This window comes from Quercus suber, unplaced genomic scaffold (assembly GCF_002906115.3).
Source record: "Quercus suber isolate HL8 unplaced genomic scaffold, Cork oak 2.0 scaffold_166, whole genome shotgun sequence".
NCBI lineage: Eukaryota > Viridiplantae > Streptophyta > Magnoliopsida > Fagales > Fagaceae > Quercus > Quercus suber.
In genome coordinates, this window is record NW_027069627.1 from 1031599 (window position 1) to 1103687 (window position 72089).

Genomic DNA, 72089 nt, shown 5'->3' on the forward strand with positions numbered 1-72089 from the left:
TTGCAATTAATTTGGTCCCTACCGTTAGCTCACTAACGAAAAATGCTTATTTGGCAAACAGCTTATCCAGTTAGCATGTTTAATATAAAATATAAAATGAAATGTTTATATGTTTAGATTTTAGTTGCCACATCAGCACGTAGATGGCAAAAAAAGCCATATCATCTTTAAAAAATATTTGTTTTTGTACCAATTTTTTTCCTTACAAAAATCACAGTTCTCCAAATCTTATATATGCAAGTCTCAATAACATATAGGCGTAAATACACTTTTAGTCCTTATATTTTGGGCCGTTTCTCGATTTGGTCCCTAAATTGATTTTGCTCCTAAGTTAGTCCTTGATTTTTTAAAATCATTTTTAAAATGGTCCCTGCCGTCAACCCAGTTACGGAAAATGCTGATGTGGCAAATGGATTTTACTGTTTGCTGACGTAGCTAATAAAATAATAATAATAAAATATTTTTAAAATTTTTTAAATGCTATGTCAGTATTTAAATTAATAAAAAAAGCCAGCTAAGAAAGTTATTATAAAAAAAAAAAAAAAAAAAAAACCTAAAATCTAATGTAAACTAAAATCATTTCTTAAAAAATAAAAATTCATAATCGTTTTAATTCTTCTTGCTTTTGTTTTTGGTTAACCTCATAAGCTTAAACCCATCAACTGAGATGAACATCAAACTCAGAAATTTACATGAAATCCAAAAAATGAAGTGAACATTGAACCCATAAATGAATATCAAACAACAAACCCAGAAAAATTACATCAAACCCGCAAATTTACAACCCAGAAATAAACATTTAGAGAGATCAAGCAACAAACCCATTGAGATGAACTACCTAGAAACCATAAGAAAAACCTAGAAATTTACATGAAATCCAAAAAATGAAGTGAACATCGAACCTATAAATCAATGTCAAACAATAGACCCAGAAAAATTACATCAAACTCGCAAATTTACAACCTAGAAATAAACATTTAGAGATATCAAGCAACAAACCCATTGAGATGAACTACCCAGAAACTATAAGAAAAACCCAGAAATTTACATGAAATCCAAAAAATGAAGTGAACATCGAACCTATAAATCAATATCAAACAACAAACCCAGAAAAATTACATCAAACATACAAATTTACAACCTAGAAATAAACATTTAGAGAGATCAAGCAACAAACCCACTAAGATGAACAACCCAAAAACCATAAGCAGCTCCTTATTTCAGTCATCCACTTCGTCAATGGCCAGATCTTAAACGTCACACCTAGTCACTGAATTGCAAGGCCAACAATGATGGCTTTCGTGACTCGATTTGAACGAGCTCGGTCTGGGCTCACCCATTTCATGGCTTTCATCTCTTCAGAAGCGCCACTTAAGATCTACAACCAGCAGCGTGATCAGTTGTGATCACCGTTTCCTTCTCCACGGCCACAGCCCACCCTCACTGAAACCCAGAAAAACCTAGCCTCTCCAACCAAACCCAACCATCTCCATCTCTAACCAAATCCATAATCCAAGACCCATGGACTACCGATCTCCACCCTGACCACCCCAACCACACCGATCTCCACCCCGACCACCGATCTCCACCTCCATTACCGACCACCCCATGGAAAACTAGAAAAACCCAGAGATTAGAGAGTCGAGTTTAGAGATTAGAGAGTTGGGTTTAGAGAGAGAGAAAATGTTAGAGATTAAGAGAGAGAGAGGGATTGAAAGCTTGAACAAAGAAAGATACAAACACAAATACGCACCAAGAGATAGAGAAAGAAAGGATCTGAGAAAAAAAAAAAAGGAAACGAAAAGAAGAAAGATACAGACACAAACACGGAGAAAGAGAGGATCTGAAAAAAGTTTTTTCTTTTTTTGTTTTTGATTTTGAATTTTTTCAGTTTAATTTTTTTTAATTTTTTTATTAATTAAAATGCTGACTTGTCATTAAAATGCTATGTGGACGTTGATGTGGTATTTTTTATTATTATTTTATTAGCCACGTTAGCAAACAGTGAAATTCGTTTGCCACATCAACATTTTCCGTAAATGGGTTGACGGCAAGAACCATTTTAAAAACGATTTTAAAAATCAAGGATTAACTTAGAAGCAAAATCAATTTAGAGACCAAATCGAGAAACGGCCCAAAATGTAGGGGTCAAAAATGTATTTACGCCTAACATTATATTTTGATTGGACTTAAATCTGATTTGTTTTTCTTTATTTGATGGGAATCTAAATAGGTTCTTTGAAATCCGGGATTCCACTAAAAAGAGACAACATTTTTTGGTCTTTTACTTGGGTAGAACCGAGAGGCACTCATTTTCATAGAAACCCAGAGCAACATTCTCAAGGTTCTTGCTATTTAAGAAGCTAGATTACCTCCAATTAATGGATTTGTGTTGTGGCTTCTTTTTTCTTTTTTTTTTGGCTGGGGCTTTTCCAGATTTTTTGCCTGTTCTATGGTGGAAAAGTCTAAATTCAGTTATTGAAATTTCAAGATTTTTGAAAAAGATAGGTGGAAATACCCAATGTCTCCAAACTCAGATTCACCACGACCAACCATCCAATACCACAGAACCACCACGGAGCCCGATTCGTGGCCACAGATCAGCCCCACTAACAACTGTGCCACCATTGTGAAATGCCTTAAGAATCAAAGACACCATCGCTGATCTAGTATTGAAATACATGTAAAATCACTAATCTCCTTGCTTTATGATGGATTTGTGGTGCTAGAAGGTTGTGTTGCAGTAAATCTGAGTTTGGGGCTTAGTTTGAATTTGGGGATTTTGGCTGAAACTTATGGAGTTAATTTGATCTTTCTTGATTGATGGCATAAAATTCGCTGTAATTGATAGCCAAATTGAAGGTTAGAAAGAATATGGTCTGTGATTGTTGGACTAGATTAGTGTTTGGTTACAAAGGAATTGCAAGAAATGAATTAAAATGAAATATTATGATGGATTTGTGGTGCTAGAAGGTTGTGTTGCAGTAAATCTGAGTTTGGGGCTTAGTTTGAATTTGGGGATTTTGGCTGAAACTTATGGAGTTAATTTGATCTTTCTTGATTGATGGCATAAAATTCGCTGTAATTGATAGCCAAATTGAAGGTTAGAAAGAATATGGTCTGTGATTGTTGGACTAGATTAGTGTTTGGTTACAAAGGAATTGCAAGAAATGAATTAAAATGAAATTGTTTAAAAAATTGTAAGAATATTCAAAGAAGAAATATATAAAAGGAAAAAAAAAATTGTTAAAAAGAATTAAAGATAACGTGACTTCCTTTTTTTTTTTTTTTTATGTAATTGCTGATGTGGCCACTAAAATTAGATATATCAGCATCTAATTTAATATTTTGATATTAGACATGTCAACTAGACAAACTATTTGCCACGTAGGTATTTTCTGTTAATGAGTTAACGGTAGGGACCAAATTGATTATAAATTAAAAATAGTAGAGACCAAATTAACTGCTATTAAAATTTAAGACCAAATTAATTGCGTCCTGTTCTAAATTTCAAAAAATTTAGGAGTTAATTTGGTATGAATGATGCCTTCCCTGAATATGAATGTCCTCGGAGCTCACTGCTATATGCATAGAGTGAAATATTAGTCTGAGGGGGGTTTTTTGTGTACAGCTAAGAAGTGACACTTTGTGATTTGATTATTCGAATGTGTTTAATTTGTTTATTTTTATCATTTGGGTTGGTGGTTGAGTACTGGTTGCTTCCATTTGAGAGAGAGAACATGCACGCAGATGATAAGAAATTGTATATTCTCGAGAGACCATGCACGCAGAGATGATAAGAAATTGTATATATTAGTAGTCAAATGTTTCTTCAGAGAAACATCCAAAGGTGAGTACACGCTCTGTAAGAACAATATATAAGAAGCTTACGAAGTCATCTCTTCCAAAATATCATAAACAGAAGTGTGATGTTCTTGGCTTTAGCATTTATACAGTTCTATCTGTAAATAGTTGAAGCTTTAAAAAGTTAAATTAAGAAATAAACCAAATAAATTATGAAAATAATATATAGTTATTCATCTTTTCTTGAAAATATATAAAAATAAGAAAGAGCTTTTGTCTAGATCCATATGCCCCAGTAGTTAATTGTATGTATATTTGGCAAGTTCACACAAGCTAAAATAGCATAAAACCAAAGGACAAGGTTTCTTAGAGGAAAGTTTTAATTTTTTTTATTAAATGTGAATTTTGAAAATCTCATCGTTGGATTGCATGTTCTTTATATTCTTAATATACATGTCAAATTCCGTTCAAATTGGATGTAATTTACTATTTGATCAATAAATTTATTTTTTATGCATAATTTTATACTATAAAAACTTGAAATTTAAATATTTGATTGATGATATAGCTCTTGATCTTTGATTTTCTTGAAATTTTGCAAATACTTAGAATATAATAAGATGCAATCTAATGGTTAGATTTTCAAAATTCACATTCAATAAAAAAAGATAGGAGGATCTTAAAGGGTTTCTCTCCAAATTGTTTGAAAGAAACCTTTTCCAAACCAAAAATATTGCCAATAAACTCAATAATCACCAAAATCAAATTATGAACCGGTTATGTAAAATGGGATTTTGCATACAAGTTGATCACTATAGCTTTTTATGCAAAACATTTTTTTTTTCCCGTTTTCCAAGGGTAAAGGAAGAGTGGATGATGATTGTTGTGTGTGAATAGAAAAATGGTTAAAAATTAATTTCAAGAAAATTGATATTTTAATGAAAAAGGGTATAGAATGGATAATTTGATATAAGTGTTTTAAAAATAGTTAGCTATTTTTTTTTTTAAGTTCTTATTTTAAACATCTTATGAACCGGTTATGTAAAATGAGATTTTGCTATAGTGTTTGTGCAAATATACAAGTCAATCACTATAGCTTTATATGCAAAACAATTTTTTTATTTTTTCCCGTTTCCCAAAGTGAAGGAAGAATGTATGGTGATTGTTGTATGTGAATAGAGAAATGGTTAAAAATTTCAAGAAAATTAATATTTTAATGAAATAGGGTTTAGAATGGATAATTAGAAATAAGTACTTTAAAAATACTTAGCTAAAATAAAAAAAATAAGTTCTTATTTTAAAATTGATAATGATTTTTGCATAAGCTGATGTGATTGTTTTAGTTTTTCATCACCTTATTATTTTTTTTTGAGAGTTTTAATCTATAACGTCTACTTCTAATGATAACTCTTTATCTATAGACTAAAACACTAACCAATTTTTTAGTGTAAACGGGAATTGATTCCCAGATGTCTTATTCAACTATCAAGGATTTTACTAATTAAGTTAACTAGAACTCATACATTATTTTGTGTTTAAAGGTGAGATAGAAAACAACTTTAAACCAAAAAAAAAAAAAACTTAATTGTGTTAGTCTTTTAAAAATTTTATTAATATTTTAGGATGATAAAATAAGTAATCCAATAAAATAATATAATAGTATGATGTTCATGAATAATACTATGTTCACAATTCTAAATTATTACGGATAGAAAGTTTCACAGGAAACTCTGGACCAATTGGGGCAGATGGCCATTTAAGAAACCAACAGGGCAACTAGCTGGCAACACCATAGTCACCAAAGCCGAATTATGGGTTGTACGTTTTGACCACGAAATGGCTTGGCAAATGGGTCATAGATATGTTTTATTGGAAGTAGACTTAACAACAGAGCTCAATTCAACCCTTTTAATTCCTAAGACCCCGTGATATCTATGTGATTTTGAATTTGAAACCTATTGTCAGCATCTTTAGACCATCCCCAAGAAACTTCTCCCTCAGTTGAGTTAAACCCACAATTTTGATCAAACATTGACCTACTATGTTTTGTATATGCTATAAATATATTCATCCATATAAAATGAATAAGATCCATGGTTAACTGCGGTTTTGGGTCTTGTGGAAGCCGAAGTGATTAATGGATATTTGACTGATTCAATGTAGGCACCCTAAAAACAGGAGAGACTGAGAAGATGAGTGATGAGGGAAATGAGAGGAAGAAGAGAGAAAAGGTTTGACTAGTTCTTACTAAGAACTCCTAGCCATAATTAACTCTATAGTCTCAACCCATAAACTCTTAATTGCATACACAAACAATTAGAAGTACAATTGGCAATGCACTCAGTTCGTTTTCATTACACATGTATGTGCTAGTATCATTCTACTAAAAATGACTTTTAATAACATACAGCACAATGCTTTACAAGTCCAACGAATTCTTGGCTTTGTTTTATTTGTACCGTACTCATATTACTTGTCCAGCACTTACATATCTGCCTATATAAACTACAAAGACAATTCATTTTATAGTTTTACACAATTCAATATATAGACTTCCAGTCTTTACGATTACAGTGACAAGCTTTCAAATACTCTTAATACCTCTTGGCACAGTAAATGTAGGCCAAAAGATTAAGGATGTTAAGAATGGAAAGGAGGGTGTAAAATAGATCCAAACGGGTTTGATTCAAATTTTCTCCCCCAAGCCATGGTTGACCATATTTTCCACTCACTGAATTGGTTATGCCCACAAGTACTGAGCTAAGGAAGTACCCCATTGATGTAGAGCACCATGACAATGCAGTAGACATGCTTCTCATGCTATCAGGTGCCTCTGAGTAGAAAAACTCAAGCATTCCCCCAAGAGTTAACATGTCAGAAACTCCTAGCAAAAGGTATTGCCACCCAAGCCAAAAGACAGACAATATGACATTATTCTCAGCAGCCTCACGTCTCTTAACTTCAACTATAGCTGCCACAGCCATGGACCCTGATGCCAGCGCTAGCCCCAATCCGATCCTCCGAATTGGTAGGAACATTTTAGCCTTTTGATTGCCAAAAATACGTACGAACTGCTCATATAAGGGAATCGAAGCAAGCATGATGATGAGGGGAAATACTGTTAATGATTGAGTAGGGATTTTGAAATTGTGTATTGTTCTATTCATGATGTTCCCTTGTTGTACTGTGAATGTCATTAGTTGAGCTAGGCAACAGTTCATCAGAATTGTGGTTGCAAATATGGGAAGCAGGCCAAGAAAGGTTTTTGTTTCCTCCACCTCAGTTGCAGTAACTGTGTTGTCAATCAATGCTTTGTCTAGAATCCTGCAAATAAATTTGTATTATTTGTCAACTTGGGAGACATAATTAATGATAAGTAAACATTTTGAAAACAGCATGATGCAAGATTTTGCACTGGTAAAAACCAAAATTTTCTCCCTCTTTTGCTTTTTTTTTTTTTCTTTTTTTTGCTTCTTTTTTCCCAATTGTTTTAGAGGTAGTTTAAAATCATTTTGGTCCTTCAAGTTTGAAGTTGCTCATTTTAGTCTGGTAAGTTTGTCCAAAAATCATTTTCATCTTTTAAGTTTGAAATTTGTTATTTTAGTTTTATAACAAATCATCTTAACTTTGCCCAAAAATCATTTTAGTCTTTTAAGAACTCACTTAATTAGTCTAGTAACTTTGCTAAAAAATCACTCAAAAAGACCAACTTAGAATATGTTTGAATATCGCTTATTTTACTGAAATTGAAAATTTATTAAAGTATATAAATAAAAGTAAAAGTTAGTTGAAATAGTACAGTAGAGCTCATAAATAGTACTCCCTCCGTCCAATTTTTTTTGTCCTGTTTAAAAGTTAAATTTTAGGAACATCATTTATTGTCTTGTTATCTTTTAAAATGTATAAGTTTCAATCTATCCTTAAAAAATTTATCAAATGAATTAGTAATTAAGATAGGACATTAAAATTATACTTTTATTTAGAACAGACTATTGGAATCTAAATGTAGAACAAAATACGAGGTAGTACTAAAAGTACAATGGGACCTAGAATAATAGCAAAAATAAGATGAATAGTAAAATAATTTTAATTTTTAATCTATTCCCAAATGCACATTTAAAGGACTAAAATGATTTTTGGATAAAATTACTGGATTAAAATGATTATTTTCAAACTTAAAGAATTAAAATGATTTTGAGGTAAAATTAGTTAACTAAAATGGCCAACTTCAAACTAAATGACAAAATGATTTTTAAGCAAAGTTAGCCGATGTAAATTGCATTTTTGCCAAATTTTAATTTTATAATTTAGCCAAAAGTATTCTCTAACATGTGAATGAAGTCTATTGAAAGTTGAAACCATAATAACAAANCTATGTGCTGGAGTGTGGGAAATGTAAAACTCTACTATGACTTTTTGCCTCCTACATAAATTAGCAAGGATTTGAAACTTGTATTTGTTGCTCTCCACCCAAATCTGCCGAAATCATCTTTTACACATGCTCTATATACTATATAGAACATATGCTTCATAAGATTTTGGGCTGCGTGAGATCCACATAGTTGTAAAAGGCCCATTCAATGAAGTGGGCTTAAAAGATATTTTCTTCTTATTCTTTTTATTTTATTTTATAGGATTCATCGTTCATGGCAATTAGGTTCACTTAACATCGTGTTTACGTGTGCACATGCACACAAATGTGCTTATGTGAGAGAGTAATAAATTCATTCATGTCAAGGTACATGTGCGAAGTTATTTTATAGGATTCATCGTTCATGGCAAATTAGTCACTTAACATCGTGTTTATGTGTGCACATGCACACAAATGTGCTTATGTGAAGTGAGTAATAAATTTCATTCATGTCAAGGTACTTGTGCGAAGTTAGTGATGAATTTCATTATTGTCAAGTACTTGCTAGGTACGCACAAATCACCTAATTTAAGAATAAGGAAAAATTAATTAATTACTTGAACCGGCTATGTGATTGTCCATTCACTCTCTCTGTAGGTGATAATTTCCAGTTTCGACTGTAGAAGCAAACACCTGGACACAACACAAGCATAAAGCCAGATAATAATAAGAAGAAGCAATTGAAAGAAAAATTCAAATTTTTATTGACTAAATTACAAATTTTACACTCTAACTTTGATTGTTTTTAATTCAGTACTTCAAGGTTTTTTATTTATTTTTTTATTTATTTTTTTTTTTAATTTAATTTCAATCTTTTAACTTATATATGTTCTCAATTTAATCATTTCATCTTGTTCCATCCAATCTCACTGTTAATTTTAATAATTTACAATGTAGATTGAATGAAAAGACTAAATTGCAAATGGATGAAAGTTGAAGGTCTGAAATTAAAATAAATAACTAAATAAAACTTAAATAATTGAATTATAAATAAATTATAAATAGAAATTTTAATGCAAAAATCCAATTTACACATGTTAACTTTGCCCAAAAATCATTTTGGTCCTTCAAGTTTGAAGTTGCTCATTTTAGTCTGGTAAGTTTGTCCAAAAATCATTTTCATCTTTTAAGTTTGAAATTTGTTATTTTAGTTTTATAACAAATCATCTTAACTTTGCCCAAAAATCATTTTAGTCTTTTAAGAACTCACTTAATTAGTCTAGTAACTTTGCTAAAAAATCACTCAAAAAGACCAACTTAGAATATGTTTGAATATCGCTTATTTTACTGAAATTGAAAATTTATTAAAAGTAATATAATAAAAGTAAAAGTTAGTTGAAATAGTACAGTAGAGCTCATAAATAGTACTCCCTCCGTCCAATTTTTTTTGTCCTGTTTGAAAAGTTAAATTTTTAAGGGAACATCATTTATTGTCTTGTCTATCTTTTAAAAATGTATAAGTTTCCAAATCTATCCTTAAAAAAATTTATCAAAAAATTGATTAGTAAATTAATAAGGGTATAATAGGAACATTAGTAAATTAATGACTTTTATTTTAGAAACAGGACAATATTTTGGGACATCTCAAATGGAATAGAGGACAAAAAAATGACGGAGGTAGTACTAAAAAGTACAATGGGACCTAAGAATAATAGCAAAAATAAGATGAATAGTAAAATAATTTTAATTTTAATCTATTCCCAAATGCACATTTAAAGGACTAAAATGATTTTTGGATAAAATTACTGGATTAAAATGATTATTTTCAAAACTTAAAGAATTAAAATGATTTTGAGGTAAAATTAGTTAACTAAAATGGCCAACTTCAACCTAAAATTGAAAGTTGAAACCATAATAACAAACTTCTGCTTTACCTTAAAGATCCTTGATAATGGACTTCCACCAGGAAGTTTGTATCTATAAAATGAGAAACCAATGGTGAAAATGAAAAGGGTCACACTCAAGACTATCACCGATATCTGAAAACTCCAATTCCAACCAAGGTTCTCTTCAATCCAAATCATCAAAGTTACAGATATGAGGCCACCAGTACATAGGGAAAAGAAAAACCAGTTGAAGAAGGCAGAGATGAGTCGCTGATTGCTGTGGTCAAGCTGATCAGCCCCATGAGCAGGCAAGGTGGCCTTAACACCACCAACACCAAGGGCCATAGCATAGAGCCCAGCGTAAAGAATGGCTGCTTGAGACCCAGAAGGCCTTCTACCCATGGTTGGATGTAAATGTGGTTCATGAGCTTGGACTGTCAGTAAGATTAGTCCCTACAAAAATGGTGTCATCTTAATAGTTTATATATGTCGAGCTATGAAAAACTTTTGACTTCTGATGCACAAAACATTGCATGGATGCAAAATTTGGTAGCCAACATTTGTGATGGAAATAAAAAGATTTAAAGATCCCATCTGGCTAGGTAGGCTAATTTACATTGTACATTGTATTACCAAACATTTTGGCTACATTTAGCACATTAGTGAATAAAAATGCTCTATTCCACTATAAATTGTTCATTTTATTTTCTGCTAATTACAGCTTGCCACATGTCTCTTTTTTGTTTCCATGTAAAGTGAATGAAGTCCAAAATAGGAGGAGGGGGAATCAGACACATAACATACTATAATTGGGGGTGAGTGAATTTTTATTCCACCTTAGCTAATTAAGGTGCCACTTGGTAACAACCCAACTAATATCATGCATATAAGATAGAACCTAAAAGAAAACTTTGGTAACAATAACTCATACACATAAGAAGAAAAAGAAAAGGTCTTGCACTATTTCAAATTTTCAATTCCTTAAGCCACCTGACCATGTGAACAGAAATTAAACAAGAAAAGACAGAGTTGAAGGATAACATACCAGCAACTCAATTGAACAAAAGAAGATGAAGGTTTTGAATCTTGTGATGAATGAATCACTAATGAATCCACCAAATATCGTGAGCAGAAAAGAGGTTCCCATAAAATTGGTCACCATGTTTGAAGCTTCAGCAGGTTTGTAATTCATAGACATCAGAAAGTATACAACAAAGTTTGAGGCATTTGATAAGAAAACCAAATTCTCCAATACCTCCACAACTGCACACACAAAAATGAGGTGCAATTACAGCATTGTTAAGTTAAATCAATAAGTCTCATTCTCACATCTACGTGATTTGCGTGAGTGAGAAGAATCAACACACGGATGATAGAACAAAGCTTATACTACTCCATTATCTAATTTAAAGGTACTTTCCAACTGATTTTATGATGGTTGTGACTCATTTACAGCGTACTGTATGTTGACAAGATCAAAGAGAAAGCAAGCCAAAAAATGCAAAATGAAAGAGAGATAAAATCATATAGAATAATAATGAGTTAATTTTATTTCCCTAATCAAACAGCCCATAATTTGTTTGCAACTCTAAAAATAGTGTTTACCACTACCACAATTACCTTTTTTTCAAGAGCAGAGTTAAGTTTGGAGGAATTGATCCCTACAAAAAGTTGCAAAACCTTAGGTTTATGTCAAATATGTAGGGGTTTGAAATTTTTTTCACAGTTTCACCCATTAAAAAAGAAAATTGAGTTAATGTGAGAGCTACTTCAAAAAGAAGAGCCTCTTGTACTTTTGAAAACTTACGGAATATCATATTAACAAGGAAAAAAAAAAAAAAAAAAAAAATTGTTTATAAAGATAGATGTAGTTCCCATCCTCTTTATGTGTCATTGTTAGAATAAAAGATGTTAGTGCTTATTTGTTAAAGTTGAAATTATCGTAAAAAGGAGAATAAAAACTTTTTCTGATTTATTTATTTTAAAATTTTTTTATTTGTTTGGTGTAGGGTCCATCAAAATAAGCTCAAAAAGTCCCCCAAACTTGTACAATTCACTCCGAAGTTTAAAAAAAAATATATAAATAAAAATTAAAGTAAAAAGGAAATGAGAAAGGAATTACACAATTAAACCTCTAGTAAATAAAAGGTCCGTTTGGGATTCGCTTATTTTGTTAAAACTGAAAATTTTTTACTAAAAGTACTGTAAATAAAAATAAAAATTAACTGAAATAGTACAGTGAGACTCATAAATAGTACCAAAAATATGTTGAATGATAAAATAAATTGGTAAAAATAATTTTTACCAAACAGACACAAGGTGAAAATTATAAAACCACAAAATTAACCAATCGGGTTCAATATAAGGTGTGATTACCCCTAAGTTGAAATATCTTACCACATACAAAGCTTGCGGCTCTAACTCCACCATGCTTTCTGGGATCTGCGTTTTTCCCTCTCCAATCCACATACTCTTCTCTCTCGGGACTCATCTCAAGAACCTATTTTGAGGAGATAGAAAAGAAAAATAAGTGATCAAAACATGTTACAATCAGAACAGCAAGAAGAAGCGAAAGTGTGAAAGAATATCCTTGTACAGGATAATATATATAACAAAGTAGTGACCAAATTTTATTCATTTCAACACTCTAAAAATGGACCACAGGCTTTGTATTCAAGTGATATTGTTCTCCCCTATAAAAGGGGAAAACTTTGGTCCCATTCTATATTCTATAACCCTATAGCTCTAATGGTAGCTATGTAGATGTATTATTTCAACCCCACCACCATCAGAAAGTAACTAGAGTCACATATATTAGGCATGATATAAAAGATGGTACTCAATCCATAAAACTCTCACGTTTGTAGAATCTAAGAAGATGATTGGTAGGTATTCTTACCAAATAATTAATACGATATATGACGATTAATATTTTAAGAGAGTTGTAATATGATAGAACATAAGAAAATAATATTCAAGAACTCATTGAGCAAGCTTACCATGAGTAGTTGACAATGAAGTGAGAGTTTCTCTGCAACGCAATCAAAAGTTAGTCCTTGAGAGAGAAGGTTGAGGAAAGGAAAGGAAGTGGAGTAAAACTTGGCATGCGGGGTTTCTCTTTATTAAGTATTATGGCTGGTGGCAATTAATAGAAGATTGGAAGATAAGTGAGATACTTTTTTTTTTTTTTTAGATAGTTGATAAGTGAGATACTTAAGACATTGAGGACAAACTTGCATATGGGGATGAGACTGTCCATACACTTGTACTCAGAACCATGCATGTCGAACACGCCCACGTAATGAAAAACTGTCTTCATTTACATTCAATGTATACTTTTGGAACACAAGATTCATGGTAATGCCGAATTTAATACCTCATATAGCATTTTATACCATATTTGGAATTTTGTGATTTCAACGTGTACCTTCCATCGAAGGAACTAGTTAATTTAGAATATTATTTTGATAGATGCTCATTTTGATCCCATTGTGTTTCTTGGTAGGTTTACCCAGCTCTGCCTCTGCCCATGCAGGTTCCCACTATTAAAAGTTTAAAACTGGGATGCACAGAGTGGAACCAGAAACTTTTGTTATTTCAGAGTTGGAGGACCAAACCATATGGTTTGATTCACAATTCCAGACAAACTTAAATAGATAATAGGTTGGCATACATGCATACAAGCGTTCACATGTGTGTAGGGGCATTTAAGTACACTCGAAATCAAGAGCCTCGTAGCATTATAGATTGTCACCTCTACTTATTTTCAACGAAAACATTTAAAGTTCAAATTTTCTCCTATCGATTATAGAATTAAAAAAAAAAAATCTAAAAAAGAGGCAAACTTCTAAGCAATTTCTTTTTAATTAAACTAGCTACCAAATTATCTTTAATAAACTCATCCCCCATTCTATTATGGAGTAATGTTTTTACAAATTTTAAAATGACAAACTGATCACATTTAAATTTCCTTTTCTTTTTCTTCAAGTCTCACCCATCCTTGGAAAGTAATTATTAGATACTCTCAAAGCATGGTGATGTAATGCTCATTCCTCTCACATTCATAATAATTCCCACCAATTAAATTTATATATACCACTATAAATATGAGAGGAGAGAACACCACATTACTGGTGAGTACCTATAAATTTTCTATTCTTGGGGCAGTCTTAAAGCCATAACATTAATTAAAACTAAATATAACGAAATGTCCTTACCATTGAATTATAATTTGAAGCCAAGTATTTTTTTTTTTTTTTCCAATACACTCCAATTTATGAGAAGTGTCTTTCCAAATATATGGTAGTTTCATGTCAATTATATTTACATGTAAATTTCTGCACTTCAAATTAAAAAATATAAAAATACTCAATTTAAATCCTCTCCCCTAACTATCAAATTATCTCATTAAAAAAAATATATACAAGCATTATTAACCATAATATAAATAAGAATTAAATATAACAAAGTCACTACAAGAGACCGATAATGTAAATAAAAATTAAATTTAACTAAATCAAACTAACATAAAATTCTAGATAAAATTAGTGAAGTAAATAAAATGAAAAACCTACACTTTTACCACTTTCTTATAGGGTTTTTTTTTTTTTTTTTTTTTTTTTTTTTTTTTTATTTTTTAGATAGTTGATAAGTGAGATACTTAAGACATTGAGGACAAACTTGCATATGGGGATGAGACTGTCCATACACTTGTACTCAGAACCATGCATGTCGAACACGCCCACGTAATGAAAAACTGTCTTCATTTACATTCAATGTATACTTTTGGAACACAAGATTCATGGTAATGCCGAATTTAATACCTCATATAGCATTTTATACCATATTTGGAATTTTGTGATTTCAACGTGTACCTTCCATCGAAGGAACTAGTTAATTTAGAATATTATTTTGATAGATGCCCATTTTGATCCCATTGTGTTTCTTGGTAGGCTTACCCAGCTCTGCCTCTGCCCATGCAGGTTCCCACTATTAAAAGTTTAAAACTGGGATGCAGAGAGTGGAACCAGAAACTTTTGTTATTTCAGAGTTGGAGGACCAAACCATATGGTTTGATTCACAATTCCAGACAAACTTAAATAGATAATAGGTTGGCATACATGCATACAAGCATTCACATGTGTGTAGGGGCATTTAAGTACACTTGAAATCAAGAGCCTCGTAGCTTTATAGGTTGTCACCTCTACTTATTTTCAACGAAAACATTTAAACTTCAAATTTTCCCCTATCGATTATAGAATTTTTATAAAAAAAATCTAAAAAAGAGGCAAACTTCTTAGCAATTTCTTTTTAATTAAACTAGCTACCAAATTATCTTTAATAAACTGATCCCCCATTCTATTATGGAGTAATGTTTTTACAAATTTTAAAATGACAAACTGATCACATTTAAATTTCATTCTTTTTTTTTTTTCTTCAAATCCCACCCATCATTGAAAAGTAATTATTAGGTATTCTTGGAGCATAGTGATGTAGTGTTCATTCTTCTCACGTTCATAATGATTCCCACCAATTAAATTTATAGATCCCACTATAAATGTGAGAGGAGAAAACACCACATTACTAGCGAGTACCTAAAAATTTTCTATTCTTGGGGCAGTCTTAAAGCCATAACATTAATTAAAACTAAATATAACAAAATGTCCTTACCATTGAATTATAATTTGAAGCCAAGTTTTTTTTTTTGATTTTCAATACACTCCAATTTATGATAAGTGTCTTTCCAGATATATGGTAGTTTTATGTCAATTATATTTACATGTAAATTTTTGCACTTAAAATTAGAAAATATAAAAATACTCAATTTAAATCCTCTCCCCTAACTATCGAATTATCTCATTAAAAAAAAAAAATGTGTACAAGCATTATTAACCATAATATAAATAGGAATTAAATATAACAAAGTCACTACAAGCTAGCGACCGATAATGTAAATAAAAATTAAATTTAACTAAATCAAACTAACATAAAATTCTAGATAAAATTAGTGAAGTAAATAAAATGAAAAACCTACACTTTTACCACTTTCTTTTTGGGGTTTTTTTTCCCCTTAGGGTAGTTCCGTCTCTTTCCAAACTTTCCTAATTGGTCACTAATAAAGATTAGTTATTATTGGTATGAAGTATGAAGCTGTAATCCAATCAAATAGTGAATGATAGAGCTTGACTTAACAAAAATAATAAAATGTTCAAACTCACTTACATTGTTCTAACTAAATGGGACTAAAATGGGCTAAATTTTTAAGGACCTATAATATATTGAAACCTTTTTCTTTTTTTAATTGTTTGTTTGTTGAGGTGGAAAAGAGAAAAGTGATCAACGAAAATAGAGTAATATTTTTTACTAATAGTGGAATAAGGAATTAAAGAAAATACAAAGTGGACTACTATTAATACACTTTGACTTGGGAATTGGGCACATACACTCCCTCCTAAATGCACAGAAAATTAGGAGCAAAATGGGGGTGGGAATGATTCGAAAAGTATCATTTTGCTTCCTCCTTTATTATGGCTTTTTTTCCCCCTTTTATGGCAAGTTTATCTTCAACATAAATGCAATCATGTTTATCCAGAACATAAATTGGTTGAGATAAAATTCTATTTTAGTTGAGATAAAATTCTATTTTAGCCTCCTTTGTGTGAAATTCTTTTTTAAATTAAACACCAACGTTTAACCTAAGTGACCATCACGTTAAGAGTACACGATATTTTTCTTTTCTTTTCTTTTATTCTTATTTGGGCTTCTTTTTTTTCTTTTTATGGTAAGTTTATCTTTAATATTAGTTAAATTTTTATGCAATTCTGTTTCTGATGGTTGAATAAGAGATTTGGAATTCATTTCTTACTTATATCAAAATTCCAATTTGTATTTTAATTTGATGATAAAGAGTATTATTAGAAGTGAACATCATAGATGGAAATTCTCTTAAAAATAAAAAATAATAGGAATGATCATAATAGACTTGAAGATATTTTCAAATAAATTGACATGTTTTGAATTAAAAATAGATCATTTATATTTTAATGATAACATTGTTTACCAAAATGTTATATTAGAATTTAGATCACCAAAATATCTTAGAAGGAATTAATGATTTTTTTTAGAAGACTTAACATGAATTGGTGAAATGCATCGATGTATATTATAAAATATAATAATAATAATTATATTTTAACCCAGGCTTATTTCCTCACAACCTACTCGATTATCAAAAAAATTCCTCGGGAAAAAGAAATGCATTTTTGTATATTCTTTTTTTTTTTTTTTCATTCCAACTAAACGTGGATATAAAGTTTTTTGTTTCTCTTATTTTTCTATTATACAGTAACTTTCTTATAGGGTTTTTTTTTTTTTTTTTTTTTTTTTTTCTCCTTAGGGTAGTTCCGTCTCTTTCCAAACTTTCCTAATTGGTCACTAATAAAGATTAGTTATTGTTGGTATGATGTATGAAGTTGTAATCCAATCCAATAGTGAATGATAGAGCTTGACTTAACAAAAATAATAAAATGTTCAAACTCACTTACATTGTTCTAACTAATTGGGACTAAAATGGGCTAAATTTTTAAGGATCTATAATATATTGAAACCTTTTTCTTTTTTTCATTGTTTGTTTGTTGAGGTGGAAAAGAGAAAAGTGATCAACGAAAATAGAGTAGTATTCTTCACTAATAGTGGAATAAGGAATTAAAGAAAATACAAAGTGGACTATACACTTTGACTTGGGAGTTGGGGGCACATACACTCCCTCCTAAATGCACAGAAAATTAGGAGCAAAATGGGAGTAGGAATGATTCGAAAAGTATCATTTTGCTTCCTCCTTTATTATGGCTTTTTTTTATCCCCTTTCATGGCAAGTTTATCTTCTACATAAATGCAATCATGTTTATCCAAAATATAAATTGGTTGAGATAGAATTTTATTTTAGCCTTGTTTGTTCGTATGTGAAATTCTTTTTTAAATTTAAACACTGACCTTTAACCTAAGTGACCATCACGTTAAGAGTACACGGTGTTTTTCTTTTCTTTTTTTCTTATTTTGGCTTCTTTTTTTTCCTTTTATGGTAAGTTTATATTTAATATTAGTTAAATTTTTATGCAATCTTGTTTCTGATGGTTGAATAAGAGATTTGGAGGTCATTTCCTACCTATACCAAAAATCCGATTTGTGTTTTGGTTTGATAATAAAGAGTATCATCAGAAGTGAATGTCATAGGTGGAAACTCTCTTAAAAATAAAAAATAATATGAATGATCATAATAGACTTAAAGATATTTTCAAATAAATTGACATGTTTTGAATTAAAAATAGATCATTTATATTTTAATGATAACATTGTTTACCAAATTGTAATATTAGAATTTAGATCACCAAAAAATCTTAGAAGGAATTAATGATTTTTTTTAGAAGACTTAACATGAATTGGTGAAATGCATCGATGTATATTATAAAATATAATAATAATTATATTTTAACCCAGGCTTATTTCCTCACAACCTACTCGATTATCAAAAAAATTCCTCGGGAAAAAGAAATGCATTTTTGTATATTCATTTTTTTTTTCATTCCAACTAAACGTGGATATATGAAAAGGGGGGAAAAGCTTTTTATTTCTCTTATTTTTCTATTATACAGTACATAGAGATGTTATTGGGATTTAACGTGACTCTTACAAGGCCCAATATATCTAACCCAGCCCCAATTTGTTTAAAAGTGCATTTGCATTACTCGTATTCAGAGAATTATTCATCTCACTCATTCTACACTAATATTCTATGCGGACAACTTTTTCTTTTTAACAAAATTTTCACAATTTTTTTAAGGTGGCCATTTTTTTATAATAAAAAAATGTGACCAATTATGATTAATGCAACATTAATTTCATATTAACCCTCTATTAACATTACTTCTATTATACACCAATCACATCTCAAAAGTTGTTGAAAAATATTATAAAATATTTTGTAACACCAAATTTATTGATACTCTATCGTATGATGATGTCGTACTATTGTATTGCATAGATTTTATTTTATATTATGTTTTAGGGAATGCCGTTGTCTAATACTACTATGCCCATTTCACGTACTATGATTCAACTCAACTTAAAGTAGTTCTATAAACAACAAAAACAATAAATAAATAAACAAATAAATAAAAACCTCAACTTAAATAAAATTTACAGCCTGATTCTTTCAAAAAACAAAAATAAAGTGATTGATTTAACCATGCAAGGATGTGATTTATATATTGGAATGCCATGTTGTATTCACAACTCACAAGTCAGGAATTGCGTGACCAAATTAATGTGAACTCCGTTACATTTTACATGCATGCTGACGCGGACGCCGTGTGGGTCAGCCACAATAGACTCGTGAAGGTGTCACGTGGGGCATGGTGTGGACTGTGGAAGGCTAAAAGCTTAAAAGCAGCCGGGTGGTGATCATTGGGCCGAAGGTTCTCTAAATCCACTTGGAAAGGATAAGGGCTTATAGGAGGCCCATATCTTTTTTAAGTCAAGTTCAAAAATCTCAAGACATTAGAGCAAAATACAGTACCACCCATCAATTCAGATACTTTTATTTTATTTTTTTGTTGGGTAAACAAACATTCCATTTTATTAACCTGGTTTTCAAAACCAGTACGGTCAAAAAACCGTTTTTTGTCTTGGTTTCTGATTTTTACCCTTTTTATATTGGTTTTAAGAGTTTTATTGGATCAAATTAGTGTCCAGTTCTTGATTGAATCGGCTGATCCAGTCCGATTTTTAAAACCATGAATTAACTAACTAAAGGAATAAAATATACAATCAACATAACTCTCTCCCAAGCTTCCCACACATAAGAAGGGAGGGAGTAATTATTACAATTGAAAATAGGGGAAACGAGCGAAACAATCTTAGCTTGAGCATGAGCTACAACATTATACTTTCTCTTGACTCAATAAAAAAAACAATTAGCAAAATAAGTCTTGAGTTCCATAGCATTTGACATCAAAGTCTTTGCATTCTAATGACAGTCCTGGACATCCCTATTAAGTGCATCAAAGTAGAGTTTAGTATCTCCTTCAATTTTTCTAGATACCTCACATTTGCACCCAAAAACTCACCCCCGATCCTCATGTTTCGTTAAATTAAAGCATTACCACTACCCTATCAACTCATCTATGGCATTGTATTCAAGACTCACGGATTTTCTAGTGAAGGAATCACACAAAATAATGTTTTAAAGCTCTCTCAAAAGCCCTACTGGTGAGGCACCAAATAAAAAGAGTTGAACCAAGTAAAAGGGTTTCACATGCGTCTAGGTTTTCCTAGAGAGCTAGAAAAATTGACCAAATGGTTATTTTTGTTTGACAAATCATATTAGATTACATATATTTGAAATAGACTATGAGCATGTAACTTATTTTTATTTAATTCAAGAAGAAAAAAAATATTGTTTACTACATTGATCAAAATAATCATGGATTTCTATTCAACTAGGAACCCAGGCTACAACACCGAAGAACTATACTTAAATGAATTGCTAATTCGTTTCAATCACATGTAATGCACATGAGAAATTTGTTGTGTGTGTATATATAATGACTTTAGAGGAAGTTAAAAATTTATTAAGTGATATAAGGAAATAAAATAAACATTTTGTTGTTGTTTTTAACAAAATTAAAATGCATGTAAAGAAAAGAAAACTAAAATAAAAAACATTAGTCAAAATAACACTCCCTCCATCCTATTTTGATAGGCCTATGTGTATTGTCTTTTACATAAAATGGTAAAAAATTTAAAAACTACCCTCATTACTTTAAATTTTAGTGAAAGAGGGGTATTGAATTTTTAAATAAAGTAAGGCACATATTAAAGAATTTATTTTTTGACTCTTCAAAGAGAACTTCATTTTAGGACATTCTAAAATAGAATAGATGCCTACAATTTGAAACGAATAGAATCAATATTTTACTTGCATGTAACTAATTATAATTTGGAACTAGTAAGCCTCGTAAGTTATAGTTTTTTATTTTTTATTTTTTATTTTTTTTTAAGATATAAGAAGTTTTAAGAACCTTATTACTTGGTCTCTAAGATTCTCTTCCGTATGAACTCTCAAACTCACTTCAATCATTAGCCAGAAAAAGGTGACATTTTATTTGATTTTGGGTGGTTTATATGGTCTGTTCAATATCATTGGATTTTTCAAATTCTCTTTTTTTTTAGAGAGAGTTTTAATTTATGGTGTCCATTTCTGATGATAGTTTTTTATCATCAGATCAAGATACCAATCAGTTTTGGTGTAGGTAGAGATTGAACATCAGATCTCTTATTCAATTATTAGAGATTCTACTAATTGAACTAGCTGGAACCCACTTTTCAAATTCATATATATTACATCTAGATTAAAATTAGAGAATTTATGTACCATATAATTACTGTTGGTCGAGGCCAAATGGGCCTTCTTCAAGCCCATTTAATAGGATGAGGCCCCCAAGGGTCTAGTGTTTCCGGTTGGGCCTAAACGCGGAACATAATTTCTTATAGTGATCCTGACCGCACCAAATCGTGACTCTTTCCTATATATAATCGCTTAAAACCCTAGCCCTCTCTCTTTGTATTCTTCTGAACCCGTGGCAGAGCAGCCTTCACAAAACCTGTGAGTCTCTCTCTCTATCTTCCTCTTAACATTTTCAATTTCTCTGTAACTGTTTTGATGATATATTCATAAACCTTGTATGGGTTTTTTGTTTTTTATGTTATAGAAACAATGGCTGTTCCTTTGCTGACAAAGAAGATTGTTAAGAAGCGTGTGAAGCAGTTCAAGCGCCCACAAAGTGACAGGAAGATTTCTGTCAAGGTTGTCTCTTTGCCCGACTTTGTTCATACCCTTTTGTTGTTTTAATCTAATTTTAATGTTTGTGTGTGTGTTATTCTGGTCTGAATTGTTAATTCAAATGTTTGTTGGGATTATGTAATCGTTTGAGAATGTTCAGATTGATTGGAAGGGGACCCATTTGTTCAAATCTTAAGTACAAATAGTATGCTTTCTGCAAATGTATATTTTTCACATGTATCCATTAATATTTATGGCAGCTTTGGGCACATTTTACAAGTCTTTAAAACTTGTACATCCGAGTTTAAGATTAAAGATTAGAGAACTGCATAGCTATTTTTGGCCTGTGTCTAAGTCCTAGCATTAAGGTAACGAGTAGACGGTGATGCAAAACATTAGTTGTATGACTCAAATTCACTAGGGGTGTACTTGCTATGAAGGGAAAGATGCTCTTGATATTTTGATGCATGCTCATTCTTGAAAATTGTAACATGAAATACGTGTTAGACAGCTGTTTGATGCCCTTTCGTTTGCCCTTTATACAACTGAGAGAGAGAGAGAGAGAGAGAGAGAGAGAGAGAGTTAGGGGGAGCATAGAAACTTAAAACTAGTAGCCATATCTTTATCAGATGCATATCAGATGCAGATATTTTATTCTTGAAAATTTTGAAACCAGCCGGAAGAAACCATACATATCCTAGGATTACAGGATCATACTTTGGAAGAGCACCTTGTATAATCTACCCTATATTTCTTTTGCCTTTTTACTATACCCCTATATGATGATAGAATATACAAGTTACAGTGGGATTTTATGTAGGGAGGAATGGTGGAGGGTTCTAAATTTCCTATGGCTTATTTGCATTTAGTGTGTGTCCTAGCAGTATTGATGGGTTGGGTGTTAGAAAATCATGTAGTTTGAATCATTTTGAGGAGCATAATACATTGTGGGCACATATTATTGGGGTCAATGGAGTTCTGCAAAGTTTGAAGATCCCTCGGTATGAGCCTGTGGAGAAGAGTGGATGGAGCCAGTGCAATTGCTTTTCGTGTTTCATCAAGTTTGTAGTGGGTGGTGGTGGTGGGCAGGTTTGATTTTGATGTGATGTGGGAAGGACCCATTGCTAGGATTGCTTCTTTTAGTGGTTTACGAGGATACCTTTTTTTGCCTCTGATATGGTGCAGTCATAGGAGACAGATGCTCATTGTTGGAAACATATTTATTTTAATGTGCTATTCAGGATTTGGAAGTGGAATCAGTTGTTTCTTTTTGTGACATTTGTTATACACTAATTTCCCTTTCAATTATGGTGAATGGTGTGTGAGGTGAGACTGTGTAGGAAATTGGTGCATAAGGAAAAATTCGAAGTCTGTTTCTTTTACACATCTTTGAGAGGTAATACCATTAACAACTTCCCTTGGAGGAGTATAAGGTGTGTGAAGGTTCAATGGATTGCATTTTGTGTATTTGTGGACAACAGCATTAGGTTGATTTTTACAATGAAAATTCATTTTAAAGGAATAGTCACCTGGACTGGTGTAGTATGTGTAAAATTATGTTGAATTGGTTGGCTTGTTGATTTGGTTATTTCTTGAAAAGGACAGTAGAATGGTGAAATTTTTTATGCTATTTCACACTTTCTTTCGTGATCATTCACTTTTTTCCATTAAATTTTCCTTCGTGATCATTCACCTTTTTCCATTAAATTTTCCTTCTTGATCATTCACTTTTTTCTATTAAATTTTCTTTCTTGAGATTACTGTATGACCAGATGTTGGCTTTTGGGACCATCTTCCTTTTTTATTGTTTTTGTGGGTTTAAATTTCAGACTGTTCTTTTGGACTCATCCTAAATGGTTGGGTGTCTCTATCTAACAAAGTATTTACTTATGAAAGAAAAAGATTGTTTTGAAATGCAAATAATTCTTTTGGTAAAGGCATATGTCCTAAGTTCATATATTGCCTGAATGGTAAGAGTTGGACTACCCGTAACTTCAGTTGATCCAAGGAAACAGTCATGATGCGATCTTGTTCGACCTATGTCAGAGATTATGGAGACTTTCACATGCATTCTGGAATCTCTAAGGACCAGATGAAAGTGATTTACTGCATTTCCTTGATCATTTTTCACACTATCAAGGACCTTTTTGGTCTCAGTTTTGAAAAGAAAGGAGCTCAGAATTGTAGAACTCTTTGAATGTTGTATGTGGAAAACCAAGTAAAGAATTCCATTCTGGTTAGCTTTATTTTTTCTAGGGTTGTTGATGTTAGCTTTGGGTAATCTTCACAAGGAGACTCCCCACGAGGGCTGATGCATTAATATTGTTTCTTGGGATCTGAAAATCTAGCTCTTTATCTGGATTTCCTTGAAATAGATAATGTTTTGGTCGTGATATATAGCAGTAGGCCTGTACATTCTTGGTGGCCTTTGGTAGGGAGTTCTGCTTGTTCAATATATTTTCTCCTGAGTTATTTGATATGTTAGTATTTTATTGCAGTTGTTGCATTATAATGAACTAATCGGCTAAGAATAGAATGGAAGATTAGGATAATAAAATGATACAAATTTCTGGTTTGAAGCTGAAAAAGACCAATTTCTGGTCTTCCTGCTTGGCACTGAATGTTTAGGTTTAAGACCAATATTTTATTTAAATCTGTTCTTGACTGGATGATCATGACTTGTTAAATAGTTTTGTCACATACTTGCTCATAAGTCATGAATCTGAATGTTGTTGTGGTTATGTTGCTTGTTAATAACTATATGGATCTATGAATGCTAACATTTTTTAAATGTACTTGTGGATGGCAGCCAAGCTGGAGAAGGCCTAAGGGTATTGATTCACGTGTCAGGAGGAAGTTCAAAGGATGTGCTCTGATGCCAAATATTGGTTATGGCTCGGACAAGAAGACTCGCCACTTTCTTCCCAATGGATTTAAGAAATTTGTTGTGCACAATGTCAAGGAGCTGGAACTTCTTATGATGCACAACAGGTAATATTAACACTTTTTTACTTTCATGTGCCTGCAATCTCTTTTTCCTTCTCTTGGTTTGAATTTTCTCCCTTATTATTTACTTCTTGATGTAATTTTAGGACCTACTGTGCTGAGATAGCACACAACATATCGACCCGGAAGAGAAAGGAGATTGTTGAGCGTGCAGCACAGTTGGATGTTGTTGTTACCAACAAACTGGCTAGGTTGCGCAGCCAGGAGGATGAGTAAACTTGGTGCCATAATTTTGTTTGCTTCAATTTGGTACAATTGTTAGGCAGTTTCATCACTTTAAATTTTATGAGGATAATTCTGTTTTGGATGAATGGTTTTGAATCTAAACCTGTCTACTGTTTGACTCACTTTAATTGACATCTTCAAAATGAGCTTTTATTCACAATGCTAGATTGTTATGTTAATTCCCCTGTTTTCATTCAAATCATTCGATTTCTTTACAATTGTTGGGCAATCAACTCTCCTAAATATAAGTCTGGAAGCATTAGATCTCTTTACCAGAAAGGGACGTGGGCATGGTATTATGTTTATACTTATATGGAAGTATATATATCCTAGGTGAGGGAGAGGATTTGAATCATGTACATTCCAACAATGAGGAATGTTTCAATTTTGGTCATTGCTTTTAGACATGGCAAAACAGGCGGGTCAGGTCGGGTTAATTGGGTTTGCGGGTCAAACGAGTCGTCGGTCAAAACAAGACATTTTTAAACGGGTCAATCGGATTGCAGGTTGGGTCAAGTTTACCCATATTTATTTTTCAAACGAGGTTTATTTATTTATTTATATTTTTTAATTATAAAAACAAATCAATGATAACCTGTTTAGAGATAATGAATAAAATCAATTAAGCAAAAGAAATTACACTTAACGTGAAGGAGAAGGGAAAAAAAAGAGATTTTATTTTTATTTTTACTTTTTATGATGCGATAACGATAATAATTTAAAATATTGTGAAAATATTATGGACATATCATTTATTTTTTTTTAAAAGTCAACACTTTTCATTAATCATAATTCAGGGTTATTACATTTTTCAAATCACAAAAATACGTAGATATGTGATAAGATTTGTGTGACTTAAATAATTTTTTCGTATATAAATCTTATCATATCCCATTTCGCTTATTTGAAATTGGGTATTGTTTATACTATTATTTAAGGGGCTTCTCTTATTTAGATTCCTCAATTTGGATGCCTAAAATATCCTCAGATTTACTAGTTTGTAAAACTTAAATAGTAAGGTGAGACACGAAAAATTATCAATTTAAAAAGTTCTAAATTTTAGACAAATTTGACAAAACATTACCTACAAAATAGGAATACTTCTACTAACTCACTTATTCTAACACACGTTTCTAATATTATATTCTTAAAAAAAAACCTCATGTTGAGTAAAAAAAAAAAAAACACACAACTAAATAGTAAAATTTCTAATATTTTATTTTTAGAAAAAACCTCACGTTCAGTTAAAAAAAAAAAACTAATGAAATACCCTTAATTTAATAAACTTATCTTTATTTCTAAATCATAAGAAATTGTTTAAAATCTTAAATTGATAAAAAGTGAAAACAAGAAACCTAATGAAAAAAGCCACGTTGTATCAAAAAAATTATCTTACACATTACTTAAGTGGAAAAATAAATCAGATATAGAATTAGGCTAGTGAATTTATTGAAATAAATAAATTCATTAAAACTTACGCACCTGGTAAATTCTTTTGTGGATGCCCATCATAGGTAAGTCAATTCCTACAAATCATATATAGCCTTAGGTGAAGGATCCTTACACCACAAATTAATATGACTACAGTAAATTAGTAATAACATAAAAGATAATATATACGAAAATGTTTAATGTCTTAGACTTTAGTTTCAAAATAGATTATTGTTAAGTCTATAATAATAATAATAATAATAATAATAATAATTATTATTATTATATAAGAATTAGAAAGACACTCAAATAAAATAAAATAAATTATTTAAATTATTTAATAATTTTAAATTGATTTTAATTGTTTAATAAGTATTATATACTTAACTGTAAGTATTAATTAAAATTAGAGCAATAATAGTACCATAACATTTTATACAAATTTTGTCACAATTTACCACGCGATGAGACGTAAGTGGTAGATATGTAAACCTATAATTTTTTTTTTCATTACTCACACTTTGCCATGTGTCAAATTATAGAAAATTTTATTGTAAAATATTGTGATACTACATTACTCTAAGAGAAATGATATGTCCACAATATTTTCACAATATTTTTATAACAAATCTTAAATGACAGGTTATTACTATTGTTATTATTTAGGCAAAAAAATAATCTTAGTATTAGGTTCAAATTTGAACCAATAACAATTAACCACTTATAATTTGTTGTAAAATTATTGTGAACCTATCAACTTTCTTACTCTCAAAAATACTTAAAATATTTAATGCACCTATCGGCTATCAATGCAGGTTACATCACGTTGGGTAGCTGAAAAAAATATCTAAATCTAATGGCTGAAAATTGTTTGCTTTTATTAAAAAATTATAACCTTTTGTCATTTCCAAGTTAGCCACACGTGAGGGACAGAGACTTAGGAATTCAAAAGGAGTAACAAAAGTAACAAAAGTCTAAAGAAAGAAAGAGAAACACATACCACAGAGCTCCATCAACGGAAAAAAGAAAGAGAAGAAGAAAAGAGAAGAAGAAGAAGAAGAAGCAGCAGAAGACGAAGATACGTGTTACTGTAATTTGTGTTTTTGTTTTTTTGATCTGATGTAGTTTGTGTTTACTGTTTATTTGCTGAGCAAGTGTGGAGTTTGTTTTTTTTTTTTTTTTTGAGGAACTTGTCTTCTTCTTCTTCTTCTTCTTCTCTGGTTCTTTTTTTTTTTTCCTTACAAATTCCTTTGTTCAAGATCTAAAATTATCTGATCTCCTTCCGATTTTTGTTCTTCTTCGTGTTCTTTCATTTATTCTAGATCTGATCATAACTTCATACCATTGTATTGATCAAAATTCACCGGAAAAGCTGAAAAAAAAGGAAACCGTCCGAACCTTAAAAACCGGCCACGGTTCTCAGAACCGTACGGTCCGACCACGGTTCGCACGGGTCCCTGTTTTTTTCACATTAAGCGGTTCTTGAAGCTAAAAAAACCGCAAAACTAAGAGGGTCACGGTTTTCCCGGTCGGACCGTACGGTCCGGTCCGGGTTTCAAAACCATGGGCAGTGGTACTAACTACTAATAACAAAGCACAACTTTTTTGTGTCTGATTTAATGCTTACCCATTAAAATAAAATATAAATAGATAAAGACAAGTTTATTAAATTAAGGTAATTTCATTAGTTTTTTTTTTTCCTTTTAACTGAACGTGAGGTTTTTTCTAAAAATAAAATATTAAAAATTTTACTATTTAGTTGTGTTTTTTTTTTAGGCTCAACGTAAGGTTTTTTTTTTTTAGAATATAATATTAAAAACGTGTGTTAAAATAAGTGGGTTAGTAAAAGTGTTCTTATTTGTAGGTAATATTTTGTCAAATTTGTCTAAAATTTAGAACTTTTTAAATTGATAATTTTACATGTTTAACCTACTATTTAATCACTATAAACAGTAAATCTGAGGATATTTTAGGCAAATCAAAATAGCATAGCCAACTGTTATCAAAAAAAAAAAAAAAAAAAAAATAGCATAGCCAACCGACTCACGGAGACAGAGTTAAGGGAAAAAATATTAGAAATTTTACTATTTAGTTGTGTTTTTTTTTTTACTCAACGTAAGGTTTTTTTTTTAAGAATATAATATTAAAAACGTGTGTTAGAATAAGTGGGTTAGTAAAAGTATTCCTATTTGTAGGTAATATTTTGTCAAATTTGTCTAAAATTTAAAACTTTTTAAATTGATAATTTTACATGTTTAACCCTACTATTTTAGCACTATAAACTGTAAATATGAGGATATTTTAGGCAAATCAAAATAGTATAGGCAACCGACTCACGGAATCACAGTCACCGACTCAAGGGAACGTATAAAAACTGTGTTTTGTTTACGAAAACGGAAACGAAGACAGAAGCAGAAGCAGAAGCAGAGGAGGAAACTGTGGGTTGTTTACTACGAAGACGAAGCAGTAGGCAAGGGTTTCTGCAAGCCATCCACGGCAATTTTCACAATCTCAGCGGCAGCCCCCCCGAGATACGAATAACAAAATGGTAAACTTAAAGTCGACTGCTTTTCTTTTTTGGTTTGGTAAACTTAAAGTCGACTGACTGTTTGATTCTATCACTGTTTAACCTCTTTTTGATTTCTATCATTCTCAGGCGCTTTCGGAGACAAACCCGGAAATTATTAAAGAAAAAGACTTGGAGAGGAAGAAGAAAAAAGCAGACAAGGTTTTTATTTTTATAGAGTAGTTTTTAATTGTGATTTTTATTCTCAATACTAGTTGTTAACCCGTGCATATAAATAAAACATGTGAGAAACATTACATCCATGAAACACTTTGACATGTAATGTAATATTGTTTTAGCTAATACAAAGTTGGCTAATGACAATTATTATAGATTGAGGGATTGTTTGGATATTACTTATTTTATTGAAATTGAAAACTTATTAATAAAAATACTGGTAAAAGTTAGTTAAAACAATACAGTGTGTCATAAATAATGTCAAAAAGTACAGTGGAGCCATGAATAGTAAAAAAATAAGCTAAATAGTGAAATAATTTATAATTTTAATCCACATCTAAATGCGCACTGAAAGTAAATCATGAAATTGAAAGATTGCATTTTGATTGATGCATATCTTTAACCTCTGTGATAGAATGTATGATGAAATTGAAAGATTACATTTTGATTGATGCATATCTTAAACCTCTGTGATAGAAAGTATGATGAAATCGAAAGATTACACGTCCAATTTAGGTTACATCCATATATAGTTTGTTTTCTCTGACTTTTGAGTTGCGGATTATGATGTATTTGACCTTTATCATACGGTACATTGAGATGTTATACGGGCTTACAACATAATTGGGTATCTTGGACTATTACCCATAATTTACTTATAAACCCTAATATATTTAACCCTAGTATGCTATTTATTGTGTTTTCTTACTTCCATTTATTTATTTTTATTATAAATTATTGGTCAAATTGAATACATAATTATCTGGCAGGCAAGGGAGAAAGAATTGAAAAGGCAAAAGGCTTTAGAGAAAGCTGCTAAACTGCAGGTAATGAGGAAATATTTTTTGTAGTATTTGCATGCCTTGCTTTAAGAATTATTGATGCGTATGAGGATTCAGATTCTTTAATATGATTTTTGATTAGTGTGTTCCACTTTGTTTTAGGCGCAACAAGCATCAAATAATCAAAAAAAGAGTGAAAAGAAAATGGGTGGGGGCAAGGAAGAGAATCCTGAGGAGTTTCTTGACCCTCCAACGCCTTTCGGTGAGAAGAAAAGAATTTCTAGTCAAATGGCAAAGCAGTATAGTCCTACTGCAGTTGAGAAATCGTATGTTTTGTTTTTGTTTTTTATCTTTTCCTGTATGAAATTGACAATACTTGAAACTTTTGTCATGTTATTGTTTAATGTATAGTATTTTATATATCAAAATAATTGAAACTTTTGTACTCTTTTCATCTATGCTTTCTGATCTAGGTGGTATGCATGGTGGGAGAAATCTGGGTTCTTTGTTGCAGATGCGAAGAGTTCCAAACCCCCATTTGTTATTGTGAGTTTCTTTTTGGACTTCTTAAACACATTTTTTCTTTGTTAGTGTTTTCTGTTTTCCTCTCTCAAAGGAAACTCTGAACAGAAACAAATAGTGACTTTGGTGTGAATTAGATTTCAATACAGTTTTCATGTGCATCTTGGGAAGTTTTAACATTTCTAGAACATTGAAGAGTTTGATTGAACTTTGCTGAGAAGTGAGTCAAACAACAGGGATTTGGTTGGTGGAGATGAGAATAGTATCTAACATGGACGAGACTAAGGAATAGTTCCTACAATTTGCTTTCTGCCTGTCCAACAAGAAGTTTTGTTGGCAGACAACCACCTCTTGTAAATTTAACTCAATTCATTGTCAATTAGTTAATTAGGATTTTGAGTTATGACCTAGGAAGCATGGACACAGGAACCCCACAACCACATGAGCAATTTTTTTTTCTTTTTTAAAAAGACATGGCGAGTACAATATTGGCAGGACATGGGTGCGACTCTAATAGGACACGGGTACGGCACCCCAAATGAAGCGTCCATACCTCCTAGACTTATGACTGGTTAAGTTTGCCCATACATTCTGGCTATTTGTGATTTTAGTCTTAACTGCCTGTTTAACTCCTATGCATTGATTATGCATGAATGGTTGATGTTTGCAAGGTAAAAACTCTAATCTTGAGAATTTAGCCGTTTGATGAATGCATTATAATCTCGAGAATTCTCATAAGTAATACTGTACAAATGTAAAAGAAATGTATGAAGCATGCTGTGCAACATGTAAAGGTGAATTGATTAAGTTAAATGCAAGTTCAAATAGAAGCAAGTTTAACTAAAAGGAGTAAGATACACATATGTATATTTTAATTACATTATCTAGTTGTGCACTCATAATTTTTGTTCTTAAATTGGTTTCTTTATTTTGCAGGTTTTGCCACCTCCAAATGTGACCGGTGCCCTCCATATAGGCCATGCCCTTACTGTTGCTATAGAGGTCCCGTGGTTGCCTAAAATCTTATGTTTATGCTATACATCTTCCATCTTGCTGTTTTTTAATATGAATTGGTATATACTACATGCAGGATACGATTGTTCGCTGGCGGAGAATGTCAGGATACAATACCTTGTGGGTTCCTGGTATGGACCATGCTGGGATTGCAACACAGGTTCTTCTTCATTTTTCCTCTTAAACAAGTTGTTAGTAAATTATACTTTTTAAAATTTCGGTTTACTGTTGACTGTGAGCGCTTTTTGCTATCCTTTATTGCTCAATGACATGTAGCTTTGAGAATGTTAGTTGCATATTTTGGGTTGGGGAGAGTGAGCTCACATATCACTCAGGGGCATAATGCTGTGATACTGGATTTGTAAGGGAAAACCCAAACCGATCCGATATAGGAATGATGTATGGATGGAATATTATAGGAATTATGGATTGAACCAAACACTTAATAATTAAAGGGGATATTTGCTCACCACTCTATGGGATACTTAAACGCCACCCAAAGAGATACAAAATCCTAACTCGCTACCCAAGGAGTCCACCAATGGGATAAGAGTTGAAAAGAAAAAATCCATTTTCTAAAGCACAAAAGCTATATATAATCTGAAAGTACACTTCTTTTCAAAAAGCTTATATAAAGCTTAGAATAGCTTTCTAAGCATGGGAGAATGAAATTAGCAAATAGAACATTAAATTTGCTAGACCAAAGTTAGACTTAACTCTAAGGAACTAGAAACACAATAAAAGACTTGTCTGCCTAGTTGAATTAAAGCATAAAGTCTGATAATTCCCTAGGAATTACTAATTAAAGACTGTTTGACTTCTTTGGAAACAATAACTTATTAATGAGATGTTCTACCAACACTTACCCTTGTATATATGATCATCTTTTAATTGATTGATGTCACCCCTCAGCATTTAGCCTGAAGAGACATCATGATTGCTAATTTTCCTTTTTTTTCCCCAAAGCATTGTAGCAACTGTTAACTGAAAGCTGTTTGGGGCCTTTGCATTCTGCACCCAATGTTTTGCATAAATCATTCTGATGTGGCTTTGCACTGAATTTTGGTCTAGGGAGGAGGACCTTTGAAAGGGTCCAATCCTATGATGATATGGCACTATCAGGCATGAACTCGTTATATGTTACATGCCTTTCAATAAGCATTTGGCTAATAGCCCATTTTTCATTCAAGCTTGCTTTACTTGCATCAAATCCATACTTATGCTTGCATGTGGTGAATGAATTTTGAATATTCTTTAGAATACAACTATTTGTCAGTCAATTGTTTAATATGGGGCATTTTATTCTTTTTTACTTAAATCTTTTTAGGTGGTTGTGGAAAAGAAGATAATGCGTGAAAGAAAATTAACCAGGCATGATCTTGGTCGAGAGAAATTTGTATCTGAAGTGAGTTCAAACGCTAGCTAATATCAATGTCCTTGCCAAGGGAAAAAAATATACTTTGTTCATAATTTTGATGTCCTCATTGTTGCTTTGTCTATTTACACACACATACACATATTCTGATGTTTCCATTATATTGTGCTGAAAGGTTTGGGATTGGAAAAACAAGTATGGTGGCACTATTTTACAACAGTTACGTGGCTTGGGTGCCTCTTTAGATTGGTCTCGTGAGGTAAGGGTTTAATTTGATATAACTCATTTTTACTTTGCCCGTGGATACTTATATATCTTTTGATATAATATTAATAAAAGTATATGTTGGCCCATATCAATTAATTTGTAAAATGGATTCTCATACAAATTAATCATGTGCCGGCTATCAGATCTGAACTGGTGACACAAGGACATTGAGTCCTTTGCTCTACTAGTTGTGGATAGAGCATACCATTCTTAATTAGTTTTTTTTTTCATGTCAGGTTCAGTCATGAATCTCTTATTTTTTTCTTCTTCCCCCACTCTCTGAGTGATTTTTGCTTATTTTTCTTGTATTAGTGCTTCACAATGGATGAGAAAAGCTCAAGAGCTGTGACAGAGGCTTTTGTTAGACTTCGCGAGAAAAAGTTTATTTATAGGTATGCTTTGAAACCAAGAAAAGTCGTGCATTCTTTATCATGGTGGTTGTTCCTTTAAACTAATTTTTTTTTCAATCACTTGCTTCAAGTTCTCTCTTCAAAGTTTTGACCTAAATTTGGATATAGTCAGCCCATGTGAAATTAGATGCCTGTTGAGATGATTCCCCCCACCCCAAATCCTTTTAACTAACCAAAAAAGGGAAAACAAAAGAAAAGTGGCCTTTTTTACTGTATGTTGTGTGTTTAAATATGCTTGATTTTTGTACTTTCATTGTTATATAGTTTTTTTTTTTTTTTAAAAAAAATTTAAATTCTTTGTTGCCTCTTAGCCTGTGTGCCTAATTTTCTCTGTATTTTATTTCATCAATTTTCAATGAAGTTTATTACTTATAAAAAAAATCTTTATAATAAATTGTGGAAAATGTCATCTTATCTATAATTAAGATAAATTTGAACCTCTTTAAATATTGTCTTGGTCAAGACTGATAATTTTTACAAATTTATATTCATATTAATTAGCTAAGTAAATTTATAATTACGTCATTATGGTTTGACCCAATTGAATCTTGGTCTGATCTCTAGTTGAACCCCAGGCTAACCTCAAATCCTTGAATTTCTCATTTTCCAATTCTTTTTTCGGTCTGGTATTTAAAAAGCATTGGCTTGTAATGCTATTTGTCTACAGTTTGAAGTTTCTATCTTATATCCTTTTTTTTTTTTTTTTTCAGAGATGAACGTCTAGTGAATTGGGATTGTGTGTTACGGACTGCCATATCTGATATTGAGGTAAGACTCTAACAGGCAGTCTTTATAATGAGCTTTTTAAGATTTGTTTATTAAAAAAAGGTCTTTCATGGTTTCTGAATTTATTGAAGTTGCTTGATCTTGTAGGTGGAACATATTGAAATCAAAGGAAGGACTTTACTAAACGTTCCAGGATATGACAAACCTGTGGAATTTGGTGTTTTGACTTCATTTGCTTACCCTTTGGAAGGAGAGCTTGGTGAGATTGTTGTGGCTACTACTAGGGTGGAAACTATGCTTGGAGACACTGCTATAGCTATACATCCTGATGATCCAAGGTACAATCATCTTCATGGAAAATATGCCATTCATCCCTTCAATGGAAGAAAGCTTCCTATAGTTTGTGATGCGACTCTTGTTGATCCAAAGTTTGGGTCAGGCGCTGTTAAGGTAAAGTTATTTTCAATGATATCAACACTTGCATCAAAATTTCACTTTTGAGTTTTATGTTTCCAGTCTGTAAGAGCTCATAATCCATAAATATTCCTGCAGATTACCCCGGCTCATGACCGGAATGATTTTAAGGTTCGTAGGGATCATGATCTTGAGTCAATCAACATTTTTACTGATGACGGGAAAATAAACAGCAGTGGTGGCTCAGAGTTTGCAGGGATGCCTCGATTTAAAGCTCGAGAGGCAGTTATTGAAGCATTAAAGAAGAAGGTACATTACTGTTCATATAAATTAATTCTTTTTTCTTTTTCCATTTTTCAGTTTAGTAATAATGCTTCATTAAAAGAAAACAAAAACTTACAAAGGACCAAAGCACAAAGGCAGCGTGCTACAGAACCAACACAACATAAAAAATAAGGTGCACGGGAAGTACAACTATCAAGCAACTTATATAAAGAATTAAAAGCAAAACACCCGCAGCACTTGGCTACACTAGCATAGTCTGGAGGAAGTATTTCTTCAGATGATGAATCAATTTCTCATGTCTTTCAATGGTACGAGCATTTCTCTCCCGCCAAATACCCCTCATGCAGCAATGAGGAATCATACTCCAAATCAACACAGCAGTATGCCCATTAAATTTGCTTGACTACCTTGCTAGAAGATCCATAACACTACTTGGCAATGACCCATTGAACCCCAAATAATGAGAACACCAAATTCCGTAATTCTCTAGCTATAGAGCAATGTATCAATAAATGATCAATAGTCTCCCCATCCTTCTTACAAACCAATCAACCACAATTATTCGACACCTCCGCAAATTATCAATGGTTAGAATTTGCCCTAATGCTGCAGTCCAAAGGAAGAAACTAACCTTAGATGGCACTTTCAACTGCCACAGTCTTCCATGGAAAATTGCTTGGGGTGGTGGAATGTAATACCGTGTAATAGGGTCTTTAACATCAAAAACCCCCTTGGAAGAGGGTTTCCAGCATAGCTGGTCCAGTGCTGGTCGACCCCATTCCTTCTCGCCAATCCAGAATAGATCATATCCAAAAATGATTCAACCGACTCCAATTCCCAGTCTTGAACTGGTTGTGCAAAACTGATATTCCAATGGAAGCTATCCCTGAAGGAGATAAAAGCTCAGCCACTGAAGCCTCTCTATTGCAAGAAATACCATAAAGCCTTAGGAGGTTATGTTGCAAAGGAATCCCTCCACCCATGGATCATGTCAGAATTTGATGGAGGAGCCCTCCCCCACCTTAAAAATGACAAAGTTGTGGACTTTGTCCCAGCCCTTCAACCCTTCCTGATACTCTTCCAAAGACAAACTCTATTAGGTCCCTGCACCCTATTAGAACACCAACCAGGGACCCTATTAGAACACCAACCCTGACCAACCCCACACACACACACACACACACACACCCATATAATACCATATTTAGTGTCCACCACCCTTCTCCATAAAGCCTCCCTTTCCACTGTGAAAACTGATAACCATTTTCCTAGTAAAGCTTAATTAAATATGACCAAATTTCAAATGCCTAGCCCCCCATTTTGAAGGGGTTCATAGGCCTTCCCCCAACCTACAGGTGATACTTATACTCATCATCCATTCCTCCCAGTAGAAAATCCTGCTGAAGTTTTTTAATATGCTGAGCAATGCTTATCGAGATAGGAAACAATGATGAGAAATAAGTAGGTAAACGGGATGGAATGCTCTTAATCAACGTAATCTGACCCCTGTTTTAAGGACATTCTCTTCCACCTCTCTATTTTCTCTATCACACTACTCCATTCAGCTTATGATTTAAAAGAAAAGCCCAAGGGAAGACCCAAATATGTCATAGGTAATTCAGCTACCTGACAACTCATAAATAGCAGCCAAAAAAACCATATTCGGCACATCACCAACCGTAATGAGTTCAGATTTCAGGACAGGTTTCTACACTTATTTTGGTTCTGGAAAATATTTTATTTGGCTGTATGAGAGGATGTTTATAAGGTATCTTCTGTTTTTGGGGTGGGCTTTTGGACGAATTTTGTCTCTGGTGAGTTTTATGGCTGCAACATGTTCTGCTAAGGGACCATCCTAGTTGTCCTGTGGTAGGAGGGAGGGGTTTTGTTCTGTCTTTTTGGATAAACATAGAGAGGAATTATTGGCTCTGCTGGAGTTCTGACAAGGGAGCATCCCTGGTGTCTTGTGGAAGGACCATAGGAGTGGAGCATCCTAGGGGTTATCTAGAAAGACTTTACTGCTCAATAAAATTTGCTCCACCATGGTAGTTTTCCTATGTCAGGATTGGACTTGTATAGTTACAGTCTGATGTTATTAATCTGGTGGGAACACAACAACTGTAGTTTTGAAGATTATTTGAAACTTGTAGATTATTTGAAGTCCTTGCTAATCAGGACTTTGTTTGATTGGTCTCGCGTTATACTTCCATTATTGATTTTCAATATTCCCTTAGAATTTCTATTTGATTTGTTTGTAATTGTTGCTTGTATTTTGTATTCATCATCATTAACATGGAATACCTTTTTTATTAATGAAATTTTATTATTTATCCCCCACCCCCCCAAAAAAAAAAGTCACTGTTCTTTTTGATAAGTAGGTTTTATGCCCTGTTCTTGGTGCCTGAAAGTGTTTTTGTTAATTCTCTCTGTGTTACATAAAATTTATCCTATATTCATGTCTTTTGTGTCCAATTCAAAAATGCGAGTTTATGTTATTTGTGTTCTTTTTTTGTTACTTGTATAAGGGCTGCACAAGTTACATTCTTAAAAAAAAAGAAACGGAAGCTAAAGGCTGCACAAGTTTATTACTTAACAGCTGTTCTATGTTCATGTATTTTTTATGTGTGATGCTGTTTGTTACTCAATTTTGTTTATTTATTTCCATTTAGGGTCTTTATCGAGGTGCTAAAGGTAATGAGATGCGTCTAGGCATATGTTCAAGAACCAATGATGTTGTGGAGCCACTTTCGAAGCCCCAGTGGTATGTTGACTGCAATAATATGGCAAAGAAAGGCCTTGATGCTGTCATAGATGAAGAAAAGAAGAAGAAAGACCTTGATGCTGTCATGGATGAAGAAGAGAAGAAGATTGAGATCATCCCAAAACAGTATGCTGCTGACTGGAAGAGGTGGTCTTTCATTTTTTTTACCATGCATTATAAATTTCTGATGTTCACATCATAAAGATTAAAATGTTATTTTTTAGCATATCTATTTTTGGTATGTTATTCTATGCTTAAAAATGTGGGCATTTGGGTCTTAAACATCACAGATGGCTTGAAAACATTCGTGACTGGTGCGTCTCGAGGCAACTTTGGTGGGGCCACCGTGTTCCTGCATGGTATGTCACTCTGGAGGATGATGAGCTGAAGGAAATTAATTCTTACAAAGACCACTGGGTGGTTGCAAGAAATGAGGATGACGCTCAGGAGGAGGCTAGCCGATTATATAATGGGAAGAAGTTTCATTTAAGTCAAGATCCTGACGTGCTTGATACTTGGTTTTCTTCTGGTCTCTTTCCATTAGCTGTTTTGGGCTGGCCTGATGATACGGAAGATCTAAAGGCGTTTTATCCAACTTCAGTTTTGGAAACTGGCCATGATATTATCTTTTTCTGGGTTGCTCGCATGGTAATGCTAGGAATGGAGTTGGGTGGTGATGTACCTTTTAGAAAGGTAACTTGTCCTTGCCCCGTTATATCTTCTTAAAAAAAATGTATTCGGTATATATTTGGAATTTTTTTGATTATTTTCTATGCAGTGTATATTTTACTGTGCAAATCTATTTTAATAACAGAGGTGATGTGATATGATTGAAGCACCTTAAACTCTATGTAGGTTTATTTGCATCCCATGATTCGTGATGCACATGGGCGCAAGATGTCTAAGTCCTTGGGAAATGTCATTGATCCGCTTGAAGTAATAAATGGGATATCCTTGGAAGGTCTTCATAAGNAGGTTCGTTTATTTTTCAATTTTCTATCACTCATTTGGTTGTTTCCTTTAATTGAATTACTGATGTGTGTAATCATTTTGTCTCAGTCTGATAAAATAAATCTGGATATTCAAAGAGTGGTGGGGTATCGTCAGTGGTGTAATAAATTGTGGAATGCTGTACGATTTTCTATGAGCAAGCTTGGGGATGATTATGTTCCGCCCACAAATGTAAATCCAGATGACTTTCCATTTAGTTGTCAATGGATACTCTCATTATTAAATAGAGCCATACTCAAAACTATTGCAGCTTTGGAATCGTATAAATTCTCAGATGCAGCAAGTACTGTGTATTCATGGTGGCAATACCAACTGTGTGATGTTTTTATTGAAGCAATTAAGCCTTTCTTTGCTGGGAATGATCCAGAGTTTGAGACTGCCAGGAGGTTTGCTCGAGACACACTTTGGTTATGTCTTGACAATGGGTTGCGATTGCTTCATCCTTTTATGCCGTATGTTACGGAAGAATTATGGCAGCGCCTTCCTTCATCAAGGGACCAGACAGCGATGGAATCAATTATGATATGCAAGTACCCATCAATTGTAGAGGTAAGTTTAGTTTTTTAATAAGTAATAAACTTTATTGATAGAAAAACAAGTATAGAAAAAACCAAAGCACACTGGATGTGTACTAAGGGGGAAACAAGGGACAAACAAAACTAAGAAATTAAGAAGAATTAAAACTACACCTATTGATCAAATCAGACAAAGAACTGAAAGAGAGAACACCGGACACACAAAGTTTGGAAGAAAGAAGTCTTTAAGTCTTGAATTGATCTTTCTATTCCTTCAAAGATCCAAAAATTCATCTCCCCCAAAATACTCCACATCAATAGTGGGGGACCATGTTCCAAATCATCCCATTTCTATGTTTACTAAACTTGCTTGGCCAGCTATGTTGGAAACCCGATAAGAAGGGATTTACAATGAGTGGTTACTACAGGCTTCTTCATTGTAATGGCAATCAATCTTTCCCTTGGAAGTACATGTGGAATCAAGATTCCTTCTAGAGTTGATTTCTTTGTTTTGGCAATTCCTTCTAGAGTTGTTTTCTTTGTATGGAAAATCTTGACAATTGGCAATTTACGGAAAATGAATGTGTGGCATTTAGATTGGTGTTGTGTGTAAATGCAATGGGGAATCAGCAGATTATCTCCTACTTCATTGCCCAATTGCTTTAGATTTGTGATCTATTGTGTTGGGTTTATTGGGGTTTGTTGGGTGATGCGATGTCTACTATTCAATTGTTTGCTTGTCGGCAGGTTGTATTGGCGTCATCGATTGTGGATGGCTGCCCTGCATTGCTTGATGTGGTGTATATGGAGGGAGAGGAACAAGTGGGGTTTCTAGGACACAGAGAGATCTATGCCTGATTGGGTTGGATGTTTTGCATAGTTAGTCTATATGATCTGTTAATGAATTAGTAGATATATGGTCTGCCAGTGAATTAATAGATTTTGTGTAATTTGTGTGTTTGATTGTATGGTTAGTGAATCAATAGATTCATGTAATTTTTGTGTTTGATTGTATGGTCCCCAGTTGTATACACCCTATATACTTGGATGACTATTATTTTGATTATAATAAAAATTGCATTATTCATAAAAAAAAAAGGGCAGTTAGAAAGTTATAAATTTGTTATTATTAATTCTAAAAGTGAACTGCATTTTTGGATATTTTAAATGGAGTGGTAGGGACCAACAACATTGAATGGAGGGGAAGCATATTGCATAAGCTGTTTGAAAAGGATGATGGTAACTATTTGATTTAATAATTCGTATTATCACTCTTTTGATGATTTTCATGTTTATCTCAGTGCTGGACAAATGAAAGGGTGGAGTATGAGATGGATCTTGTAGATTCCACAGTGAAATCTCTCAGGTCACTTGCAAATGAAAGACGAGAAAGGTAAATGGAAATTATTATTTATTTATTTTTAAAAAAGAAACAAAATTTTCCTCAGTCTTTCAAATTTTTTTTTTTTTGCATCGACTTTTGTTTGTTCACTCACTCATTTTTTGGTTTTATTTGTTTGTTTTATTTTTAAAGTAGATAGGACATTATTCTTTTGCTTAACAATGTAAGAAATTGCACTTTCTTTTTTGTTTTTTTAAATTGGCTCGGACATCATTCTTTTGCTTAACAATATAAGAACTTGCACTTTCTTTTTGATAAGCAAGTGGTTTGCTTAAAACTTAGTCGGGTCACGTGGTTTGCTTAAAACTTGCTGGGTTTACTGGTCTTGACTGGTTCTTGTGCACTTCCGATCCAATTCATCACTTGGACCAGTCTATGTGCCGGGTCACCCGGTTATCAGTCTGACTGGCTGGGTCAGGTTTAATACACTGCCTGTAATTGTAAATCTGTTCTAGTTTATGTTAAATTTATTTGAATTGGTCACCAATGAGCTTTAGCTCAACTGGCGTCTCCTAACCTTGCAAGTGCTAGGTGCATGTGTAATTCTGATTTAATTTATTTGAATTAATTTGATTGGAAATGTTCAAATTACAAGATACCCTAATTCTGGCTATGATTCTTCTGTCTTCAGGCGACCTGCTTTTGTGCTTTGCAGAAATCATGCATTTGCAGAGATTATTAGCAGCCATGAACTTGAAATTATTACTCTTGCCAATTTATCATCTTTGAGGGTATGTCACATATGTTGCTCTTAAAGTGGCTCTTGTATATTCATGTTTGAGGCATTACTTATTAAAAAAATTCATACACAAATACACACACACACACCCTCTTTTCAGACATGCTTTATAGTCACATATGTTGATCTTAAAGTGGCTCTTGTATATTCATGTTTGAGGCATTACTTATCAAAAAAATACATACAGGGGTATATATACACACACACCCTCTTTTCAGGCATGCTTTATACATTCTTATGGAACCCAATGGACAGACAAGATGATGTTATTTTGTCTTTCTTTGCCTGCTTTTGTAGTTATGTTTATCTCAGTGAAGTCTTTGTTGCCATGTTACATGTGTGTCTTTGTACTTGAATGCTCCTGAGAAATTATTATGCTACTTTCTGTCTATAGCTAACCCCAAGTTTTGGGACTAAGGTTTTGTTTCTTGTTTCACTATACGTCCATTCATATAGTTGGCAGTGAACAAACTTGTTATCATATGATTGAATAAAATACTAAAGTTGACCATTAGGTTGTGTTTGGTTGCAGTGATTAATGGGGGATAGAAAACTAATCTTTTTTATCCTCCCACTTTTTCATCCCTTATTATTTTTCATCTATCCATTTTTCCATCCTTCCAACCAAACAAAGCCTTATGCTGTGTGACTATATCAATTCTTGCTTTTGAATCGAGGCCGATGTTGCATATTGCTAGTTCATTTCCTCTGATTAAAATGCTTCTGTACTGTGAAATAAACATTATACAGGTAATCGGTGAGAATGGTGCGACTCCAGCTGGATGTGCGGAATCTTTTGTAAATGAAAACCTTTCTGTTTATCTTGAGCTTCAAGGATGAGATTCAAAGGTAAGAAAAATGATAGGAAATGGTGTGAAGTTTGGGAATGAGGTTGTGAATGCATGAAACGCTTCAAAACATTAAACAAAAGATTTAGTATCAAAGAAAGCCAAAATTCTCCCCCCCAGAAAAAAGAAAAGAAAAAATGAGGCAAAATTTGTTAGCTTTTGTATATTGTGTATGAGAATCATTAATTTCAGGTATGGCTGTTGAGCCAACTTATTTATAAGCATCTGCTGAACTGAATTTGTATCACCTCTGATTGAAGTATATCTATTAGAGTAGATCTTGGATTTTTTACATTTTAATTAAGTATTTATTTGTCCGGTACACTGCGTGGTATATGCATTTTGTTACAAATCAGTGTATAGTTCAATTTCTATTTATAATTCTAGCTCAATTCATATGGCTAGATTTTATATTAAGGCTTCTGTTGTATCTCTTTAGACTTTGTGTTCAACCATGTGAACTAGTCTCTTATTCATGAAATATTATTTTACTTAAAAATATATATATATATATATTAAGGCAAAGCCCACTGTACCTTGTAAACCTTACAACTGATATAGTCAAGCCTGAAAGGAGTTTTTCCATTGTTTCGATAGCGTTGAGAGTAGTATTTATATGTTAAGATTGTGCAATGAAGTTCAGCAATCCTACAATAGAAGGGCTATATCCTGAAATATGAAAATGTATAGGCTAATGGTGACTTTGAGACTGTTTTATTGCCCGAAAAATCATATCAGCATCAATTGTTCTTATTCAATTTTGAACTATTTCAATATTTTTATTCTTTTACACAGCACCGTATGTTGCAGCCCGCTAATGATTAATTTTTATTTTTCAGGCAGCATGACAGGCTGTCCAAGGTCATGAGTGCTTTTGCCTACAAAGAAAAGGTTCCTTTACACATTTAACAGGAGAATGTTAGACTCTCCCTCATTTTGTATCTTGAAATAGGCCAGCATATTGAAGCTCAAGCAACAAACATGATTCACTTTAGTAGGTGTTCTAGATCTCTGCAACCGCGGAGTGTCCTCTTTTTGGTCAATTTAAGGAAATTGAGGCCATTAAAAACAAAAGTATCTGGTTCAAAAGATTGTATTTTTGAATATTTGATACCAGCCTTGTTACCATGCTAAAGGTGTCATTATTTTGTTTATAGAATCTTTATTAGTCAGGAAGAATGATGTTGAATGAAACAACACAGATTACTATCTCGATGGCATGAAGCAAAGCCAACAGATGTGGTTGGTTTTTTGTCAATAGAATCTTTAGAATTTATCATTATTCAGGAATTAATATCACTAGTCGCATACCTGCGCGTTGCATGAGATAATTTTTTTAGGATGGTCTTATTAAATATTTTATTAATACTATAATTTTAGTTATTAACCATTGGTTTTTCGTTAGTTTTTAAGTTAATAAAAACCTTAAATATAGCTTTTATTTTTTATTTTTTTATTTTTTTTTACCTTTACACACACACACAGGGTGAATCTTTACACATACTTTTAAGAAAACTCTATATATTCTACTTTCTTGGATGCATAAAATTATAGATTACTACTCCATAAATAGTGGCTAATTAATTATATATATATATATATTAGTGATCTCATTTGTAATGCTTCTTACCGTTATCATATATTTACTAACTGATAATTTGCATAACAAAGACAATAAATGAGAGGTAGCATTCAATTTAGTACTATAGAGTTCGATTAGTTTTAAATTTAAATTTAATACTATGATTGTATTTAATTTTTGATTGTTGATTTAATTTTTTAAGTGAATTTAACGGTTTATGTTACTACACTGTAAAGTTATTAATATTCTCCACACGGTAATCTTTATTTTATTTTTTACTTCTCCTTACAACTTCTTTGTTTTCCAATCAACGATTACTAATTGGCGTTTGGTTTTTTTTTTTTTTTTTTTTTTTTTTTTTTTTTTTTTTTTTTTTTTTTTTTTTTTTTTTTTTTTTTTTTTTTTTTTATCCTCTTTTTGGTCAATTTAAGGAAATTGAGGCCATTAAAAACAAAAGTATCTGGTTCAAAAGATTGTATTTTTGAATATTTGATACCAGCCTTGTTACCATGCTAAAGGTGTCATTATTTTTAATGTTTTGTTTATAGAATCTTTATTAGTCAGGAAGAATGATGTTGAATGAAACAACACAGATTACTATCTCGATGGCATGAAGCAAAGCCAACATATGTGGTTGGTTTTTTGTCAATAGAATCTTTAGAATTTATCATTATTCAGGAATTAATATCACTAGTCGCATACCTGCGCGTTGCATGAGATAATTTTTTTAAGATGGTCTCATTAAATATTTTATTAATACTATAATTTTAGTTATTAACCATTGGTTTTTCGTTAGTTTTTAAGTTAATAAAAACCTTAAATATAGCCTTTTTTTTTTTTTTTACCTTTACACACACACACACAGGGTGAATCTTTACACATACCTTTAAGAAAACTCTATATATTCTACTTTCTTGGATGCATAAAATTATAGATTACTACTCCATAAATAGTGGCCAATTAATTATATATATATATATATATATTTTAGTGATCTCATTTGTAATGCTTCTTACCGTTATCATATATTTACTAACTGATAATTTGCATAACAAAGACAATAAATGAGAGGTAGCATTAAATTTAGTACTATAGAGTTCGATTAGTTTTAAATTTAAATTTAGTACTATGATTGTATTTAATTTTTGATTGTTGATTTAATTTTTTAAGTGAATTTAACGGTTTATGTTACTACACTGTAAAGTTATTAATGTTCTCCACACGGTAATCTTTATTTTATTTTTTACTTCTCCTTACAACTTCTTTGTTTTCCAATCAATGATTACTAATTGGCGTTTGGTTTTTTTTTTTTTTCTTTTTCTACTCTTTATTACTTTGTATTGGTTTTTTTTCTATACCATCTCTGTCTCTGTCTCTCTCTCTATTGGCAACCTATTGTTTTCCAAAATTTGATGATGATTTTATGACATTAAAAATGCATTATTATTATTATTATTATTATTTAGTGTTTCTAACTTGATTTGTTTTGTATTTCATTCTTCCTTTGATGCATTGGGTGTGAGAAAGAGTGTTTCTCTAGCATTACTTCACTTAATGTGGACAATTGTATTTATTTAATTTAGGTAAAATATTATATTTTAAATTTTTAAAAATAAAAAGGAGTAGAAATATAAATAATTTAATGATATATATGGAGGATATATGATAATATTTAACAGTCGAAGTCATAAAAAAAAAAAAAAAAAAACTTAAAACACAATATTAAATCCCATCAACCAAAATAGAATTCTAAAGAATACAAAACTTTATCAAGCTAAAATAGAGATACAAGAAAAATAGAAATAAAAATCCACCAAAAAATTGAGGGAAAAAAAGTGGGAAATAACCACTTTTTTTGTGAGAGAAAATTATGTAAAGAATAGAAGAGTGGATGAAAATTTTATACTAAGAGGATGATAATAAAAAGAAACAAAATAAATGAAGATAAAAGGAAGGAGGAAGAGTGATATCAAGATAGAATGTTTGGGGAGATGAAAAGATAAAGAGAAGGAAAAAGGTTGGAGAAAGTGTAAATGTTAAAAAAAATGAGTATAATTTGATGAGCACAATTTTCTTTTATTTGAATTTAAGTAAAATATTACTTTTTTTATTTTTTAAAACAAAAAGAGAGAAAATATAAATAACTTAATGATAAGGAGGATGTGGTTGAATTTCAATATTGAGTGTAGGGACATAATTTGCATCCCAAGCCCAAGATGAATGAGATGATGGCCCAATGAACTCAGTACAATAAATTTGTAGAGAATGAGTTAAAGAACTAGGCCTTAGTGAATTTAATAATGGTTAGTATGAGTTTAGAAGATGATCAAGCAAGAATAGGACACATAGGATTGGGTAAATTCACTATCCGAGGAGACGATTCTAAGTATAAATCAATATAACAGTTTACAAATACAACTTTAATTGCTACAATATTTCTTCTCCGTTTTTCTTCGACCACCTTCTCATGGGAGGTTTCTCACATTATATAGTTCCTTTTAGACCATCTTGATCCTACACTTGTTAATCATTTAAGCCTCCACTTGAGTGCATGTTCCATCAAACATCCTCTTTGGCTTTCTGTGAGTTGTGGTAGCTGAGACTGCACTGTTCAGGAGTCTTCTCCATATAAATGCTGCCAGAAAAGTAGCTGTAATGCATTTAATGCGGTGGTAGCAGCTTTTTTTTATAGATATTTCTGAGTTCTTATCACTCCTATACATACATAAAGCTCATCCTTGTCATGGAAACCTCCTAGAAGGTCATCTAGATTGCTAGAGTACAGATTTGAACGGTATTCATCACATTCGATGAGTAGTTCCCCCTTAGGCAAGCCTTCATCCGCTCTTTCCTTATGTGACTTTAAACTTGGGATCTCTCTTGATTATTTACCCATCCTTGGACATGTCCACGTCCTCAGATAAGGCTCAAGGCTCAATATACAAATTTGGGCATTTATCCCTATATTAACCCCTCAAAATTTCGATTTTTTCCTCGCATCTGAGGAGAAAAAGTGAGAAAAAGTGGGGTTTTGATTTGTTTTAAGGGGTTAGAAATATCAAATCCCTAAGCTTACACAAGTGGGAGTATGGTTTTATGTGCTTCATAATTGCTACTGACGCTTCAGAACCAGCGAAGCGTCATTAATTACTCTAGACGGCGCTATGTTCCTTGCATTTGATGATGAGACGCAGATCAAACGGTTGGTCTTTCTCCTTATAATTTCGAGCGGGATAACTCCCACTCATTTTTGCCTTCTATATAAAGCCTCGAGTGAAACCATTTTTCTCTCATTTTTCGAACTTTTAAGCGTTTTAGCGATCTCAAGCATTCAAACACATAAAGCCTGCTAAGTCACTAAGCTTATCATACCTATTTTCCCAGAAATCTTTGAGAGTTTTTCTAAAGGTTTCAAGGATCATCACACACCTTAGTTCGCATAAGTTTTAATATCTTTAAACCTTTCCTTTTCTCTTCGGCCTTCCAGTTCTTATTTCACCAGTTATCATTTTCGGTGGTTCCCCTTTAATTTGTTAAAATGGGTAGGTTTAAGCATTTGGTGGACTCCCCTGCCAAAATAGAGGCTTTTAAGGAAAAATACCACATCTCACAGGAAGTCACCTTGCAATACTGTCCCCCAAAATGAATAACAACAAACCGAGAAGAAGGAGGAGTCATAATTCCCATGATAGCCTTCATAGAAGGGGGAATGACTCTCCCTATGGGTAGGGTAACAAGGGATTACCTCCTTAACCATAGGATATGCCCCCACCAGTGTGCACCTAACCCTTTTAGGGTCCTAGGAAATGTCGATGCTTTAAACGAGCATTTGGGCTTGAGGCTCACCTGGCACGATGTGGTTCACATGTACGAGTGTCACAAACAAAAATGGGCGGGATTTTACCTCAAATCCCGATCTGATGAGGTCAGACTCATCTTGTGTCTCCCCAAATCTAACAAGGGGATGAAAGATGACTACCTGATTGCTTCAGGGGCGTGGCATGATGGTCTTCATTTCTCAGTCCAAGAGGGAGAGCCAAGTGGGATGCCTTAGAATTAGATTTCCTAACAATAGATCTAGACTTTTTAACCCTAACCCTGTTTTGCTTCTTGTTATCTTGTTCTTTCTTAATGTTGGATTTCAACTTTTTAACTGTGTTTTGTTCTTCGTTTATGTTAACAGATAAGAGGCACGTAGCTTCCATGCTTAGCTTAACTAACGTTGAAGCCCTTAATTTTGGATTTTCAGCCCATTTCGGAGATATTCCAAGAAGTCGGCCATGCCATAAGAGCAGGTGACTCATAGATAGCTCGGATTGACGTATCTAAGCCCAACTTTTTAGCCCCAAACGACCTTCCACCAATAGCACACCCATACCAATAGAACATTCCTTTGATCGTCCAGCCATTCCAACAAGTTCCTCTTGAAGTAGCAGTAGCAGTCGGAGAAGGGATTGCCTCCTCTAATTCCTCGCTCGAAGTAGAAATTGATAAATTTCATTTCGGAGAGGAGGAGCCACAGGGTGAGCAAGTAATATTCGTCTCAGACATCGAGGACAAACCTGAAAGACACTCAAGTGTTCACGCCCCAATTCTTGTTGTTACTCGGATCGAGTCCAGTTCAGAAGAAGAAGAAGAAGAAGAAGAAATGTCTTTGAACCTAAAAAGAAATTTGAGGGACTTTATGGCCTCCAGGAATAAAGGGGTAACCAAACAGGAAGCCCCCAAGTCCCAGGCCCCTACCAATCTTCCCCCTCCCCTTCCTCAGATTCCCACTAACCTCAGGTTGAAGCCAATTCCTGAATTGAAGAAGAAAAGACTGAAAGAAGCACTTGAGGAAGGTGAGGTGAGCCCTAGAGGGGGACTAAACAACAAAAAGTGGCTAAAAACCAATGAGGCAAGAGGTCTACTTCTGTTGATAGCTAGGAGGACTCTCTAGGAGCCGACGTGCGTTGACCATCACACACTTGGTCTCCAAGGTTGGAGGTGGATGGTGCCCCCCATCCTTTTTGATGCTTCAGTTCGGAATTTTCAAGGAGGGCAGGCGGGTTATATTGTTGAAGTTCTGGAGTAGCCACTTCTTCTGCCTAGAGATATGGATGCTTACAGGCACTTTAAACAGCCCGACCTCTTTTTGTCGCTTAAGAGGGATCTTGCTATGGTAAGTAGTTTGACACGTTCCTCTAATTAAATGCTTAACCGCTCTTGTTCATTCTTTCTCCTATTCTTACATGAAATCCTTCTGTTCTTTTTATGTAAATTACCCAACAAGTTTTTGTGGCCGAGGAATGGTCAAGGATGCCCGCAATGAAGCTAAGGTAGATGCCCAATCCCACGTTGAGATTAAGAAGGCATTGGAGGCTCTCAAGCAAGATCAAGCCAAAATATTTGAGAAATTAAAAAAGGCGGTCCAGGCTAGGGACAATGCCGAGGCAGGCCAAGGACCAACATCAAAAGCTCTATTTGATCGAGATAAACCTGGCCATGGAGAGGCAGACGGTCAAGGACCTCAAGGCAGAGCTGCAAAAGACCAAGGAGGCGGTTCAACTGGCCAAGGAGGCGGTTGAAGCTGAAAAACAGGAGTCTTACCAGCTCGGTGTTGAAGAGACTCAGGTGAGACTTGCTGAAGAACTTTCTGAAGTCTGTAGGGACTACTGCGATGTGTGTTTGTGTAAAATAATCTGCAAGCGCACAGAATCGTAACAAGTAGTAAAGTGTTTTTAGAAAACGAATGTCGAACCCATAGGGATTAACTATGTTATTGAATATCGAAATTCACTAAATAAATTACTATTTGGAAAATTGAAAATAAATGGAACGTTCTACTATCTAAATTAAGTTAAACTATTTAATAAAAATAAATCTATGAATAAAAAGAATTAACAAAGCGTAAAAATCTAACAGTGTAAAAATAAGATAAGAATGGATCTAGAGCAGTTGATTTCACCTAACAAATCCCACACAATTTATTCTTCATAATTATTAAATTCCAATAATCTCCCGTTGATGATTAAAAATCCCTTAAGTATTCAATATTTTCTCTCGAATAATATCAAAAATATCTTCAAGTAACAATTCCATATCTCTATGCGAATTTAATTAACTGGAGACTCATTACGTACTTTGAATTTTCTGAAAAATCACACTAATCGCGGTAAAGCATCTCTACTTTCGCTCAACTAATGGTGTTTAATTCTAGAACTAAAATAACAAATCATCTCTCAGTCTCATTGTAATTCAATTGATCAAACAATAATTCGTAAAAAAAATAGTAAGCATTAAGAATAAGAATTAAACACGCAATCATGAAAATATTAAAAATAAAATAACTCAGAAAATAAATTGTGTGTTAATTGCTAGACTACATCACTGCTCTAGAAAATAAAATTTAGTTCATAATAAAATTGAAAAGAAAACAAATAAAACTTATATTTTTCATCTGAATTGGTTGATTAACATGAAGCTCTCGCCTTTATCCTCAGATCCTCCTCTTTAGAAAGACTCCCAAAAAATATTCTTCAATGTGGCCCCCCTTGAATTTTCCCTAAAGAGCCTTTAAATAGGTCAAAGAATCCTATTATAAGTTGAATTCTCGTTTGGAGAAAATCCTAAATTTTTAGGATTCAATTAACCGACGATTTTGGCCCATTTAACTTTAGAATTAGGACTCTTGGTAAACTACAAAGTTATAGCCCTTTAAGTTAACTTTCCATCCCAACTTGAATCATCTCAATTGGACATCTGAGCCAAAAGTTATGCTAAAAATACTAACTGATGTGCGGGCTGGAATCCTAATCCGAATTGGACTTAAATTTAATTGGGTCTTTGAGTCAACCGATTTACATCCACAAGATGTGGATTAATCTAAAATCTTCTCAATCCTTCAAAGCACAAATGAATAGATAAATATAAATAAAAAAAATTAAATCAAATCAAAAGAAATAAAGGAAAACTAACAATTTTAATAAATAAGAGGATAATAAAAATCATGTAAAAATTACACTTATCAATGTGTCGTGGGGTAAGGCCCTTGACATTGCAAGAGTTCCTGCAGACTCTGTTTTGAGGCAACCTGGGAGTATATATTACCACCTAGAAATTTGTGAACTCCCAGGTTCCGACTCTTCTCTCCTTGAACAATCTTTAAAGACATCTGGGTAGCCACTTACTAGCCAAGCTGCTCTCACTCTCCTGAGGCTTCGAAGGGGTCCAACCAAGCTGATGATCAGGGTCAGGAAAAGAAAAACCCCCCCTCCTAAAGCCAAGGACAAAGAAGCTACATCTAGTGCAAAGGAAATAGAGGCTGAGGGTAACAAAGTTGAGCCTAAAGTCAAGGATGCAACCATCTCCTAATTGAGCCAAGTTGTCAATCCTCCTACCCCAAAGGCCATGACCTAGGCCATTAGAACCCTTTTTTTTTTTGCGGCACTGTTATCACAAAATGTAGTGTATGTATTCTCTATTTTTTAATTAATGAATGTACTTTTCCTTCTAACTCTTGTGTCTTTATTTCATATGCTTTTATGCTTTATTGTTATTGCAAATGATTTCGAATTGTTGTCACTTTAGTTTCAATAAAAACTAACAACAATACCTTGTTATCAATTCAAGTAATTTTAACCAAGTACAAATGAAGGTTGAATTTGATAAAGATAAGTAGTGAACTTTGTAAAGAATAAAATGGGGAGATATCCTTCACACTGCTGAATATTTGAATAAAAGATTAAGGATTGTACCTTATTCAGAATAATCAAATAAATAAATATTATGGGATGTTAATTATGTGTTGAAGATACCATTGAGTGTTCATTTCACCTAAGTATGTGGTCTGAGAGACCTGACATAGCTTAGAATCTATTTGATATTTACAAACATGCCATTCAGTGTTAACTTTCCCACATCATTTGGTCCAAGGATTTTAGGCATGATTGAGTTTTAGTTTAAACACTTATAAAAATTTTCATTGAGTGTTAACTTCCCCATATCATCTGGTTTGAGGACTTCAGGCATGATTGGGTTTTAGTTTAAACACTTATAAAAGTTGTCATTGAGTGTTAACTTTCCTATATCATCTGGTCTGAGGACTTTAGGCATAATTGAGTTTTAGTTTAAATACTCATAAAAGTTGTCATTTAGTGTTAACTTCCCCATATCATCTGGTCCGAGAACTTCAGGCATGATTGAGTTTTAGTTTAAACACTTATATATAAAAGAAAAAAAAAAATAGAAACTACTAAGACTTTATATAACAAATGAACATATTGATCAAGGAAACATTTACTAATAATAATACCTTTTTAGATTGTTTACATTCCAATGGCGTGGTATTACATGCTCATCTAAATCTTTTAGAAAGTATGCCCCGATGCCAGCCCCTGAGGTAATACGACATGATCCTTCCTAATTGGGCCCTTGCTATCCCTATGCTGGGTTCTTTACAATGCCTAGAACCTTTCTTAACACTAAATCACCAGGTGCTAATGGTTTTAGCTTCACGTTGGCATCATAACCTTACTTAAGCTTGTGTTGGTAATATGCCAATTCGACCATTGCATTCTCCCTTCTCTCTTCAATCAAGTCTAAGCTCTTTTCTAGCAACCCAGTGTTATTCCTCAGACTGAATGAGCTAGTCCTTAACGTTGGGAAGCCAATTTCCAAGGGAATAACAGCTTCAGCGGCATAAGTCATTGAGAAGGATGGTCCGATATGTCTAGAGGACATGTGGCAATTATTCCACCCATTTTTTCTTCGCATCATCTAGCATCTTCTTGAGTCCATTTACTATGACCTTGTTAATAGCCTCTACTTGTCTATTCCCTTAGGGATAAGCAAGGGTAGAATATCTATTCGTAATTCCCAACTTACAACAATATCTCCTGAAAGATTTGCTATCAAACTAAAGGCCATTGTCCGAGATGAGGGTATGAGGGACCCTGAACTGGGTGACAATATTTTTTTAGACAAACTTCTTGGCATCCACATCTTTGATGTTTGCTAGGAGTTCAGGTTCGACCCACTTCGTGAAGTAATCTATGCTAACCAGCAAGTATTTCTTGTTTCTTGCTGCCTTTGGGAAAGGGCCCACAATGTCTAAACCCCATTGAGCGAATGGCCAAGGGCTGGACAAAGGATTAAGGACTCCCCCGGTTGGTATATGTTTGGTGCGAACCATTGGCACTAGTCGTATTTTTTCACATATTCTTATGCTTACCTTTGCATATTTGGCCACCAATAGTCTTAAGCGATAGCTTTGTGCGCCAAGGATTTGCCTCTAGCGTGGCTTCCGCAAATTTCCTCATATAACTCATCGAGGAGTAATTCAGTTGCTTCAGGATGTACACATAATATGTATGGCCCTAAGAAGGAGCGTTTGTATAATTTCTAGTCCTCGGACAGCCAGAACTGAGGAGCCTTTCTTCATACCTTATCAGCTTCTGACTTTTCTTCAGGAAGGGTATCTTCGTTCAAAAATAATACCATAGGGTCCATCCAACTAGGCCCTGCTTTGACCTGGTGAACTTGGATCATCTCTCTCCTCACCTTCGCGGGTTTGTACAAATCTTCTACGAGGATAACCTGTGGCAGGTTCTGCACCGAAGAGGTCGCAAGTGTGGCTAGGGGATCAGCATGTGTGTTTCCGCTTCTAGGAATGTGCAACAAGTTGGAAGATTCAAACCCTGATTGTAGGTGTCTAACCTGACTCAAGTACCCCTTCATTCTTTTATCTTTTGCTTCAAATTCTCCTTTCATTTGGTCGACGACTAACCTTGAGTCCGAGAACATCTCTACTACCTTTCAGCCCATTTTTTGAACCATGGCCATTCCCATCAGCAGAGCTTCATATTCAGCTTCATTATTTGTAGCGAGAAGTCTATCCTTAATGACTTCTCAATAGTGATCTTCTTAGGGGATACCAGCACCAGCCCTACTCCGAAACCCTTCTAATTTGCTGCATCATCAACATACACTTCCTAGGATAAGGGACCTCGTTGGGAGATCATGCCAACCAATTTTCCATCCATGTTCTGTGTTGACGCTACTTCTTCTAATGGGGTTTCAGCGAACTCGGCCACCAGATCTGTGAGGACTTGGCTCTTGATAGAGGTACGAAGCATGTATTTGATGTCAAAAGCTCGTAGAACCATGCCCCATTTAGTGATCCTTCCCGTGTAATCAACATTTCGTAGTATGGCTTTAAGTGGAAGTTAGGTGAGGACAACAACTGTATGTGCTTGGAAATAATGGGGTAACTTTCGTGTACTATGCACTATTGCCAAGATAGCTTTCTCTAGTGGTAGATAATGAACCTCAGCCTCATGCAGCGACTTACTCACATAATAAACTGGTTGTTATACGCTATGATAAACTTGTATCAACATCAAACTAACAGCATAAGGGGCTACATCGATATAGGCAAATAAGACCTCATCCACTTTGGGACTGGACATGATAGGTGGCAGAGTTAGATATTTTTTAAGTTGCTGGAAAGCTAAGGCACACTCATAGGTCCACTCAAATTCCTTCCACTTATTAATCAGTAGGAAGAAGGGCCTGCACCTATTTGCTGACCGAGAGATAAACCGCTTCAAGGCAGCGGCCATTTCAGTCAGTTTCTGGACCTCTTTGGGATTTCGAGGTGGCTGTAAACTGCTAATCGCCTTGATTTGATCGGGATTAACCTCAATCCCCCTGTGAGTTACCATATAGCCCAAGAATTTGCCTGATCCCACACCAAACGAGCACTTGGAAGCGTTTAAGTGCAACTTATGTTTTCTAAGAACTTCAAAAATGTTTCCGAGATCTCCTATATGCTCAGATACCACATTTCTTTTCACTACCATGTCGTCTATGTAGACTTCAATACTCTTACCTAATTATGACTCAAACATCTTCGTCATCATCCTTTGGTAGGTAGATCTCGCATTTTTCAAACTAAATAACATCACTTTGTAGTGGTAGTTCCTGATAGGGGTGCCGAAAGCAGTTTTTTCCTAATCATCCAAGGCTAATGGTATTTGGTGATACCTTTGAAAGGAATCCAAGAAGCTCATCCGAGGATGGCCTACAGTTGCATCTACCAGCTGATCTATTTTAAGCATAAGGAATGGATCTTTTGGGCAAGCCTTATCCGGGTCTGTGAAGTCTACACACACTTGCCATTTCCCGTTCTTCTTCTTTACCACTACAGTGTTAGCCAACCATTCAAGGTAGAATACTTTCTTGATTGCCCCTGCCCGTTTGAGCTTCATCACCTCGTCTCTGACAACATTTGCATGCTCTTTAGATGGGTGGCAAGGTGGCTGCTTTTTGAAAATGATAGCTGGATTAACATTTAAATGATGGCAAATGAACTCTGGATCCACCCCTGAATCTCAATAGTGTCCTATGCAAACACATCAATGTTTCTTTTGAGGAATTCTACCAGCTCTTCCTTCTCTTGAAGAGGCAGCTGAGACCCGACTTGAAAGAACTTTTCTGGATCGTAACAACCTTTACCAAGTCTTCACATTTCACCTCCTCGGTTGAATCATCGATAGGCAATGCCAGAGGTTTTAATTGTTATAAATCCTTTTCAGAATGGGTCGAGGACTCAGCCTCGAATTTATGTCGAATGACGGCCATTAAGCATTGTCTAGCTACAGACTGATCTCTCAGGATCTCCTTAACCTGGCCTTTGGATGGATATTTAACATTCTGGTGTAGAGTAGAAGAAATGGCTCCTAGTGTATGAAGCTAGGGTCTAGCCACAATTGTTGTGTAGGGTGAATAAGCATCCACAACGATGAAATCCACCTTCACCACTTCTGAACCAGTCTGCACGGGTAGTCTAATTTGGCCATTCGGGGTGACAATCTTTCCATCAAAACTCACAAAGGGTGAATTGTAAGGCGTTAGGTCCTTGGGTTTTAAGTTTAGCCCCTTATATAAGTCGGGGTACATTATCTCGACACCACTGCCTTGGTCCACCATCACCCTCTTCACATCATATCCCCCAATTCTGAGGGTAACCATCAAAGCATCATCATAAGGCTAGATGGTTTCGATTTTATCCTCATCCGAGAAGCCCAATACTAGTTGAATTTTCATTCTAGCCCTCTTCGGCTCTTGATTAGCATCCTCAACAGATAGCCGAGCCACAAACATTACTCTAGACGGGCAGGACCCAGTTTTTTCTAGTGCAGTGAAGGTGACATTTATCGTTCCTAATGGGGGTTTAGAAGAATCATCTCTCCGAGATTCTGAGTTTGCCTGACCCCCCTGACCATTGGAGTGATGTAAGAGTTGTTTTAACTTACCTTCATGGACAAGATGGTTCAGGTGGTCCCACAGACTCCTACACTCTTCTGTAGTATGTCCATGATCTTGATGGTATTGGCAATAGAGGTTGTGGTTGCGCCTTGCGGGGTTTCTCACAATTTTATTTGGCCATTTAAAGAATGACTCATTCTTGATCTTCTCTAGAACTTGATGCACCGGCTCTTGGAACATGGCATTGACTGCCTGAAGATTCACCGATCCTGATTGTCCAACAAAATCTCTCTGTGGTCTGTTGTTACTGTACCGATCAAACCTGAAATCCCTCATCTCCTAAGGGATAACCTTATCCTTTCCTTTCTCTTGCTGCTGATCTTCCTAAACTCTTTTATACTTATCAATCTTGTCCATCAGTTGGCGCACACTAGTGACAGGTTTGCCACTCAGAGATTTCCTTAAACCGTGCTCAGCTAGAAGGCCAAGCTTGAAAGTAATGATAGCCACCTTGTCAAAGTCACCATCCATCTCGTTGAACATCTCCCAGTACTTATCCGAATATGTTTTCAGGGTCTCGCCCTTTCGCATGTTTAAGGATAGTAGGGAAGCCAAATGCCGAGGAACCCTGCGACAGGTGACAAAACAGGAACCAAATGCGTAGGTGAGCTCTTTGAAGGAACTTATAGAATCTGCTCTCAGGCTGTCGAACCATCTCATTGCGACTAGTCCTAGACTGTATGGGAAAACCTTGCACATCAAGGCTTTGTCCTCGGAATGGATAGCCATCCTCTGGTTAAAATGGCTCATGTGCTCCACAGGGTCTGTTCGACCATTGTAGATGGTGAACGTTGGCTGATGAAAGCACCGAGGAAGTTTTGCCTCTTCAATTTTACGCGTGAAAGGCGACTTGGAGATTTGGATCAGGGCCTTACTTATAGCGTCACTTCCCACACCTCTACGTGACAAGCTTCGAAACCGCCGCTCACGATGATGCTCCTCTTCATAGGAGAAGGACTCACTAGGCGGGGTTCGAGACCTCTACCTATAATTAATGTCCATTTCATCATCAAAAGAAATATCAGAGTTTGGAGAAGCTTGCTTCCCTTTTGCATAGTGTAACTCTCCCTTTAACTGGTCGATCTCCAGTTGCATGCTCTTGTTGTTCTTTGCATGGGAGACATGGTTCCCCCTTCGAGGTTGACTCCTGTTAGTGTGTGTGGTGTGGACACTTTCTTCACGGTCACTTTTCTGCTCAAGGTTAAGAAAAGGGTCGCCGTGTTGGGATCCCCTTGACTCTGCTTGTTGTGGATTCGGTTCTGCCATGGTTAACCATTGCCTTCACTATCACACAAGCTCTTCCCACAGACGGCAACAAATTGTGTCCCTACAATTGGGTTAAAGAACTAGGCCTTAGTGAATTTAATAACGGCTAGTATGGGTTCAGAAGATGATCAAGTAAAAACATGACACATAAGACTGGGTAAATTCACTATTCGAGGAGACAATTCTAAGTATAAATCAATATAACTATTTACAAATACAACTTTGATTGCTACAGTATTTCTTCTCCCTTTTTCTTCAATCACCTTCTTATAGGAGGTTTTTCACATTATATAGTTCCTTTCAGACCATCTTGATCCTACACTTGTTAATCATCTAAGCCTTCACTTGAGTGCATGTCCCATTAGACATCCTCTTTGGCTTTTTGTGAGTTGTGGTGGCTGAGACTGCACTGTTCAGGGGTCTTCTCCACATAAATACAGCCAGAAAAGTAGCTACAGTGCATTTAATGCGGTGGTAGTAGCTTTTCCTTTAGATATTTCTGAGTTCTTATCACTCCTATACATGCATGAAGCTCATCCTTATCATAGAAACCTTCTGGAAGGTCACCTAGATTGCTGGAATACAGATTTGAACGGTATTCATCACATCCGAGGAGTAGTTCCCCCTCGGGCTAGCCTCCATCCGCTCTTTCCTTATGTGACTCTAAACTTGGGATCTCTCTCAATTATTTACCCCTTCTCGGACATGCCCACATCCTCAGATAAGGCTCAAGACCCAATATACAAATTTGGGCCTTTATCCCTATATTAGCCCCTAAAAACCCCACTTTTTCTCCTCGGATGTTCTTACTTGATCATCTTCTGAACCCATACTAGCCGTTATTAAATTCATGAAGGTTGTTGCTTTCCTCTCAACTCTCTATACATTCGCTGCCTCCACCCTAAGCCAATCCCTTCATGAATTAGAGTCCCAATTTGTACGTTGCTTCATCCTGTATCTCCAAGGTGGCTTCGTAGTATACTTCAATATGAGCTATATTTCCATGCTATACGTTCAGGGAAATTAAAATTTTTTTAATGTATTAAATTCATATTTTGTAGATTTTATTTTTAAGTTGGATAAAAAAGAGCTACATATATTGTAAGGGTGTCAAATGGGTGGTTTAGGGTGGGCATTGGGTTGGGTACATAAAACCCATTTACCCATTTATTTCCCATCTTTAGGTTTAGGGGGGTATTTTGGTAATTTTTAGATTCAGTGGGTGTTTTGCTCATTGTTTAGGTTTAGGGGGTTTTTTGGTCAATTTTTAGGTTTCAGAGTTAGTTTGCTCGTTTTAGATTTTGAGGGTATTTCATTCATTTTTAGGTTTAGCTGGTATTCGGTTTTGGGGATATTTCGGTTAGTTTTTAGGTTTAGGGGTATTTTGGTAATTGACTACGTTTTAGTGGGGTATTTTGGTTAATTTTTATATTTTGGGGGTAATTTGGTAAATTTTAGTGGTTTTGGGGTACTTTAGAGGTGGTTGATTTGTAATTATTATAGTTGGATCATAACTAGATCTAATTGGGTACCTAGTCAAAACTCAATAAACATTAAAGTTAATTAGGTTTAATTGGGTTAATGTCCATTTAATCCAATTAATTGGGTGGGCAAATGGATGCAGTCTGATTTTGCCTCCCCTAAGTTGAATTTTTTATTTTTAACGACTTTTTTCTTCAAAAATTTATGTTTCATAATTTTTTTTTAAATTTTTTATGCTGCTATATGTCTTTTTCCTCCTTCAGCGAAAAAAAAAAAAAAAAAATTGCCTACAGTGGCGTTTGTCAAACACCACTCTAGGCCCTACAGCGACAAGGCCCTATAGTGGCGTTTGTTAAACACTGCTATAGGGTCTTGTAAGACCAGGATCTATAGTGGCGTTTGTAAAAATGCTGCTATAGGCCCTCAAAAACGCTACTAAAACCCATTGTTTTAAAATGCCACTATAGGACTCCTACCCTATAGTGGCGTTTTTGGAAAATGCCACTAAAAAAAAAAAGGCCACTATAGGCCCAGTTTTTTGGTAGTGAGTATACGGAAATAAATATGAAGGAATATCTTAGTCTATCGCAAGCAATGCCAAGCAAGTATATATAAGAGGGCAAGTATTAGAAACCTGTCTTAGGCTCTTAGCTAGCGACAAGCAACTCATTCTCCTCCTTTGGCGGAAACAAATAATGAGGTGCATGCATGCAGTAAGTCAAGCCCCAAGGATTCATGCTAGCAAGTGTGAAAAGGTAGCAACTATAATAACTTGCAAAAAACAGCTTACACAACTTGAGGAAAATAGATGTTAGCTCCAAGAAATAAGCGAAAGGGGGATTAATAAGTTGAAGGAGAAAGGGACACACTTCTATTTGTGTAATTGAGAACTCAAAAACATGGTTTGCACCTCTACTGAATGTAACTTAATTTCCCAAGATGTATAAGTGCTTCAATGTTTTTCAAATGTGTTTGTATTGTATGTGTGTTGTGGTTTCTAGTCTAGAGTTAATTTTAGCCCCCCTCCCTCCTCACATTTCGAGTCCTTTCTAATTTATGGTGATGTTTAAATCGAGTAAAGACCTATTGAATGAGGGCAATATCAGTTGTGGCCATTGAGTTTTAACTTTCCTTGTTATTAAGCATGTTGGTCCCAATCTAGTCTTGTGTCAATTAAGAAAACCAATTAACTATTTTAATCAATCACCAAAAGATATTATCACCAACATAAACAAGCCAAAATATCAATCACATGCAAGAACTCATAAATTTAAGTGGAAAACTCTTTCTCCTTGAAGAAAGAAACCACAAGACAAACTCCGAAAAAACTAACTATTATAAAATCAATTACAATATGTTTCTCAAGAAATCTCAAACTTATCTCCCTTGTGTATGTCTAAGGATTAAAGAAAAAATCTCTATGTTTTTCTTTACTCTCACACACACTCATTGCACTCACTGTGGTTCTTTTTTTTTTTTTTTTTTTTTTTTTTTTTTTTTTTTTTTTTTTTTTTTTTTTTTTTTTTTTTTCACACAATGTTTTGCTCTCCACTATCCTCACACTGTGGCAACACATTTTTTTCTTTTCTTTACTTCACAGCATGAATCAAAGCCTCACAATTTTTCCTTGATTTGTGCATTTTACAAAAGCTTTGTAGAGAAAACTCAAACCTTGTTGTTTCTCTTCTTGGGGTAACTCCGAAGCAAAAATCTCATTTTTCTCTTTTGGTTTCACGCCCAATTCTATTATTTTTCTCTTCTTTTCACAGGGGAGGACCATTGGGCCAAAACCATCAAATTCTTTGCAAAATTGTCTATTTATAAGACTTCAAATCAAATTCTTTGATACACAAGGAATTCATTACTTCTTTGACATGGAATAATATTTCCTTCCACACCAAGGAAATTCAAGAAAGTAACCATTTTTTTTTCATTGATAAGAAAATCCAATTAACTTTCCAAGTCACAATAGAAATTTGAGACAATTTTCCACCATAGTAGTATTCCTCCTTAAAGGGAGGCATTGTTTATGTCTTGTTTTTAGGGAATACAACATGGCTAATTAATCACCCTAAAAACTGCTTCCTTAAGGGGAAGACCCCAATTTGAACTTGATGAAATCAAGGATTTCAACAGCTTTGCATTAATGATAATTGGCCCTTATTTTATGGAGGCAAAGATGATATTGGCTGAAACTTTGTGTGTGTTTGGGACTAGATTATAAGCTAGTTTTTTATTTATTTTATTTTATTTTATTTATATATATTGGCTGAAACTTTCTATCCAGTTCTTGTTCTAGAAGAGAAAATAATTGTGAAGTAAAGAAAAGTTACTATTACAAAAATATATAAGAAAATGGAAATAAGAAAACATAATATATACCATACTATGGTTAAAGATATTAGGTTTATAAGTAAATTATGTGCAATGGTCCAATAGATCTAATTATGTTGTAAGCTCATGTAAACCTAACTCTAGCCTCTATATATATACCATACTTGGGTTCATTATAATCTAGGAAGTACGTACACTTCATGGGGTGTCATACCCATATTAAATTTGTGTCCTGCTAGCCGTGTCATATTATAATTTTCAAAAATTTCTTGTGACGTAGTGTTGTACCCATACCCAAATCTGTATCCATGCTTCCTATATTGTAATGCACAATTGAGAATACAATAAAGATATATTTTCTAGGGCATTATACTGTGAACGTAGGCCATAAGTCCAACAAACATATTTGAGCTCACTATGACCCAATTGATGATTTCAAATGAGGGGCAAAGACCTATAAAAGGGCACAAAGAACCAGAACAAAGGTACGTAACTCATATGTGACATATGCACTACAGTTCTCTAGCCAAATAGCAGTTCTTTCGTACAATCAAGCTTTGATCTTACTGACTAGCTCGCCGGAGGCCCTTTGGCACACACCACCCCGGTGTGCTCCAAGAACTTTATCCTTTTTTGTAGTATCTCAAAGCAGTGTGTTGATGTTGTCCAGCCATATAGACAAGGAGTTCAACTGAGGATTTTTTGCATTATCATATGTATGTATGTATGTATGTATGTATGTATTGATTTTAGTAATTTGGTTTAATAAAATTTCACTTAGCCCCCTTAAACAATATCAATGATTTTTTTTTTAAAGGATATAAAAAAAATTATTGATCTAAAATCTAGAACAAATTTAACAAGCCAAACAAATTAGCCCAACAACAAAATTTATCAGTAAATAAATTTTATAAGCCAAAAAATTTGGCCCAACAACAAAATTTATCAATAACAAACTTAAACTCAAATAACAACCCAAAAAAAAAAACCCACACAATAATTTTACCTAAATTTTTTTATTAAATCTCTATATAATTAATTTTAAAATGTGTAATGCATGTATTAAGAGTTAAGACACATAGCGCACACAATTAGTATGGTGTGTAAATGTTATTATATTAAAATATAAAATTATGATATATAAGCAAAATAATTAAATAAATATTGAATTTTATTTTGAAATACTTGAAACTTTGGTAATCGAATTTCAGTTGAAGTATAATTTCACATTTCTTGAAAGTCAAATAATAAAATTGTATATAAAGTAAACTATTTTTGAGTTTAATTTTTGATAAACTATCTTTATATTATCAACAACAACAAAATTAATTTTAATAATTAATGAGAGTGCAGCACCTAAAAACAATTCCCACTTTGTGCAATTATAACTTGTAGAACCCAACTTTTATTATAGTATATGATATTATTTATAAAAAAAGAAAAAAAGAAAAAAAAAAGATCTCTTTGTATACACATTTTTGAATGGTTTAAAATATTCTTACACATTATCTTTAAAAACTTTCAAAATTATTGGGTCATAACATATTTGGTATTTCATTCGGCTCAATTTTTTGTCACATTTAAAATATGATATAAATTAAACTATGAAAGAAGCAGTCAAAGCATTTCTATCGGGAAATGTGAAAAAACAAAAAATGCATTTTACATTACCAAAAAAAAATCTATTTATCTATTTTACATAACCACTATAACAACATGCCCTATAAGTTATATCTCATTCTTATTTTTCATTCACCACAATAAAATAATATATTTTATAAATTTCTACGCATACCAACATTATTTTATGTTATACAGATTAGTTCTTTTATTTTGGATCAATAACGTGTTTCATAATTTTTTTGGGGCGACTCTTTTTATTTTTAGTGCTGCGCACGCCAACACTTTAAAAGTATAAATTTTCTAAACTTACATACCAACAAAAATCTTGCATTAATTAAGAAGCTTTTTTTAAAGGAGAATGTATTAATTGAGAAGCTTAAATAACGTGTTTTGCTTAAAAAACAAATGTCATTCTTTTTTTTCTTCTTTTTTTTGATTAAAAAAAAAAAGTCATTCAAACCTAATTAAAAGAAGTCCTAATTTTTTTTTTTTTTGAGGGGAAAATAGCGAAACTTTATTAAACTTTGGTGGAATATCTTTCATCCACACTAAAAAAATCTGGAATGCCAATGGCATATCTAGCTAATGACTATGAGTCTATGAGTAACAAAATTACCTAAAAGAAGTCCTAAATCATTTCCAATTCTCTACAAAACAGTCAATAAACTGCAAATCAATAAATAATCTAGGGTTTGAATGGTTCTTTAACAAAGCTATACTATATTTTGTTCTTACTTGTAATAAAATAATCAAGATGGAGAAACTTATAGATACATTGACTTCCAATTCAGATCTTGGATCTTCATCTAAGAAGAAAAATGATTTCTTGTTACTATCCTAACGATAATGGCCAAATTTCCTTATATGATTGGCAAAATGTGACATTAATTGATGTCTTAGCATAATGGTAAAGAACAAATCATTATGGAGGTTCAATCTTTTATACTATTTATAATAAAAATAAAATAAAAATTATCACTCTAACACTGGTCATGGGTATTTGATAATAATAATTTTCATTTTTGTGCAAAAGATAGACATTTTGTAATTTTATATGCAAACAAAGTAATTAAGTTGGGATCAACAGCCTTATAGCTTTAACTTATACTTTCTAGTATTTTCAACCAAAATGTATGGTTAAAATTCTTCCTCTTTGAAGTATTGAATTATTTTTTATTTTATTTTATAAAAAAAAAAGAAAAAAGAAAAAAAAAAGAAAGGAAGAGTAGTGGGTAGGAATGCTACCTAAATGACCTCAATAGAACCAAATAGTGATGTGAGATGAGCTGGTTCGTAGTTACCCTTCTTGACCAACCACTTACAAGCATGCATACTCAACCAATTGAACTAACATTAACCCAGTCACCCAACGTGGCTATGTCTATTTTCTTCAAAAGAGGGTGTCCCCCCATTCTAGTAAGGTGGCCAATAAGTCAAAACTCAACGAGACTATATTATTCTTGGAGGACTTTTGATGCCAAAAGAGTTTGGGCAAAAAGGTCGCAACACATGTTAATTATAAATGATAAAGATTGCCCCCAAGAAGTGCGAGGACTTTCTCCCAGTCTCCAGATGTGGCGTAATGAGTAATGACCCATTGAGCATCATTCCACCAAAAACAACCAAGCAAATAAGGAAAATTTTTGATTTTTTTTTAAAAATATATATTTCCTTGTTACAGGTGGTAGGGGAATTTGACATAATTTTTTCTAATAAAGAAGACTTAGCAATACTATTAATTTACAAAATTTTTAAACAAAAATAAAAAATAAACATTGTGTAGTTGGTTTTTGTGGACTAAGGCTAATGGTTTGGGTTTTATGATTATTTATTATAACTAGTATTATACATGTGCGATGCATGGTTTTATTTTCAAAATTATATATAAATAAATTGAAAGTATATTAATAAGTAGTGAGCTACTTGACACTTTAATTTAATAATAATAATAAAAAAAAAAAAAAGGAAAAAGAGAGAAAACCGACTAAAGAGAAGGAAAGATAGAAGAGTGACTTCACTGTAGCAGCTGACATTTGATTGTGCTTTACATTTTTTTTTTTTTTTATAAATTTCTGCCCTCCTTAACTTCAAGTCCTGACTCCGTACATCCATATACACTTTCTTGGATCTTGGAATTCAAATATGATACAGTTGTCACATATTAGATCGCGAAGGAAGAAAATAATTATTTGATTTTGAAGGAAGAAAATAATTATTTGCTTTTGTTATTATTACTAGATTTATGATTGTAAGTTGTGACTAAATATTTATTACTTGATTTATGGTAATATTATAATTTTTGATATATGGGAATTGATAAAGGTTATGCAGGTTAGATATGGCCTATTAATCAAACAGATTATTCTGGTTAGTTATGACCCTTTAATTAAACTGGTTATTAAATAGGTCATTTGTGTCAACCCTAACATGGTCTGCTAATTAAACAAGTTAAACATGTCGTGTTAGGTTACCGTTTAATAAACAAGTCGTGTTAGAGTTGAAAAATCCTAACCTGTTTTCTAAATGGGTTGAGTTCGTGTTGACCTATATAACATTATACTCACAACTCAATCCAACACGAACTTAACACGCAAACATGAATTGCGGCCCTCCTTCCCCCTCCAACCTTTCCAAAACATCCTTAAATATAGCATTTATTTTTTTAATGAAGGCATAAAACATTTAATTATACCGTGTTATATATATATATATATAGATTATGGTATAATATAAAAACTACTCACAGTACTTGGTTTTTCACAGCAACTAAAATTCAATTTTCCCATATCGTACAAAACAAATTCGTGCACACCATCTCAAAGCAATGTGTCCATATTTTAAACTAAAACTATTTATATAAAAAAAATTACTTAATTCTTATGACATATACCAAATACTTTCTCATCCCCTTGTAATATATATTTTTTTTCTTCAATATGGTTTTTGCATAGTTTCAAATTTGAGTTTTTACTATAAACTCAAGTTTTAAATATTAGAACAAAAAAAAAATTGAATTATCTATATATATATATATATATATATATATTTTTTTTTTCTTTCTAAAAGCAATCAAGGGAGTAAAGTGGTATACAACTTTTGAAGTATATTGTTATACTTTTAACCCTTTTACACTGATTTATTTTTTTTAATTTATTTTGACTAATCAAATAACATGTTTGACTTTATGAATTAGATTAACCTCTTGAATTTTTTGTTATTAGTTATGAATTTATTATTTTTGTTTCTTTAATATATAATTCTTTATTTGTTTTTATTAATCTCTCTCTCTCTCTCAAGAGTAAAATAACCAAAAAATATAGTGAAATTTGCAATACAAAGAGAAAATAATTGAGAAAGATGATATGTACTCATTGATTAATTGTTGGCAAAAATTGGCTGTAAGGTGTAATATTCCCTATAGAGATAGTGCGCTAGTTTTTTGGAAAATGACCGTGTGGTCTCTTTTTTTTTTAATAAAAAAAATTAATTAATTAATTTTATATATATATATATATATTTTGAACTTATTTGTCCTCATTTATTTTTTAGTTAAAGCTAATGTTTTTTTATTTTTTATTTTTTTTTATGAGAAATAGTTTAAATGTTAAATACGTTGTTGTGATATTTTGGAGAGTACAAATACATTACATTAAAGTGGAAGCTGAGAAAATTTTCAATCAAGAATCCAAATTAGATTCTAAGTCCAACTGAAATTGACGAAGTGATCCAGTCAGTAGCTTTGGTGGTCACTGATGATATGAACAGTAGTTTGATCAGCGCTTTCTCTAGAATAGAAGTTGAGGTTGCTTTGAGTCAAATGGCTCCCCTTAAAGCACCGGTCCCGACGAAATGCCCCCCATTTTTTTCCAAAAATTTTGGAGTGACATTGGTGATGAGGTGGTCCAAGCCATGTTGTCATGCCTTAATTCTAGTAAGCTCACTCCAGGTCTGAACCACACTTTCATTTCTCTTATTCCTAAAGTTAAAACTCCCGAGCATGTGACTGAATTTCGCCCCATTGCACTTTGCAATATTTTATATAAACTTGTTTCGAAAGTGTTGGCTAATAGGTTAAGAAAAGTTTTGCCTCATATCATCTCCAAATCTCAAAGTGCCTTCCAATCCAATAAGGCAATTTCAGACAATGTCTTGGTGGCTTTCGAGTCATTACATCACATGAAACGCAGGAAGAAGGGCAAAGTGGGGCACATGGCTTTAAAGTTGGATATGAGCAAAGCCTATGACAGGTTGGAATGGGCTTTTCTTAAAAGGATGATGAAAAAAATGGGTTTCCATTTGAGGTGGGTGGGGTGGATTATGGAGTGTGTGCAGACAATGACTTATTCTGTTTTGATAAATTAATGGTGAACCCATAGAACCCATTATTCCTATGCAGGGCATTTGACAAGGACATCCCCTTTCCCCATATCTTTTCTTACTTTGTTCTGAAGGTTTGAATGGTCTCATTGAGAGAGCAGTGGAGAACAAATATCTTGAAGGGTTCTCTCTTTGTAAAAATGGTCCAAAAAATCTCATTTGTTGTTTGCTGATGACAGCCTTCTCTTTTGTCGTGCTAGAGTGGAGGATGTGTCCATGATCCAAGAAATTCTTGGGAAGTATGAACATGCTTCGGGGAAAAAAATCAACTCCAACAAAACTACAGTCTTCTTTAGTGGTAATGTGCCAAATGCAGCCAAACTACAAGTACAAAATCTGTTGAGGGTTCCTAAAATAAGAGAATATGAGAAATATTTGGACTTGCCAGCAGTGGTTGGAAGAAATAAAAAAGCAAGCTTGAATTTCATAAAGGATCGTGTTTGGGGTAAATTACAAGGTTGGAGGGAGAAACTTTTATCTTAAGCCGGCAAGAAGGTTTTACTCAAAGCAGTGGTTCAAGCCATCTTGACCTTTGCTATAGTTGCTTTCGATTGCTGGTGAGTCTTTGTCAAGATATCGAAGCACTTGTTCAAAGATTTTGGTGGGGCCAAAGAGGAGATCGTCGAAGAATCCATTGGAAGAAGTGGGAGGTGCTTTGCAAACCTAAGGATGAAGGCGGCTTGGGGTTTAAAGATTTGGGCAAGTTCAATGAGGCCATGTTAGCAAAACAAGTATGGAGATTGGTCCATGATCCGAGTTCTTTATTCTATAGGGTGTTTAAGGAAAAATATTTTCCCCAAGGATCTATTTTTAAAGCTACCTCTTCGTCGGCATCTTATGCTTGGAAAAGCATCTTAAGGTCAAGACAGCTGATTAAAAAAGGAGCCAAGTGGAGGCTGGGAGATGGGCAGAGCATTAGAATTTTTATTGATCGGTGGCTGCCAAAAGGTGATGGAAAGGTCTTTATTTCTTCCGATGAGCTTCATCCGTAGGCCAAAGTTATGGAACTCATTAATCCAAGTTCGGGTTCGTGGAATGTACAATTGATAGATCATTGCTTTCACCCACCAGATGCACTTCGGATCAAATCACTCCCACTTTGCTCAACCTGATGTTTTGACTTGGCCCTATGAGAAGTCAGGCACCTATACAGTTAAATCTGGATGTAAGTTGCAGTGTGAAGATTAGGAACGAGAAGGCAATCGCCCTCAAATTAGTGCTGAAGAGAAGAGCTTCTGGAGAGGTCTTTGGAAAATTCAAGTTCCAAGAAAAATTAAACATTTTCTCTAGAAAGCATGTTCGAATTCCCTAGCTACAAAGGTAAATTTGGTGAAGCGTAGAATTCTTAATGATGATGCTTGTCAACGTTGTTAGGTTGCCTTAGAAGATACTCTCCACGCACTTCGGAGATGTGACTGTTTGAAGGAGGTTTGGATGAGGGATTTTAGTTGGGTCTTCAAGTCTAGGGAGGAGCTTGGTTCGTTTACGGAGCTGGTCAAACGAATATTCACGAGACCTGAAACTGTGGCTTTATTTGCTACTATAGTTTGGTTGGTCTGGTACCATTGAAACAAGACCCGGTTAAATGAAACTTCCTTGCCTTTGGGTCAGATCGTCAACTTTGCCTATGATTGTTTGCGGGATTACAAAGCTTTATAGCGCTGTTCCTCCAGTGTCCGTTGTGCTACACCTGTTCATTGGAGCCCCCCTGAACGAGAATGGTGGAAGGTGAATTTCGATGGCGCCATGTTTGGGGAATCTGAAGAAGCAGGTCTTGGGGTGGTAGTTCGTAACTCTCACAATGAAGTTAAGGCTACTCTAACTGAGAAGATTCGTAAACCGCCTTCAGCTGAGATAGCAGAGATGCTGGCTGCTAAACGGGCTACTCTCTTCGCTCAAGAGCTTGGCCTTGAGAAGGTGATATTTGAAGGGGATTCTGAGCAGGTAATAAAAGCCCTTCAATGGGGTGGCTGGGATTTTGCATCCGGGGGTCATCTTATTCGAGACATCTTTCATACTGGAAACTCTTTTATGAGTACTTCTTTCTCTCATGTTTGTAGATGAAGTAATGCGGTTGCGCACGCCTTAGCCCAGAGAGCTAGGCATGCTTTTCACTTTCTGTTTGGTTGGACTCCTTTCCAGTGGATATTGATCCTTTTGTAATATCTGATTGTCAATTTGTGATTCAATAAAGTTTACAAGTTTCCTTCTCAAAAAAAAATTTAACAACATGCCCTACATCTAATTCTTATTTTTCATTCCATCACATTAACATAATATATTTTCTTCCATACCAACAGCAAAACTGAACTCAAAACACCACCACCACTGCAGCTATAATCCAAAACCCAACACCATCCACCCCAGACCTAGTAACTACCCGAGCCAACACCAGTGGCCATTAACTACATGCAAAAACCCCAAATTAAAAAAAAAAAAAAAAAAAATCATTGAAATTTAAGAAACCCAACAAAATCTGAAAACACGCAACAACATGCCAACGTCGTCAACCACCAATGCTAATAATACCAACAACCACACCATAGGCAGTCCGGGGGGTCAAAAGGTTGTAACATATCTCTAACGTGTAAGTCACTTTTTCTCAATTCACATCTTAGTTTCAAATTCCGAACTTAGCAAAAAAGAGGTAGAGGGATAAGTATCACATGAGAACATAAAGATTTATTGACAATCGGTGCTTGTAATTTTTTACAATAATCGAAATTTCATTTTCCCATATCACCACATATCAAAGTTTAAATAAAGTTCATCTCTCATTATACTTCAACTCAAAATTGTGGATTCACATATTTTAAAAATTAAAATAATTATTAAAAACAAAACACAACACTAAGCCATAATGCTTTAGGGGGTGTTTGGAACAACCACTCAAACACACATTTTCAGTTTTTAAACCACATTACACGTATTTCTACACATTTTTTCACCCACACATATTTCCATATATATTTTCAAACAACAAAAAACGTGTTTTAAAGTGTATGTATCAAACACCCCCAATCTCTCTAATAATCTTTTCCTCCCTCCATCCCTCAAACCTTTCAAAGTTTCAAATTCTCAGGTTTTTTCACCCTTTAACTTTACTTCAAATATTTAGAAGAAAAAAATATATAGATAAAAATTTAAATTTTACGTAATTTTCTAAAAGCAATCAAGGCATTTGATATATAGAACTTTCAAGGTGAATTGCTATATTTTTTCTAACATTTTTTACATCGATTAATTTTTTCAATTTATTTTGAGCAATTAAAGTACATGTTTAAACTTCATGTACTTAGATTAATGTCTTGAATTATTGCTTTCAATCTTATCTTTTGATCTTGCCCCTCCTAAATTCAAATCCCGACTTTGCCACTAACCGCAATAACCTAGTAACAACCCAACAACCACCACCCTAGACCCCACAAGCTCCACCAAGTTCTAAATGCTTCGTCCAGCCCACAACCCTACACCAGCAAGCCACAACCATGCTATCCAAATGCCGAGAGAGGAAGAGAGTATAGAGGAGAGAGGGATCTAAGAGTGTTAGGGGCAACGGAGAATGTCAGAGGAGAAAAAGAGGGGTATAAAAAAAGAAGTTTAATATTTACATGATGCGACATTGTTAGCATGTTGTAAATCAGAAATGCAAAATGGATGTCATTAATGTAGATAACATTGTGCATTTTTGTAAGTAGTGTAATCCATTTTGTATTTTTTGGGTTTTGCATAACCCACTGGGAATACTCAATGGTATAATTTTTCACGCCCCATGCCTTTTGCACTTTTTTTTTTTTTTTTTAAATTTGATACAAGATAAAAATTTTATTCTAGAATAATCTAATGTATATTTGTGTGAAACTCTCACCTTGAGACTTGAACCCCGACTCTTACCCCTCACTCTTCTTTCAGCTTTTTGTTCTAAAATAACTACTAATAATTATCTAGGATACACGGATACTCTTTTTCGCTCACGTACTTGTATACGATACATATCGTACTAGTATCATACCAGATACCTCTAATAATAATACACATGCTTAGTCGTTATTTATTTATTTTTAAAACAAAGCTAATACATCCAATATATGCTCATAATATGGCTTGAATACTGATAGATCCTCAAAAATCAGTAGGCTGAAAATCTCGGGCACTGATGATCTTAAGGCTAAGTCCTGAAAGAGCAATCACAAAATCAAAGGAGACCAGTGAAGGCCGGCCAAAAATCCTCTGATGGTAAAGTCAGTGGGCTTCAATTCCAAGTAAAAAGGAAGAGTTTTCAAGATTTACTTGTTTGTGGAAAAAAATGTCTTCCTCTTTACCTCTTCGTAAAGAAATGCTTATATAGTGCACATGGGCCGGTTAGTTTGTTTAATAATTGCCCCTATTATTGAAGAATTTAGAAGATTCGGAAGTAACTTCCATAATTGCCAATGAAGTTATTTCATTTGTACCGGTGCTTCATAACGGTAAGTTTGAAAGACTTGGCTTCAGTATGCTTATGGTCCAACAGACTCATCCATACTTTATTATGGACGAACGAGTCTACGTCCGTCCTTAATAAAGGACGGACGAACTTATTAAGGACGAGCATGCTTTACACATCCCATCTCTTCATTTATTTCTGACGGACGACCCATATAGACAAAATAAGACTTGTGCATTTTCATTACACCATCAATACCGTTGTAGCCCAACCCCCGATAATAAGAGATAGCCCAAAATTGTAAAGATTTTTATTTATATTTTTTATATATTGG

At 33.7% G+C, this 72089-nt stretch overlaps 4 protein-coding genes across 4 annotated transcripts; 2 read left to right on the forward strand and 2 right to left on the reverse strand.

Annotated features, from left to right (window-relative positions):
• Positions 1–6152: 6152 nt before the first annotated feature.
• On the reverse strand, positions 6153–13176 carry LOC112027283 (protein NRT1/ PTR FAMILY 4.2). The gene is made up of 7 exons (XM_065777858.1): positions 13041–13176; positions 12439–12541; positions 11087–11304; positions 10079–10494; positions 9850–9857; positions 8773–8848; positions 6153–7128 (listed from the first exon to the last, which is right to left on the reverse strand). Exons 1-7 carry the CDS (start codon positions 13041–13043, stop codon positions 6399–6401), a joined length of 1554 nt encoding a protein of 517 aa, XP_065633930.1. The 5' UTR covers positions 13044–13176; the 3' UTR covers positions 6153–6398.
• Positions 13177–21612: 8436 nt separating this feature from the next.
• On the forward strand, positions 21613–25290 carry LOC112027284 (large ribosomal subunit protein eL32z). The gene is made up of 4 exons (XM_024059959.2): positions 21613–21703; positions 21810–21904; positions 24690–24871; positions 24973–25290. The coding sequence occupies exons 2-4, from the start codon at positions 21815–21817 to the stop codon at positions 25100–25102; spliced, it is 402 nt and encodes a 133-aa protein (XP_023915727.1). The 5' UTR covers positions 21613–21703; positions 21810–21814; the 3' UTR covers positions 25103–25290.
• Positions 25291–28935: 3645 nt separating this feature from the next.
• LOC112027286 (valine--tRNA ligase, mitochondrial 1) lies at positions 28936–43638 on the forward strand. Its single transcript, XM_065777880.1, has 20 exons — positions 28936–29090; positions 29199–29270; positions 30056–30112; positions 30230–30393; positions 30541–30613; positions 31526–31591; positions 31680–31763; positions 32931–33008; positions 33154–33237; positions 33558–33637; positions 34366–34423; positions 34529–34831; positions 34934–35104; positions 37750–37988; positions 38132–38534; positions 38697–39401; positions 40669–40760; positions 41401–41500; positions 42259–42357; positions 43196–43638. The coding sequence occupies exons 1-19, from the start codon at positions 29088–29090 to the stop codon at positions 42346–42348; spliced, it is 2922 nt and encodes a 973-aa protein (XP_065633952.1). The 5' UTR covers positions 28936–29087; the 3' UTR covers positions 42349–42357; positions 43196–43638.
• Positions 43639–55968: 12330 nt separating this feature from the next.
• Positions 55969–56523, reverse strand: LOC112035405 (uncharacterized). Its single transcript, XM_024068237.1, has one exon. The coding sequence runs from the start codon at positions 56521–56523 to the stop codon at positions 55969–55971; it is 555 nt and encodes a 184-aa protein (XP_023924005.1).
• Positions 56524–72089: the final 15566 nt, after the last annotated feature.

What these genes read in the sequence shown, in the direction of transcription:
- LOC112035405 (XM_024068237.1), bottom strand. Translation starts at nt 56,523, where the DNA reads ATGAGGGATTTCAGGTTTGATCGGTACAGTAACAACAGACCACAGAGA.
- LOC112027284 (XM_024059959.2), top strand. Translation starts at nt 21,815, where the DNA reads ATGGCTGTTCCTTTGCTGACAAAGAAGATTGTTAAGAAGCGTGTGAAG. An exon ending in ACAGGAAGATTTCTGTCAAG is followed by an intron (nt 21,905 to 24,689) that starts GTTGTCTCTTTG and finishes TGTGGATGGCAG; the next exon opens with CCAAGCTGGAGAAGGCCTAA. An exon ending in CTTCTTATGATGCACAACAG is followed by an intron (nt 24,872 to 24,972) that starts GTAATATTAACA and finishes ATGTAATTTTAG; the next exon opens with GACCTACTGTGCTGAGATAG.
- LOC112027283 (XM_065777858.1), bottom strand. An exon ending in TTTGTTCAATTGAGTTGCTG is followed by an intron (nt 10,495 to 11,086) that starts GTATGTTATCCT and finishes CCATTTTTGTAG; the next exon opens with GGACTAATCTTACTGACAGT. An exon ending in CAATCACATAGCCGGTTCAA is followed by an intron (nt 7,129 to 8,772) that starts GTAATTAATTAA and finishes ATTTATTTGCAG; the next exon opens with GATTCTAGACAAAGCATTGA.